This window comes from Amblyomma americanum, chromosome 1, assembly GCF_052857255.1.
Source record: "Amblyomma americanum isolate KBUSLIRL-KWMA chromosome 1, ASM5285725v1, whole genome shotgun sequence".
Taxonomy (NCBI): Eukaryota; Metazoa; Arthropoda; class Arachnida; order Ixodida; family Ixodidae; genus Amblyomma; species Amblyomma americanum.
The window spans coordinates 87,181,618-87,253,706 of NC_135497.1; the positions used below are offsets into that span (position 1 = coordinate 87,181,618).

Consider the following 72,089-nt stretch of genomic DNA (forward strand, 5'->3'; position numbering starts at 1 on the left):
CCCTATACACTACAGATTAATCTAGCAATTAATATCTCCCAGGGATACCCCAAAAGCTCCCAATGTACTGTACTTGTTAGGGACATGCTGTGATTGTCCTAAACTGGGACATGCCACACAGGATATCCCAGGCATATCATTTTGAGCACTGTTTTGGCACAACATATCAGTGTCTGCTTGTGTTACTCTAATGTGAATTAAAATTATTGCTGTGAGCCAGAAATTTTTTTCAGGAGGGGCCCAAGAGACTGTTTTGTACAGTAGGGGGGGGGGGGGGGGGGGGGGGGGTGCACACTTAAAGAAAAGCCAAACAGAGTTCAATAGGGGAGGGTGGGACTGAATTTGATTTTGGGGGGAGGGGGCCTCAGGTCCCGTCTTAACACCAGCCAACACGTATTACGCATGCATACCGAGGGAACATGAGCATGCATCCGATACATGCCGCACCCCGAGCTACTGCATTAAGCTATCAGACACTGTTCACTCTTTTTCCCCAGAGAGGGCTGCTTGCAGTTCACTCGTGTACATATCCTGCCCATTGGGCACATGCAATATGCATTAATAAAGGGTTATTGCTCATTTTCGAATTTGCCTTTCAGGGTGGTGTGTCATGTAATACATGTAACTGAGAAAACACCCACATAAAAAGGGTGAAAACACGCAATGTTTATTATCACAACTTGTTTACAATGAACACGTACAACTCCATGTAAAGACAACCATTCGATTTGCCTTAAAGAATGCTTTAATAAAACTGAACAACGAGGCATTACAGTCTCAGAACTCTGGCTTGCATAACTTATGCAAGCAGCATTATTGTTCTGGGGAAATTAATAAACTGCCCCAAATATTTAACTTATGGGACAAAAAAAAATAAAACTGTCATATAAAAGTATTTGATTCCTTTGGTGCAGTTGCGAAGGAATGCAGAAAGGAGGACAGTGATGGAGTAAGAAATTAAAGATGTATGGCAGCAGAAGCTTGCACTTCAAATGGCTTTTCGCTGGTAGTCTGGAGATGCCACGGCATAGTCATTGAGATTGAACAGCTGAGTGTTCTTAGCCATGTACCTAGAAGAAAAAGAATGTAGTCAGTCTTCCCTTTTCTCTTTACCTTGAAAGTGAAAAGCAGAAAGGCTACAAATTCAATGCAGTCTCCAATAACACTCAGATTGAAGCCTCAAGCAATATGGCTGATCATAACCAGCACAAATAAAAACCAGCGCTTTTACACAAGCGGTTGAGCAGACATTAATAGGGCAGTTGAAGGGCTTCTTATATAATTAGAAAGCAGCCAACAGTCTCTGTGGCCATGGTAAGCACAGGGGTATGTTAACTTTAATTCAAGAAAGAATTTAATGGCTACATTTTCACTTCTCCTTGTCCGCAAATATTTGTCCATCTATCCACACCACAAGAAAACTTGAGAAAATAAGAGGTGGAAAGGTATATGTTTCAGTGCGATTCAAACAGACACCTCCTAGCTGCCACTCAGTGCCTCTAACCACTCTGTTATCACCACAAGGCTGCTGTGACCATTCGAGATTCAGCAGGTGCTGGACATCTAATTTGAAAGTTATATTTCATCATGGTTTATGCATCCTTCAATGCATCGTGTGGTGCAAAAAATACAAGTCCCTTGCATCGCCATATTGAAGTGTTTTTCATAATGGACATTAGATGGTGTTGCAGTGTTCTGTTTCGGTCAGTCCAGTACTAACGACTCCTTACCTAAGCCACTGGCTGTTCAGCGGACATTTACATTTCTTCCAAAACTGTTCCCCCGCTCCACTATGCTTCATGCTCTCTCAATTCATATGTGTATTAAAAAAAGTTCTTCCCGCTGCCAACTGTAAGTGCTTTGCAAATTTGTTATTAGTGGTGCCGCAGTAAGCGCTGTGAAGACTTGCCAGGCGTCCATCCTTTGCAGCTAAGCTTCTCCGCACAACCCTCCCACAACACCCCCGTCCTTCTTTGCTTAGCAATGCTGGCTAGCCTGTGTCTGCATAGCAAGCACCACGTATGGTCCAAGCACCATGCCAGCACGGGAGAAAGCTGATCTGGGGTCCAGGCTTGGGTAACTGGAAGCACGTGGATGCCCACACGCAGCATCACACTTTGTCGGCAGAATGCAGCCTTGTGGGAACGAATCTCGTGAGCGTCCTCCATCTGGCATCGGTGTCACCCAGCCCTCGCCCGTGCGAACATTTGCCCATAATTAAACTGGCGAATCGGACATCCTTGATTCTCAGTGCAACACTTCTGAAGATCATCCCCTCGTTTTATTGATAGCCACTGCTTATTATTTCTCTAGCAATAAATGCCGCTTGTGTCAGCACATTGTCGTAGTCCTTTGTTCTCAAGAGCACTGCCCGCTGTGGTCGGCTTGCACGCTGCGGCACTAGACATCATGGGGTGAGGTGTTAGGTGCAGACGAGCGGAGAATATACATATATATTCCCCCCTGCAAATTTAAAATCCCGCAGCGCCAAATAAAATAACACACAAAAAAAGCAGAAAAATTCAAATGCTGGCTTAGAGCCCAAGTTTTCAGTCCGCATTTGTGTTCTTGTATGCATCCCTACACTGTTTGCATGGCGGAGGAAAACGCACGATGCAAAACACGCTGTGTGCAGAACACAAACCTAGGTGGCAGTGTGACAGAATGAAGAAAGAAGAGGAAAGTGCACAAGCCATTCGAGTGGCACCAAATAAGCCAATGTCACTGGCATGTACAGATAGAAGGGAGTTTAAAAAACAAACGTGAATGAGTTTGACAGCAACACCACGCATACCTGTAGATAACATGACAGCTGCTTCTATGGTGAGAGTGAGGTCATCATGATGCAACACTTTCATGGCAGAAAAGCAATGCGCAGAAACTAGAAATGCAGCCAAGACACAAATGTAGCAAAGCGACAGTGGGATAGCCTTGGCAAGCAACTGGCAAGAAAGGAGAAGTGAGGAACATATTATACAGTGGTGTCTCCAGCACGGAGTGCAGCTAGATGTTCATGATGCCCTTGGACATTTTGCGGTGGAAGAGGAAGTTTTACTGCCGGGAGAGGTTTTGCTTGAAGTGGACCTTGACCACTTGGGCGCCGTCCTGGGCGACGGCACCAAGACAACGCAACGAAATCGGCGCATAAAGTTTTTTTTTACTGACAACGCACGGAGTCTATACATGGCAACAAAACATGACCCATTTTCAGATTTCTGTAAAAAAATTTGTAATAGAAGAAAGTAACATTATTCCATACACTGTCTTTGATAAAGACTGCTGGCTGTTTTCTAAACAAGCCTCTAGAGGACCAGATGATCTATCAAAAACAAACAAGAAAAAAGAAAGGCTTTCTTAGCCAACTCTGCAAAAATAGGCGTGGCTTGAAAGATTGCCATGAGGGGTATGCGAACATTCGAAATTTTCAAACAGCAAATTAAATATTTTACTATTTGATTCACTGAACAAATCAAATAGTGCATGCTCAAAACTATTACAAACGAATTGAATACATTGTCATGTTTTCCAGGAGTTTTCGAATAATTGGCACGAAGTATGTATATGGCACACCGTTGTTTTCTTCACAACTCTTTCAAAAACAGGACCCACACCGACGCCTCACAGCATGCTGCCACGATCAACCTGTGCCACTGATCTCCACAAGGTGGACATCAGTGGTCTGCATGGGAAGGAGGTTTCAGTGTCACGTCACAGTCCATTCATATAATGGCATTCATAATGCTCACAAATATGGCCTTCAAGTTTAGGCGATGTAGCAAGGTTCAGCCAATTTAGCAAGCCCTGCCTTGATGCCCCATCTCGTAGGCTATGGCTTATAACTTCATCCCTCTTATGAATTGATATGTGGAGCTAGTTTGTTTGCTATAATCATCAGTAGCAAAAGGTAATTTTCCTGTGCGTATGGACATGACGGTCGAGCTTTTCTGCTGTGAGCCCCCTTAGTAGAGATCAGTGCTGAGTCTTTCAACAGCTGGAGCTTTAGCGCAACGAGTTTTAATGATGCCACTTACACTTTGATGTTTTGAATTAGTATTTGTTCGTGTACAAATATTCACACAAGTAGCAAATAATGATGCAAATATTCAATTCAGTCATGAAAAAGTACTACCGTATTTACGTGCATAATTTGCGCCCTCGCATAATTTGCACACCCTTAACTTATCACCCGGGATTACAAAAAAAAACTTTTTTTTACTCGCATATTTTACGCACCGCGCTGTGCTAGACCACCATCATGCACGCGCGCTCTACTCTATGGCTCTACCCAGTAGCATTCGGCTATTCCACGTTTGTTCGGAAGGCTTTTTGAATCTTTTGTGCACTGGGCGTTCATGGTGGTGTCAGAGGACACTGTCACAATCGCGGCGGCACCAGCGGCATCGCCACTCGGAACGGCCAGCAGCGCTTCCGGGGAGGATCGGCAGCTGATAGAAGAGCCAACACTGCTGTTTGTTTGGCTGATGCATGTGACTCGACTGCCGGCTGCGCTTTTCTTGGTGGCTGCTTGTGTTTGGTAAGCCTGTTATACGTAGTGGCACAGGCAGAGGCTTAATTGTTTACATTCTTTTAGGCTGCCCCACCATACTTTTTGCTTGTGTTTGGTTGTTCGGTCGTATCTTGCGATGGGATATCACAACTATACAACAAGTTTCAAACTGCTTGTCAGCGCCTTATCATGGTGCGGAGCGGCGAAGCCGGCGAGAATAACCGTGTGTGCACAAGTTTGCCCATAAACGACAATCGTTGTATGGGCAAACTTGTGCGCACGTGGCTATTCTTGCTGGCTTCGCAGCTCCGCGCCGTGATAAGGCGCCAACAAGCAGTTTGGTCGACGCTCGCGGGTACTGTTAAAGAATTGTGTGGTGTGATAATTGATTTATTGATTCGCGTTTGCTATCCCGGACGAAGTTATGAAAGCAAACTTACGGAATCCGGAACTTTCATGCATGCATCTTCTTGCCATCCCACAAGCCGGGGGGGGATGCGCGGCTTTTCATTTAGAGTGAACTTTTTTTCGGGGGGAGGACAGCATGGGTGCGGGTCCAGGTGCTAACGTATACGCAGCAACATACACCATACATATATTATAACAACATACACTATACATACACTATACCTATATTGCGCGTTATGACCTTTATAGAGTTTTTGAAGTCGCGCTTTGAAATCCCCGCGTAATTTGCGCACCCCTTCTTCGAGCCCTAATTTCTGAATAAAAAGTGCGCAAATTATGCGCGTAAATACGGTATTTGCACACTTTTAACTGGCATTTTAAAAATGGCATGAGATAGGTGCCTTTACTATGCACAGAATAGCAGAATTCTGTGACGGTTGGCAAGCATGCCAGCATTAAAGGGGTCATGACACCATTTTTTGGACTGAAGCTCTTTACTGCATGTTGTTTGCTAACCATATGGGAACAACTGGACAAAAAATATGAGCTCATTTAGTGCAGCGAGTAATTTGTAACTGAATTTTTAGAAGTTGCCCTAAACCATGTGGAAGTCAGGCAACACTGGTACGCTTGCGGATCATGATGACATAGACTGGCAGTCACGTGCTTGCTCGTCACTGAACAACTGAACTGTGGGTAATGAGCAAAGGGGAGCGAGGAGTTCTTTGTTCAGGCTTGGGTGTGGTGGGGTGAAGTGGGGAAGTTAAAGGGGAGACAAAGGCAACAAGGACCTGTGTCCTTCCCTTTTCTGTGCAGCTACTGCCCGGTCTCCGAGACTTCACAATGTGCCACGACTGGACTCGAGTAGGCGCGCACACTAAGTTTTGTAGCAGACGATGCTGCCAGTCTATGACATCACTCAGGCTGTTTCAAAATGGCCATCGCTGCCAGGGGGAGGGGCGTAGAGCCGATAACTTCAAATTACAATTTCTAGCTCAAATGCACACTTAGAGCCCTACTTCTTTTTTAAATACGCACAATAAAGTCGTGGCTAGTAGCTTCAATGTAAAAGCATGATTTGTTGAAAGACAATGTCACAATTCCTTTAACGTCCTGTATGACAAACACTAAGCCTGTCATTGTCTTCATTGATTGCACCAAGAAAAAAATATTCAGCAATACACTAAATGTCAACAGTACAGCTCCTGCAGCTGTACCTCAAATTTTCATTTCCAAAAGTGAAGCTGCACTTAAACAATGTACTAGTAAACAAACCTACTAAATTAACTAAGTCTGTTGGCACCATGGCACACACCAGACGATCTGCCTTTTCTTGTGCACTGTAAATAACTCCAGACTTGATTTGGGCCAGCATGAACTTGGGACACAAACGAAGAGAGACACGAGGAACACGGAACACACTGCTGAAGAGAAAAGCAAGTCACTCACTTGAGAAATTCATGAGTCTGAGTCAGCAGCAGCTGAATGCACTTTTCATCAAACGGTGTGTAAGATAGCATGGCCCCAATCTTGACTGAAAAAAAAGAAAAATCTTTATGGCAACCATGAACTACTGGTTAAAGGCAGTAGTGAATTTTTCTCTTAGATGGTAGCACAGCCACGGACACACATGAAATACCAATGAAGATTGCTCTGCAGCAGTTACTAACTAGTCAATGTGGGCATGTCAGCAGAAGGTGCATAAGGCATTATGCACAAAAATGAAAGATGCGTTCTTTTTTTTTCGCCCTGCCCGCTCTGTCTGCACTGCGCCTAAGTACTTTGGAGAAAATGGAACCCCCTCGCATGCACTCGTTTCCCACAAGTGGAACTGTCATATTCCACAAATCAAGAAAGAATAAATGAATACTGCAAGTGCTGCTCCAACGACTTGATTACTTGTGTGTATGCCTTTCACCAAAGACCCCGTTTCACTTCCAACAATGCAAGCACTTTTAGTCTGTGCCAGCAACTTGCATAAGCTTTGCTCACAACATATGATGAAGGCACACAGCAGTTCTGAAAGAAAGAGAGATGCTGCTTTGCACAGGTGGATTCAAGCTAATGATATTCAGTAGCCCTTTGTTTTTGAGATCAGTTCCATTGAAGGGGCTCTGAAACACATTTCTGAAGAAAGCACACCAACTTCCTCAATCACTTCGTTGTGTTGTCATGAACACCTGAGTCAAATAGTACACCCGCATGCAGCGGATTCCAAATCTCTTTTTTTTAACTGCCTTGTATCTTGTCTCCCGTCCCTAATAAACGATTTCCGTTAAGTAGTTTGAAGTTGACTGGCATAGCCGGGAACGTTTCACCGGGCGACAGTACGAAGACACAAGTGCTCTTTATACTGCTAACTGCCTTGTACGATCACCGACCACCATGCCATCATAGTTTTTCATCCACCGTGGCTATCATCTGACCAGCCTTAACAGGCTCCTTCAAAGGTTAACCAGCACTTGAAGCGGCACTTGAAGTTCCTCTGCTGTTCGGTGCTTAACAAAACCACAAAGCACGCGAAGCGCCATAACAAACCGAAACTCTCCTGGCCGCCTGTGGCGCCATCAAGCATCGGTTTTCTTTGCTTCCAACTTTCAAGTTGTCTTTTGTCTGTCTTCCTTGTGTGATAAAAGTGCACTACCGGTTTCAAAACAAAACTTACTTCAATATTGAACCGCGCAACCTTTCTTTGTCTGCCTCAGAGATTTGTGGTATCCATGGAGGAAGGAAAATTCCTCAAAGGTGGCGTCTCTTGACCTATGATGTCATCACGCTTGTACTTGCGAGATTGGCCTGTGGCGGCGATATCTATATTTTGGTCCTTGCTATTTTTTATCTTACAAGCGCTTTGTTTTCAGTAAGAGTGCCATTTTTGCGATCAGGAGCTGGTATTCTATCAATAAAAGGCAACTTCAATTTCTTCTCAATGTCCCTTTAACCTCAACCGCCAACCTCACTTTAGCCTGGCCCCTGCTACGCATGACTTCGCTTGGACTCCACTCCGTTACTCTTAAGGACCAGCAGTTAGCTTGCCTTGGCATTACATGCCCTGCCCAAGCCCACTTCTTCTGGATTTCAACTAGGATGTCATTAACCCGCTTTTGTTCCCTCACCCACTCTGCCCGCTTCTGTCTTTAACATTACACCAATCATCTTTCTTTCCATAGCTCGCAATTTAAGCTGAACCTGTTTTGTTAGCATCCACGTTTCTGCCACATAGGTGAGTACCGGTAAGATACAACTATTGTATACTCTTCTTTTGAGGGATATTGGAAAACTGCCATTCATGATCTGAAAAAAAGCTGCTATTTCGCTCCACCCCACTCTTACTCTTTTTGTTCTTTCCCGCTCATTATCTGGATCAGCGGTCACTACCTGCCCTAAGTAGAGTTATTTCCTTACCACTTCCAGCACTTGGCAACCAATTGTGAACTGCTCTTCCCTTGCTATACTGTTGAACATTACTTCGGTTTTCTGCATGCTAATATTCAGAACCACCATTCTACTCTGCCCATCTAACTCATTGATCATGCTCGGCAGTTGATCTCCCGAGTGACTTAGCAAAGCAACGACATCAGCGAATAAGAAATTACTTCAGTATTCCCATTAACTCTTATCCCAACTGTTCCCAATCCAGGCCTTGGAACACCTCCTGTAAACAAGCGGCGAATAGTACTGGCGAGATCGTGTCTCCCTACCTGACACCCTTCTTTATTGGAAATTTACTGCCGACTTTAAGGAGAACTTTTGTTACTGGCGGGATGTCCCATTGTAGTGCACTATTGCCTCTGTTATTAACGTTCCGATTACATTGGCTACTGTACAGATTTGTGAAAACTCTTAGGCTACTTTAACTATCTTATCCATATATCTTATCCAGATATCTTATCCATATATTGCTAATGACATTGCCCTCCTTGTCCCTCCTTGTTCCTTAATGCATACATCTGGTTATTACCTATGCCTAGTTTCCTCTTCACTTCATTTAGGCTACCTCCGTTCTTCAGAGCATGCTCGATTCTCTCCATATTAAACTACCTTATGTCGGCTACCTTGCGCTTATTTATTAACTTTGTTAGCTCTGCCAGTTCTATTCTGTCTGTAAGGTGAAATGCTTTCATGCTTTGGCATTTCTTAATCAGCTTTTTCGTTTCCTCAAATAGCTTGCCGGTATCCTGTCTAACCATCCTATCACGACTTCTACTGCTCACTCCATAATGGTAGCTGTGAGATTATGATTCATTGTTTGACCATTAAGATCGTCTTCCTCAGTTAAAGCCGAATATCTGTTCTGCAGTGATACCCTGAATTCCTCTACTTTCCCTCTTACCGCTAACTTGTTAATGGACTTCCGCTTCACTAGTTTCTCCCGTTCCCTCTTCAAGTCTAAGCTAATTCAAGACCTTACCATTCTGTGGTTGCTACAACGCACTTTTCAGAGGACGTCCACATCCTGCATGATACAATGGCAAGCAAGTAGTATGAAGTCCATTTCATTATCAGTCTCACCACTGGTGCTCGCTCTTCCACGCCCAATTCCTGTTCTCGCGTTTCCGGAAGAAGGTATTCATGATCCGTAAATTATTTCTCTAGGTGAATTCTGCTGCTTCTTGCCTCAAAATTCAAATTTTGAGCACAGATAACTCAGCTTCGACGAAACGCATCAAAAAAATTCCTGCTGGAGGATATTTCTGAAGTGGCATCCTTTAACATCCCAGGCATACCACAACTATATTAGAGCCCCTTTCAGAGCCCCTTTAAGCCAGAGTGCATTTGGCAACAGCAAGGTCTTGAAGAAACTGGAAGTGAGCCAAGAGCAGCAGCACGTGAAAAAGAGAATGGAGCATGGGAGTCATGCAGAAAGAGTTTCATGAAGACCTGGTTTTTCAGTGTTCCCGAAGGACAAAGCATGGGCAGTGGAACTCTGCAGCAGCCATCGCACAATAAAGATTGCAAAGCACATTCTTGACAAGCCATGGTGTAGTGCGTGTAACCTTCACGGCTCAGTTTCGCCGCCTGCAGAAGTCACTGGTGCACTTAACCCTCATGCCTAAGTTTCACCGTATTGCAGAAGTCACGGAGAGCACCTTGGGCAAATTATGCACATCGTGCACTCATGTTTCACAAGTGTTACGTAGACAAATGAAGGGGAATGAGGGGCCGATCTGAAGGAAGTCAACAGCCACCTAAACCAAGGAGCATAGGAGATTGGTTTTTTTTTTAATTTGCGGTGTTGGTCAACTGAAGATTAATAGTGGAATTATTTTATCGCTTAAGGATAACTGATGACAAAGCAGAAGACAAACAACCAAATGGTGCCAGTGGGATCTGAACCCATGACCTCCAAATTTCGTGTCCAGTGCTCTACCAACTCAGCTATGGCGATGGCTGTCCAATCTTCTGCTTTCGGGCGTATTTATGCTGCTTGTAACCTAACTTTGTGAGTTTTCACCAGTGCCACCTTTGTCCATAGTGGCAGACGTAGTACGTCCTGTATTATTGTGTGTGATGTGGAACGTTACTGAACAATGAGGGCAGAAGCTGTGCCAGAACTCTCCTATTCTACCTACGGCATCAAGACTGCCAGAACCGAGGCCCTTGTTAGGCTACCGAGCAGAAAAGGGAAGGGAATTGAGGGGCTTGTTATACATATGAAGGAAGCCAACAGCCATGGAAACCAGGGAGCATAGGGAAATGTTTCTATTTTTAATCTGTAGTATTGGTCAATGGGAGATTAACAGTGTAATTATTTTATTGCTTAAAAATAACTGATTACAAAGCAGAAGAAAAACAACCATATGTGACCGGTGGGATGTATGGCACTCAGGGCAACACACCGAACGCCTTATTAGCCCTCCATGCTAAAGCATTTATATGACCTTAATAGAGCCAGGATGAGCTTGAGAGAATCAGTTATCAAGCTCACGAAAACACAAGCAAGTCAGGTGATATAGGCAACTGGGCAGGCTGGATCAACTAGGCTGCAAGGGATAGGCTGACTTGATAGTCCCACTTGGAAAGCTAAATTAGGCCTTTTCATGCCTGGGATTCATATTAGCAAAAGGTGCTTGAATTGCAGGTGCTCCGCTTAACACAGCTTTGCTGTAAAGCAACTGTGATGCACAAATCCAATGTAAAGAAAACAAACAGAACGTGTGGCTTGGTGCGCAGCAGACAGCTACCACTGAAATGATCCTTGGGTTGCAGGCCAAAGACAGTAGTCACTTTTATCTTTATTCATGTCCCCACTCTAGTAGCATGGGCAAGCATGGTGTGGTACCTCTAACGTGAGCAGAGGAGTCAGCGAAATTGTGTACAGCACTACAAGCAGAAATGTCTGCTGCACTTTGTCCCGTGGCACTTTGTCCCATATCCTTCCTTGTGTCTGTGCGTGTTCGCGCCTAGTACATAAGACAAATTGTGACCAACTCGCCCAAGATGATGTTCTTTTATTCTACGTTATGTGAAATCCCATAAATGCAATAATAAAGCACCCCCCTCCCTCCAATTTGAGCTGAACATGCTCTAATGAGGTGCTCTCATTTCCAGTTACAGTCAACTCTCAATAATTCAAACTCAAAGGGGATTGAAAATTTCTATGAATTATGAGTGACTTGGATTAGTGGGAGCCTTTTTAATACACTTGATGTTGACGAGACCCAAGCATCAGTTAGATTAAATTGGCTGTTTGTATAAGCCAGCTGAAGCTATGAGAGTTACTGTCATTTCGTACATTAGGTACCAACTGCCACAATGGCTGTAACAACATCTTTTCAAATTTAAAAATACTGAGAGATGAAGGGCACATAATGTTCAAGTTTGCAACTTACCAAAGAGCCGCAGCAGGTGACTGGCACCGTATATTTGAGACATTGGTGTATCTGGTCTGTCATTCAGAATCTGTTTGTAAAAAAAAATATGCTAATTTAGAATGCACGATGTAATAGATTTGGCACAGCATTGCTTTCATTAAAGCTGCCAATACCATATATATCTCGCAAAATGTTTGAACTACAACAAGCTTATATTCTCATTTACAGGCACTCCCAAATGCACACAGACTGGCAAAGGGGGGACTTACTTCAGTATACTGTGTTCGCTCAAACTTGTACAACAATTGGCTTCCCAGCATGACATTGAAGTATTCCTTCAGCCCATTTGTCACCTCAAGAATAGCGCTCACCCTGCAAAAAGGCAAAATGTAACACACACTGACAGACATGCCTTTGTATCCAGCAGTTTAGCCCGAAACAAAACCACATGAGAAAGCCCTTTTTTTTAACAATACTAAACAAAAGATCCACAAGAACAATAAGTAACAATGCACATAGTGCGATGTTACTCACTTGTTAGATGAAATGCCTTTCACTGATGTCTTTTGTTTCACATAATCAGCGAAGATCTGGTCCACCGTGAGATTACAAGGAAGCTGCACAAGCTGCACACAAATGCATCAGTTATTTAGTTTGTTTACTTGGTTCTCTAAAATATAACTTTTTGAAGACACAACCATGGCCTTTTTGCTATAACAATTCTACTTCAGAAGTGAAATGAGGATCAAATTTTCTATTTTTCCCAGGCTGCCTCTTTTTGGCATTTTTATGGCAGACAGCAGAGAGGCGCTTGTTTCATGATAAATTCACCTTTGTTAGCTAGCTGTGTGTAGTAACAAAAAACAGTGAGTGCATCATGCTTTCACTGTCCAGTTTTGTCCCCACTACAAGGGTTTTGTAATAAAATGGATGCGTATAGAGTAGTAGACTTCAAATTCATGTGATCAAAGTATAATAGGATGCCAAGTATGGCTGCCACGGCAGGCAATATCAAATGATGTGGTACAATGAAAAAAAAAAAAAATTCAGGTGTGAAGAATGGCGACTCTACCCCTCCAAAATGCATGTTCCGATTTTCATACATGAACTTTTACAGGAGCAGCATAGGCACAAAAAAGAGCTGTAATTTTAGGAACTGCTATTCATGCATGTTAAGAAGTACTGAGTACATTCACTTGCTAAGAGCACTTTTAGTAACTGTGCCTAGTTGCATTTCTTTCTCATTACAACAAATTTACAGTGAAGTTGTAACAAATGTGTGGGGATACTTCATTTCAACCTTTTTTTCTGCACTGCTGTGGAAGAGAGAAACAAAAAAGTACTGTGAAAATTCATTAATTTTAACTTCATTCATTCGAATTTTTGTACATTTTGAACTGTAAGACTTTGCTCGTTCATGCTTTATTGAAGTCTATGCATAAAGCAGCTCGTTACTTCGATCGTGAATCAGTTCCGCCACCTAAACTCAAACTACATGTCGCCGCACCTGGGAGGCTGAGCCACCTCTTCGGAGAATGTGAAGGTTACCACGATGTAACACAAGTTTCGGCTATAGCTGCTGGCAGTGGTGCCAATTATACTGTTTAATTATTATTTGTCTTCTCTGGTATAGTGCTCGCAATGTCACTGTGTTTCAACCACTAATGCTGACCAATCAGCGTGCCATGGTGCTATGTCAATGCAAATGATGCTGCCAGGGGGGGGGGGGGGGGGGGCGCAAGCAACTTATTGTGCAACCTCCAAGACTAATGACTGTTGTTTTCAATGGTGAACTTAAGGCTTCAATGGTGTGGCGTGTTAGCTTATATTGTTAAGCAATGTAAGGTGTGACAAGTGCCAATATACAGTCGAGTCCATTTATAACGGCCACAGTTATAATGAGCACTCACTGATTACAAACAAGGGCGGAGCTACCGTCCAAAAATGTATTAGGGCTATGGCATCTAATCTCATACACAACGAACAACTATGGTCACATCATTCGGTTTATAACGAACGACTAGGCGTCCTAAACTCGCCTCCGAAGACAAAAAACGCGCGCTTACCCCATGACTCAGTGACCGAACAGCGTGTCTAAGCCCCCGCGATCCTTTCAAAAATAGTGTCGACCCCCCAAAAATAATAAAAAAGGCGGCATTGAAATTGCACTAAACCGCCGGACAAGCGCCTTGAGAGGCTAGAAGTTCAATCGGTGCGGGTGTGTTTGCCGGCTGAGCAAAGCAGAAGCATGGTGAGTGGGATAAAGGGGCTGCTTTGAAAGCGAAACTACTCTACACGACCAGTGATCAACAAATGATAGCAATTTGAAAAGTTCGAATACTAGTCACGAGATGTGCCATCAAGGCAGCGTGCGTCGCCTGCCCTATTGTATTTCCGCCTTCTGCGCAGTGGCCGCGTGCAGGCAGTGCTCAGACAAACAAGTCCAGTATCCGTCACCCTTGTGTAGAGCGGCCTAGCAATGCGCACCAAGCAATTGAAACCGAAACCAGACAGTAACCGATGGTTTTCAGTTAAAGCGCTATTATCATTTGGCTTCTAGGGTTATACGCCTCTAATTCCATGCAAAGGGTGCTTCAAAAAGCGACCAGCCGCTGCAAAATGATTTCAAGCCGAATGTTCTGCTGGAGTAGTTTACATGACGGGGTACAAACTGTATGTCCTGCACGGACATGCGCAGCGATAGCTTCCGTCGCTGCATTCTTACAACTATGTTAAGGATCTAAGGCAAGTATGCCGACCTATCACCAGGTGCCTGAAAGCCTCAATCGCTATCGGTTTTATCGCGCCCCGAAAGCTGCTGGTCTGCAGCAAGGGTCTCAGCCAGGAGCGCATGCCTGCGATGGAGAGCTTAGAACATCTTGATAGTGTCTGGTTTGAAGAAAAAAAAAACGTGCACAACGGACTTTTTAATTCAATGCCACTTTTGCCTGAGTAGGACAAGTCCACTTACTATGAACTTCGGATACAACGGACACAATTCCCTAGACCGTGAGGTTCATTATAAGTCGGCTCAACTGTACAGCAAACAGGTGCACTGCCAGCACTCAAAAAAAAAAAAAAGAATGAATAAAAGCTTTCCTTGATGTTTAGTGCATGTCTGTTTTGGCATTCCAGTGTCTTCTGTGTCATCACAGATGTTTGCAGCGGTCACCCTCAGTTCAGTCTATGTATTGAGCCACAGTGCTGCGATTCATATATGGCTGTCTGCGGCAAATACCACGCCACATGTGAAGTAGATGCCGTACTGTTATTGCACCAAGACATTTGCAAAAAGCACATGCAATACCAAAAAGCATGATATCGATGTTTGAGGTAGCGAAGCTTGATAATTGAGCTGCATATGACCGTTCTGTGGCTATCACTTTTCTGCCAAAACAATAGTCAACCTCTGCAATCTGCATTCACAGAGGTTGAGAAACTGTTTCGGCTCAGAAATGTCACACAACTTCCACATGCTGCTCAACTTTCCAACCTTGTGACAGGCAGGCCATGCCCGAGGGTGGGAATTAATGTTGGCACAGTTGACCTGCTCCTTGGCCGAAAATCACAGCCAGTTGCATACCATTAGAAAACTTCAGTGCAACCCTCTACTGTGCAATGTATGGGCGCAATGAATGCCACCCGCCTCTTTTTCAGTTTTGAAGAAGACAAAAGAGCCCTGCCGCCATTTTCAGTATTTAGAACAGAAGGTTTGTCTGCTGCCTTCCAGGGTAGGGGGGAGGGGATAGAAAAGCAGAAGGGGATCACTGCCATTTTTAGACAACAGAACATGGTAATCCCACTACCCAACTGCTTCCCAGTCACAATATATTCTTTGCTGTTCACTTTCATTAGTCCGAATGCCAGTTACTTCAAACAACGTTGGAATCCCCGTGTGGCTTGAATTAATGAGCTTTCACTGTAGATGTGTGCCATGACTCAGTTTGCATGGATGACAGGCCACCATAACGTACTTTGTAACAATTTGCTTGAAGGACTTCAATGCACAAATGTCTACTCCACATTCGATGCGAATCAACTGCTTTGCATTTTCAGCTTGAGAGTCACGGCAAAAACTGGTTCTTTGATCACAACAAACTGTTTATACACATCCAGCTACAAGAAACGCCCATAGATGGCGCCGGCTACACCAGCAGCAGAGCAAAGCAACTGTGCAGTTAGCAACCTGCCAAGACTACTGGCGGAGTGGCACACTTACCAACGCCCTGCCCCTGAATCCTTTTTTGATTGCCAAGAAATGCCAAGAAAGTAGAGTTCGACCAACTATATTTTTTGTTGGCATGACACACAAGTTAACGAAGATGAATTTGTCATGAGCTAAGTGGCTCTTTTATGGGAGGAGTCATATGCAACTGTAAATAAAACTGTAAATTGTGGGGCTTAACATTCTGAAGCGACATCTGGGGACACCGTAGTGAAGGGCTCCAGACCAATTTAGACAACCTGGACGTTGTTACCGTGCGCTGACATCGTACAGCTCATGCCATTTGCATTTCAACTCCATCAAAATGTGGCCTTCGTGGCTGGGATTGAACCCAGGGCCCCTGGATCAGAAGTGCCCTAATTATTGAGCTACCATGCAGGCTCATTTGCTGGCATAGGCATGAACTTAGAAATCAGGTGGAGAATGTGCACAAAGAAACAGCCTGGGAAAAAACTGACAGACCATAAAGTGAAAGCACACATGCCATGGGAGGCCGTCCCAAACCAGACCTAAGGTGTTCCAACAGGTGCAGAAATAAAAGCAAAAGGAAGGCTAACAGAAACCCAGCTCAGTGCAAACTCTGACCTTTAACTCTGAATGTGCTTTGATAACTTTATGCATGTAACTGCACACCTGTAGACAAAAGCAGCCACTTTGTTTCACAAAGTGTTTCACTTTGCTTTCAAATTTTTTTCCTCAATATGTCGTGCTTAATGGTGTAACTTTGATGCTCATTTTCTTAGCCAGCTGCAGCATCACCCTTGTGATGGGGGATTCAAAGGATTAATATTGCATTCAAGGAATGGCTCAGTGTAATATGAAATGACTTGTACAATTACGACCACTGAAGCTCAAGCGAACAGCCAAAGCATCAAGAGCTGCTAGTGCCCCACTGATCTCTACGCACTACATTTTTGAAGCATTGCATGGGCAAAAATACAGTGACATCTAGCTGCTTCTCTCAGCAGTAATGTGTTTGAATACCCACAGCACCTCGGTATAACTACTACATGTTCCCAATTACAAATGAACCATGTAGTGTTGAAACCATGATCAAATCATTCCGACTCTCCTCTGCTTCCGGATGCGACCTAATTACTGTAAAATTTTTTTTCTCACAGAATTATGTTTATTCATCTCTTCTACTCAATCACTTGAGAAAGGATATCTGCCCCATGACTGGAAAGTTAATAAGGAGATTCCACTCTATAAATCAGGCGACAAGCATTCTCCTCTCAATTACCGACCTATTTCACTAACCAGCATCCTGTGCAAAATATTAATACATATCCCATATTCATATCTTGCAAGATTTCTCAAATCAAGCTTTTTTTTTCAAGCTCACAGCATGGCTTTCGAAAAACGTATTCTGGCAAAACTTAACTTGCTTCCTTCACACATAAGCTAAACCTCATTCTTGATAACCGTTCAATGGCAGTTTGTATCTTTTTTGACTATTCCAAAGCTTTTCATAAAGTGTGTCATAAACTGCAACTTTACAATTTACATCTCATGAACATGGACCTCAAGCTTCTCATTTGGACTGAATGTTTTTTTCTTCTTACCAATCGTTTGCAATACGTGCTAGCTAGTAACCTGAACTCACTCGAACCGTTTATTCTGGCATTCTACAAGGCTCTGTCCTCGGTCCTCTTTTTTTTTTCTAATTAACGTAACGCTTTGCCTTCTTCTGTTTCATCTCATATTCATTTATTTGCCGACGACTGTGTAGTTTCTCAGGAAATCATATGCAGCAGCAACGCAACCACCCTTAAATCAAATCTGAACACTAGTTCTTCATGGTGTAGAACTAACCTAGTGGAACTTAACATCAATAAACGTAAATCCATTTACATATCCAGAACTTGCAACAGCACTCCCGCTTATTTCCTAAATCATGTCCTATTAGAAACTGTGTGTTCGTACAAGTGCCTTCGTGTATACATCAATTCCACTCTTACTTGGTATCTACATATCACATATGTAGTTAACAATGCATTAATTGTATGCTGGGTTACATGCACTGCAATTCCGAAAAAGTGCCTTCATCTCTCAAACCGCTGTTGTAAAAGACGTTAACATGACCAAAACTAGGATACGCTGAATCTATCTGGGACCTTCATCAAAAAAAAACTAAATTCATGCACTGGAAATGGTCCAACATAATTCAGTCTGCTTCATCTTTCTAGCTATAACAGGACCGTAGTGGTGGTCCAGCCATTTCAAGTTCTGGAGCAATTTTTCGAGCAGAAAAATATTCATTCTGGAGCACCTTTGTATTGGAACGATAATTCTGGAGCAACCTGGGAGCAGCATGAATGGAATAAAGGAGTCACCCAGAAAAGTTTGTTACTAATCAGGCCAGGTTCAGCCATGTGTAGCTAGGGAAAAAAAAAACAAGAAAGGTGCTCACAAAAAACAGACAAAACATTTTATTAATGCTGGCACTGTCTTGCACACAAGTTCAGCCAAGCATGCTTGACTAGAAGTCCAAAGGACACTTGAACCATTTTTTTTTTCATGTTGGCACTATCTCAACGCTTGGAATTTTTTACAAATTCATCAAGCTCGCAAAGTGAATCAGCAAGGCTGAAATTCCCTTGTTCCAACAAAGCTTGACCTCGTTGGATCTGCTCCAAGCTTTCATTCTTCAACCCGCTGCAGGGTTGACTAACATGATACAACCAACATGATGCAGGAACATGAAGGAAAACTCTGAAGAGGCCCTCGCTATCCGAGCTGCACGCTAAAAAGTGTGCCGGAAGTCAAGCACTTTTGCAAGGACTACTGGGAGTCTTTGGCCGAAGGCGCACCCAATAGTAACACTAGGCGCAGCGGCGTTGTCTGCTGCAATACCTGATGCGCACGCGCAAACACTCCAAGGCGGCGGCCAAGTAGGGGGGGGAGCCAGCTTCAAAAAATGGGACTTCACCACCTCTCCCGAGTTCTTTCCTTCCTCCACGTGCACGAATGAACTGGCTGCTAAATTCTACCACGAGCCAGCTCACCGGCACCCTGGATTGCCAACTGAAAGCGTGAATGGTTCCAAAAGTAGTTGTTTTCACGTGACCGTGCCTACTTTTTGGCGCAGCTAAAGTGCTATATTGATCAATTTGACACTTTGGAGCAGACTGGCACAGCAAAATGTATCAGAATGGTACAAATGAAGCAGCTGGAGAACCACTGCATACCTTCAATGAAATCAAGCCCTAATCTACCGTGCTTAGATACGAAGATGCTTCGTTACCTGTTTCACAATGTTTTATCCACATTTGCATTGTGAATTCATCCCCTCCCCACATCACCTATCACTGAGATTTGATCATGCCTACAAAGTCTGTCTCATTTTGCAGAACTAACACTCTCTTTCAGTTGCTTTTACCTTGTACAGCAGCAGAGTGGAATCACCTTCAAAGATTAGCAGCTTTTGTAGCTAATACTGTGAGTAGACACATCCAACTCTCTTGATAACAATAGCCCCACTCCATTTCTTGCTTTATTTTTAGTTTATGCCTATAACCACTCCCCTCGCTAATGCCAATGGCCCTGAGGGTACCAATAAATTTACGGCTAACACGCTTGTTGCTGACACAAAATTGTCTCGTGAGTCAGGCAATGCAAAAGTAGATATATTCTTGACTGATATGCAAGTCTACCCAACTTCAACAAGCAGGTGCACCCAGTGCCCGTGTGCTTTTTGTGTACGGTGGAAGCAATACGGGTGAAGTGGAGATTGGCAATGTCACACCTGGAGGAGAGTACCACGCACTGGAGCAGCCAGAAGTATTTTTCAGGAAGTGTTATACGTTGCCAGTAAAAAAAAAAAAAAAAAAAAAGGGTAGAGAGCCTGCGCCCAAGCGATATCTTAGTCATTTTTCTGTTGTAATAAAGGCGAAGGGTTAGTTGTTTCGTTCACTGTAACAGCTACATAATATGAGTGCACACAGGTCCCCAGACGACTTTATTCGAAAAGGACATTTATTTTTTCACAGAAAAAAAAATCTCGTACAAAAAGTTGCGGATATTTACAATATTTTCACATAATATACAACAAAAAAGCTTCTGCCCTACAAGAAAATCAGCAACTGCAAACGAATAGCATTTGTCACAATTTCTTCCACATGCATGTGATCTGCACCCGGATGCAGAGGGGCTTTAAAAAAATGCAGTTTTTATTTTCGCGATAGTTTATGATCATTTGAGAACAATGCAAAGGATGGAAAAGTAGGCTAACAAGAAAAGGTATGTTTTATTGGGTGAACTGTGGCTACAATTAAAAGGAGTGCCATACATCATACGATGGCGAAGAGTGACTATTTTCTACGATAACATCTGCTTCCTATTATATTAGCAACTATTTGTCAACAAGCAGACATTTATTTTAATTATAGACACTGTGTAAATAGCATGGGCAAAAAAAAAAAGGCCGAAAGGAGGGGGAGGGAATGCAGCGCTCAGAAAATTTCGGGAGGTGTTCTGACACCAAACCCCCCCCCCCCCCCCCCCCCCCTCTGGCTACACCTTTGGTACCACGTACCCAAAAGAAAGAACTCTCGTAAGAATGCTTCCTAGTAACCTTTGTGTGCATGTTTGGGAAAGCTTTCTGTGGGAAAGTTTTTCTTTTCTTTCTTGTTTGCTTTGAGAGTGCTGCACCGATGCACCAGAAGTACACTACTCCCATTCACAGTCAATGTGAAAGTTCATCTTAACCTTCGGAAGGACACCCGGGCCTTACAATGAAAATTTTTATTACTAAAGATATCGTAATAAAATTAGGTGTACACATATTTCTTCCTCCTGTTTTCAAAAATATAATTAATTTCAGTATATCTCAATAAGTTCCCATATTATACCTGAAGCCTCATTAAATAATTTCTTACAGGTCAAGACATTTCCCCCAATACCATATTTCTTTTGTTCCGATTGAAATAGAGCTGTAACCAAAGACCTGTCATGCAGAGCTATGCTATTAATATTGATACTTAGATGCACCATCACATAAAAACATTCAATTATGCCGAAGTACGATAATTATGAAATATGATGATAAAATAATTGTTCATAAAATTTGACATGTTCAACTCAACCATAAAAAAATGGCATAGCTCCACAGTTTAGCTCTCTCTGAATTCAATGGTATAATCTAAATTGAAGCCACATCATAAAAACATAACGAAAACTCCTGTAAGGCTAGTCACGTTGGCGAAAAAACACGAAGTTGAGAAAATCACATTCGAAGTGCACACACCAGCCACTCAGAGGTCATTGTAGAGGCCTCAAAAAATGACAGAATATGGACATTCCCAGAGGATTTCACAATAGTAATACAGTAAAACCTCGTTACTACGAACATCAGATTAACGAAATTTTCAGATTTACGAATTTTTTAAAATCCCCGCCAAAATGCCTATATTTTCAATGTAAAAAACTTTCACTACTACGAATTTCAAATTACCGAATATTTCAGAATAACGTATGTAATTTAATCTTGCAATCATCGCAAGACGCTTCGTTATTGCGAAGTTCCGTCAAAGTTTCGTACCAAATCCCTGAAGCTAACGCCTATCATCATCATCCGAAGCAGCAGCTATGCGCTGGGGAAACCGTTGCAACGGATACAGCCCCAGCGGCATCAGCATCAACGCTAGTGTCGCGCTGAATGAATATAGGCTAGGCGGCGCAAGCTGCCGCCCGATACAAAGGGTAAGGCCATTATCATCCATCCAGCGTGTGGTCGCATACTGCGCCGTAGTCTTAAGCCTATTCAGCGCAGTGTCACCACGCCGACAGCGAACGGTAGGACCTGCAAAGTTATCGTCGCTGTGATTGTGTTGTGCATTAGCTCGGCTGACAATGAGTTCTCCTGGCCCCCGCGTTAAAAAGAAGCGATGCCAGTTTTCGCTTAAAGAAAAAGCGGACATTCTGTTGCAGCTGAATGCTGGAAAAAAGCAATTGGACTTGTGCAGGGAGCTTGACATCACACAGTCAACAAATACAACGATGCTCAAAGATCGGGACAAGATCATAAAACTACATCGAGAGTCGCTCCCTCAAGAAAACGTCTGCGGCTGGGCAACTACCGTGGACAGCGACTTTCGAATTATGTGGACAGCGACAGCGTGGCGGCTACATCCGCGGAGCTCACCACCGAAGACATCGTGAATCAAGTGCATGAGCAAGAAGAATGTAGTAGCGACTAATACCCCTGTCACACGGGCATTTCGAGGGCCCTCGAACCGATCGTCTATCGACTCAAAGGCGATCGAGCGCTGCCACACGGGCAGTTTCAATGGCGATCGAGTCAATAGCCTATTGAGTCAACGGAGTAGCGCAGAACTCCATCGAGATTTCGAGGGCCTTCGAGCGCTGCCCAAGGTTGCTAGCGTTACTTCGAGCGGCGCCAAGCGCACTTTCGTACACGACACATTCACGGTGCAAAAGCATGAACAAACATTATTCGCATAAAATATAATGCAAGAAGCCTGTAAAATTATTTTAATATTATATTAGACTGGTTTTAAGTGCATTAAGCGCATTAATTTTCTCTTACAGTCTTTGCGTTGCTTGCGTACTTAACGTTGACAACATGGCGGCACCCTGCCCGCCCGCTTCACAGCGATAACAGCTTCGTCACTAATCCCTCAAAGCAATATCGTGTGCTAAGCTGTTGTATTCGCCTTCGATTTGCCCATTCTTACCTTCGCATAATGTTTCAAGAGGCAAATAGCTTTTGTTTTTCAGATATCATGGCGATTTCCCAGGTCTTAAGCCTGACGAAGCAGCGCTCCGACGCAGTTGGACTGGTTTGGTTTTGGCTCGTCTTGTATTAGAGTGGCTACAGCAGTCTATGCATATGTCCGTCGCGTACGTGCAATTAAAAGGGTGTTGAACGACTTTCGCGTATGCGTGTATTTCAGCATCTAGTATACATTTATCAAATGTTTTTGTTACTTTTGCAAAATCCAAAGTAACGATTGTGGCGCCACACATCCGTGGCGTAAGACACGAGAACCATTTCAATGGCCATTGAGATTTGCCGTGTAGCAGCGGCGAGTTCGATGGCGATTGAGAATCTCGAAGACCCTCGACTCGAGGGTGATTGAAACTGGCCGTGTGACAGGGGTATAAGACGATGCCGACACTGGATCAGCGCACGAAGAGGAAGAGATTGTTTCCGGCTCGGATGTCCTAGTCTTTCTAGAAAAGACCCGATCCTTCCTCGGGCGCTGAAAAGATGTCCCCGATGACGTGCACAGGAAGGTCGAGGATGTGGAGGCGTTCGTCCTGCAGCGCTTGTCGTCTACTCGCCAGAAGAAGATAACAGATTTCTTCAAGGAATAAATTGTAGTTAAACTGTGCCCAGCGTTATCGTCTAATATTTACTTACCAATACATAAATCTGCTGCAAAGGTACGTAATTTTAGTTCTTGTGATGCATTACTGACATGAAAATAAAGGTTTTTCAGTACTACGATATCTCAAAATAACGAATTAAATTCGGCGGTCCCGTGAAGTTCGTTGTAACGAGATTCCACTGTACCAGGAAGTAGGGATACGAGCACCAGCTTTTGAACAAGACTAAGATGGCAGCCGTCAGGGACACGGTGCGACGGGAAGTGACGGGCACAAAGTTCTGTTGCATTTTACTCAGAAATCCCCATTTTGGTGCTTCGGAGGCGTCAAATGTATGTAGTTTTTAGCAGCTGTAGGTCGAATTAGACCTTGAAACTTTGTCGGTAAAAACTTGAGTATGCTGAACCCAAATATGCAATTTTTGAAAAATCGAAAATTTCGAATTTTTTACCATTTCAAGACCCACGTCTCTTAAGCGAAGTTTTTTTACATTGATCCAATGGTAAACCAACAAAATCTCGCAACTTCTTACTTGTTCAAGAATTCATCTCAACCAAGTCCTTCTTAATAGGGATGTAGCACACTTCAAAACACGAAGAATCTGATGGCATTTCTTACAGCACAAGCAAAACTTTCTAGTTTTCAGTGGGAAGGTGTTGCTTTCAACTTTCATCATTAAGATCTCTCTCCAACAGAATCTGGGCCATCTCCAAATGCAGCTTCAAAGTGGACATGAATAACAATAGGCCAAATGTGGGAATCCACATAACAATAAATGCAAGTGGACTCAACAGTGTGAATTTTTTCTACCAACAATTCCAAGAAGAGCCTCATACAAAAGCATCACTTTAAATGTATGGTAAGCACATCATGCACTGCTAATTTAACCACAGTAATGACCATAATAGAAAAGTCACCAGCTCAAACTCCTCATGTATGACCGCATCCGTAATCCTGCTGCACATGAAAACAAAGCTCAATTTTCACTTGGTAGCACATCAGTGCAGTAAGAACAAAACACTACAATTTGTTTAGGTACTTTTGTTTAGAGGTGTACAGATTGCAAAAGAGGAAAGGCCGTGCTCTTCCTGCCTCACAAAAGTCTTCTGGATACCAAGCCCCCATGGTACCTCACAATCAAGGAGAGGAATAAAAAGATGTGAAACTTACACCACAGCTATTGTCAACAGAGCTCCAGAACAGCTCGAGCTAACATTTCCTCCAATTTCTCTAATCTACTGAAGATATGCGGTTCTGTACGACTGCGTTACAGTGCAAATGTTCAATAATATGCTGATGGCAATGATATCTGCCTGTGCGCATACGTGCACTTCCACTGCACACCACCCGCAATGACCAACACAACAGCAAATCAAAACAATATCTGTGCAACAGCAAACATTTCAGCAAAGCATCAAAGGGAGTGCAAGGGCATTATCATTGTATACTGAAGGTGGGCCCCTGCTCAGGGTGTCTAGCAAGCTACTTTTCAAGATCCCTGCGTTTTCCATGTTTCCTGACTATATCAGGCAAAACTCCTTGACCACTAAGAGGCAAAAAAACGTAGCGGCTGATAATAGTGGACAGTATACACGAGCCACTCGCATCAATAAACTGTTTACTGAAACTATATACGCTGCATTGCAAACAAATTTGCTCTACCTGTTTTAAAGAGCTTAATGTTTTTCTGAATGAAGTCCAGCTTAAGCTGAGACTTTTGAAATGACTTCTGCCTCTCGTTTTCTGGCTCTAAAAAGAGACATTGAGGGCAAACTGAAATTGGCCTGAATGAACAGATTACCATGTACTAATGCCAGACACACTGCTTACATTAAAAACAGTTTCTATAAGCTAGTAAATGTCAAAAAATGAAGTACAGGTATCGCCACAATCGGCTGTTTTTACAAGCAAGCTGCTGTGCGTCAAGACAGTTTTTGGTGTGTGGATCCCCGAGGCTAGGCTCAAGGATTGAGTCCTTTTCGGCCTTCACATCACTAGTTTCAATCAAGCGGGGAAAAAATGCACCCTTCTCAAATCAGATTTTCTCTGCAATAATGAGTCTGCTGCTGCCAGAAAAAACTTAGCGGAACCACAACAAAAATTAGAAGCCCTCAGTGTCCCTTTAATAAGGGTGGTTACCTTCTTCTTCTGAGCATCTGATGTTTGCAGAGAGGAAGCAAAACCAAAGGCTAATTCAGCTCGTTTCAGGTTCTGGCTTCTGAAGATCATTTTTGATGTAGCTTCATTTCTTAATTAACAACACCTTCAACTTGGCAAGGAATTGGCTGGTGGGCGAGATGACGCATGACTTCTTGAAACAAATCACAAGAAAAGTGCACAGGATGAAAGTACCGTGCCCTTGGTTTGTTTCTTGCATCCTGTGTACGATTCGTGAGCTTTAACCTTTTGCGGTCTGAAACTTTTACCCCCTTCACAGCCGTTCCAGTATGAAACTATTTCGCCCGCTTTCGGCGCCGCGTAAGAAAACGACAAGTGTGCAAAAACACTTCAGCGAACCTTTATTTTTGAGGTTTCTATACTTGCCCATGTCTCTTAACGGAATTTGGCGGCGTGTGGAACCGCTCGAAGCATTCCCCTGGGTGCAGTCCAGGATTCTGACTACACATTTGGCAGAAAAACACTTTCCTGGATTTTTGGTCCCTGCAAACTGCGTAATCTTTGCTGCTTAGGCTGGGGAGCTTATATATGAAGTGAGGCCTGCCATTCAGTCTTTCCTTGCCATTCAAACGTGTAGATGGACCCTGCTTTTAAGCGCGGGCCCTCACAACATCGACCAGCTGTTCAACGAGGTTCTGGCAGTACTGAAGGAGTCGCTGCTTCTTTAGGCCCTGCCTGATCTGCTGCATTCTCATCAAAATGAAGCTCTTTACGATGGAAGCTCCCAGAAGCAAAAAAAAAAAAAACTTCCTCCACCATTTCATGCACATGTGTCACAATAGCCGCCACCTCCAGTGCACAGTGCAGTCGTTGCTGCCACCACTTGATTCAGTGGAAACGCTGTCTTGATCATCTGATGGAAGCACATAGTTGTCTTCCTTACTGAAATCGTCACTTGCGCTGAAAGCTTGGAAATTTTCGCCATAGAAAGCTCGGCGAGAACGCAGCCAAGCTCTGCTGCCAGCGGTTTGCAAACAGAACTACACAGCACTTCCACGTGCCAAAGCTCCAAAGCACTTATGTGCTGCCCTCTAGTTCAATAAAATACAAACAAAAGAAAACTCTAGTTTGTTAACTGTTTTAAAAGATGTCGCACCATGCTCAGCAAGACAAAACATGCACAATTCAACCATGGAAAAGCTTTTCAGCAGCCAAGGGAATGAACAGAGGTGCTCGTTATGACATGCATGACGATAACTGCTGGCTTTTGTCATGCATGAAAAAGCTTGCCGGGCAGTGCCCAACAGCGGACCGCTATGGCCGAGTCGTGTTGTTGGGTGGGGCCCGACTAAGGACCGCGAAGGGTTAGGAACACAATGAGGAGTGCGGCAGCCAGCACAGAGCAAGCCAGCATTTGCACTGCTTGCTTCATGGACAATGAGAAAAAGACAGATATCACGCCTTAAATGCGTGCAAAGAAAAAATATGTAATGTAAATGTGCACGGACAACGTGCTGGGCACTCGCTGTACTGACGCAGATCACTGCCGACCATCATGTTAATTTCAGTCACTCCTTTTCCCTGACTTGCCAACTTTTATGATGCTATCCGTGACAAATCCCCGATCTCTCCAGGTGCACAAAATTTCCCTGACTTTTCCAGGTTTTCCAGATTCCCCAGGCTGCTAGACAACCTATAAGTTCTGTGCTGCACTCGGCCGTTTTCTTAGTGTGTAGCCACATATCTTGGAGGGGAAACCGCTACTGGCTATCCGAAAAACAGAGAATACACTGCAGGCCACAATGTGAGAGCTCTATTTTTGTATGGAACCAAGTACTGCATGAATTTCAACTATATCAGTGCATTTTTAAGCCTTCTAGTAGACAAATCCTGTCGGGCAGTCCATTTATCATTACTAATGCATGCTGAAAGCCAGTATCTAACCATAGCAGACCACATTAACATGGAATCACATTTATGTTATCCGTGAAAAGCAAAACCAGGCTAAAATGAAGGAAAGGAATACACAGATATGAGGTGCAAAGCAGCGCTGAAATAAATGACTGCACACAGGTCCTGCCTTTCAAACAGCTTGGCAAGGTTGCTAAGCATACCTTCTTTTGTTGATTTACGAACTCCCAGTCATCCACAAGCCAAGGCTTGAGCTCATCTGGTATACGCACTTTGACCTCCGTGCGAATCACAAATGTTTCCTCCTACAAGAAAAGTAAAAGCCATTTACAGACAGTTTTAAATAAACGGGGCACTGCCACTTATCGACAATGTCACAGCCTCATACTGCACAGCAACAGCCTGGCCTCCTAGTCATAATGATAAACCTCCTCCATAGAGGAAAGTTCTCGTTATATTCATGTAGCAAGCAAACAAAATTACCGGCTCAATGTGTGGGTCCTGACGGCTTCGTTTTTTTCGGTGGCTTTCTCCGCTAGACTCTGTGGCTTGACTAGTAGATGGTTGATGAGAAGTGACTGAAGATGCTGCAGCTGTGCCTGTAATTGTACGGATAACACAACCACAATACATCTGCTACAAATGCTCCGCAATATCTGCATTTCACAAGGACATCCTTGTAACCAATACAAAAGGAACAAACATGGCAATGCACAATTAGGTCTACTTTGGATAAATGAAACTAATGGAGCAAAATGGCCACCATAGAGGCGCAGTTTAGACAAAGCATCATCCTATAAGTTTTTTCTTTTTTTTACTGAAATGCACTTCTTTTTTCCCAAATGCAAGTGCACAATACATACAAATTCTGTGCAAGGCCTAGTGCACAACAGACAGGCAATGAAAAGGAAGTACCATCCACTGTGTTTGGCTTCACCTCATTATTTCTTAAGGTGAAAATATGTGGGTGTCACAGGTACAACACGCTAAATAAGAGAACTGCAAGGGCAACATAGATGAGACAGAAGGTGGTGCATCATGAAGGCTAACAGCATGCTGCTTTTTTACTATCGGTCTCGTATGTGCTGCAGTAGCAATTCTTGCCTTGTTCTTTTGTACGCAAAGCACATAAAGAAAACTAAAGCCACTTTTTCCTATCCAATGGCAAAAATATTGTTTACAGTTGAGCCCCGATGGTCACGTTGACTGTGTTCACTGTATCCAAAGTTTGTAGCGAACTACTTCCAATATTTCAGCCAAAAATAAAATGGCAAAAATGGTGTCCATTTCTTAAAAAAAGTGCACTCTGCCTCTTGAAAGAAGGCCCTAAGGCCCTATCGTGGTTCTTACGACCTTTAGCAGTCATGTGCTCCTCGCTTAGCAAACTACTTCCAATATTACAGTCAAAAATAAAAGGGCAAAAGTGGTGTCCATTCTTAAAAAAACGTGCACTGCCTCTTCAAATAAGGCCCTATCACGGTTCTTACGAACTCTAGCGGTCATCTGCTCCTCGCCAAGATCTATACCAATGACCTGCCTTGAAAGACCAACTAGCCCAAAAGCAAGTGTTGCTCAGGGGGAGTACTACAATTAATCGCGTTTGAAGTATTCACAGCTGCCCAACCTACTCCTCATCATCTTCAGATTCCTGGCAGTTGGGGAGTGCGTGCACTTCATGTACAATGGCTTCATCAGCCTGTGGCTCTGCAATGTTGCCGGCATCTTCCGTGCCAACAAAGTCATCCCAGGTCACATCAAGGCCAGCTGCCTGTGCAGTGACGTGCTACCATAAATCCACATGCACCTGTTCATGCGGGCATTTGACAGTATCATCTGTTGCTCCTGGGTCATTCAGTGATGCAGCCAGCACTACGCATGTGCGTACAGAATGTTTCAAGGCACTGGTATCAACTGCACTGTCCGTGAGCTGCCTACACGCGGTAGCAGCACAAAGTGAAGAGCCAATAGGGGAGGCAATGCTTACCATGTGACCAGCTGGGACAGGAAGGCACACCATGATATTGGTATCCAGATGTCTCAAATTGCTACTGCTGGTTGACCACTGACTGTGCACGGCATGCACTTTCATTATGATAGTCTAATGTTTAGTGGAAACTCCAAGGTGAAGTAGGTCTGAAGAGAGTAATTACTAGCATCCACACATACAGCTAAAAAGGAAAGTTATACAGCTTTCCCAGAAGCTTCCCAGTAGAAGAAAAATTCGTCCTAGTATGGGGTTCAAACATGGGGCCACTGCCTGTCTCGGACAGCCACTCTACAAACTGAGCTAACAAAGACTGCTAGCAGATGGTACGGCAAGAGCCAACTGATCAACTTGAAGTGGGTATAGTGTTGGTTCAATGTTTAGGGAAATTCCCAAGGTGCTGTGGATTTGTAATAAGGGAGCAATTACTCATTGGCAACCATCCAAGTGCAGCCATGCGAGTACAGTTACAAAGGAGAGCTTAACAGCTTTCACAGAAACTTTTGCAGTTGAAGACAAATTTGTCCTGGTCAGAGATTTGAACGGCAGCCACTCTACAGACTGAGCTAACCAGAACACCTAGCAAATGGTAGGGCGAGAGCGATTTGATCAACAACTTGAAGCGGGAACGGTGTTGTTCCAATGTTCAGGGGAATCGCCCAAAGTGCAGTAAATTAGTAATAAGAGAGTAATTACTCATTAGCGTCCATCCAAGTGCAGCCATACGGCTACAATAGAAAATACAACTTTCCTTTGTAGCCATATGGCTACACTTAGGTGGATGCTAATGAGTGATTACTCTCTGCTTGGCTTCACTTTCAATGCTGCCCATGTCTCTTGCCCACTACTCTTCAGCTTGCACTTCCGCACTGTTACAACCCTGCTGGCGACACATTAGACCATCCATTGACCCCACAAAACAAAAGAAAGGATGCCTGGCTGTGAACGCACCTGCGGAGATTTTCCCACGCTAAGCTCGAAACGGGGGGGGGGGGCCTTTGACTGGTCCCCCCCAAGAAGTGACCGACGATGGACGACGGGAAGAGGGGAACAGTGCTTTCAAGTTAATTAACCATGTCCGACAGGAGCGGGCCCCGAATCGAAGAGAGCTTGCCACAGTTGTGGTCGCGGTGCCGCACAAATCACCTGTGTGCCGCTTGCACTACTGTTGCACCACAGTGCGAAATAGCTGCGGACTAGTGGTTTCTCTTCGCCCATTCCCAGGGCTGACTCCGCTTGCAACGTGCTGTGCAACCACCCATCTTGGAGAAATGTGCCTCCTGTTGGATTGGCCGCCGCCGGATGAAGGGGCGGAACCTTAAGTGATTTAAGGGGCGCGCTGAGGGAGAAAGGACACTCAGGGCCCTGGCGACAAGGCTCATCCAGTTGCTCAACGCATGAACTCTAAATTTTTTACTCTTTGCTTTTTCTTAATTATGTAAATAAGTTGAAGGACAGACAGCAATGCAAAAGAAAAACTAAGTGAAGAAAGCTGAATGCAAAGTTCAAGCCACATGGTTTATATAATTAAGCATAAGCTTGATAAACGTAAGAGGGTGCTCAGGGAAGAAATTTCATATGTAAACTTTTCTATTGGTGGACACAAAGGAAAGGAAAATAAGGTTAAAAAGCAAATGAACATAAGAAGCATGCACACCTTTTTGCTTCTGTGGCCTTTCCTGGGATGGAGTTGAAGAGCGCTCCTTGTCTACTTCCTTCTTTGGTTTAGTGGCTTTGTTCTTTTTTCCCTTTCTGAAAGTACAAACACAGTGCTTTATCAAAGACAAACTTCCAGCTGCTTAATGCTCTTGTAGAAACAAAGGTGCACACTCTAATCAAGTGTTTTATTAACACAAATCAATTTTTACCAGCGTGCTTAGCTGCACCCAAGTGGAGCTCTCTCCATAAAAACAAACACATGACCCGCAAAAAAAAAAATGCAAGGGGGAAAAAATACACATGGAAAGAAGTACAGATAAATTATGTAAAACTTATGCCATACGTTTCTACTCTGCAGCGAGACATTCCTTTACAACCTGTTTATGAATATGTACTTCGGTGGAACCTTTATCCAAAAACATGAAACAGGTTATAGTTGTATACCGCAGCTGAAAGTACACAGGTAAAATATTTTGTTTTGTACACAGGAACTGTTTGCATTTCATTCCGGCCTGACTGTACATTCACTGCTGGAAAGAAAAATAGTGTTCATAGTATTGAGAGACTTCTAAAGATAAAGCCAGCTGCAGAAAGTGCCCTGTTCTAACGTTTCAAAAGATTTCTTCCACGCAACTGACAGTCATTAATTATGCACTGACAACCAAGATGTGGCTGCCTGTGCAGCAACATTAGATACAGGGATCTGCTTCTGTTTACAATGCCACAAACACCAACAGTATTTGAAGCTAGCAAGCAGTACAAGATAAGACTGAAGATTTCAAGAAAGCAGACACGATTTTTGTTTAAAAACAGGCTTTTAGCAAATGTTACCAATTGCAAAGTAAAACAGTAATACAATGTATAGTGCTAAGAACTGTTCAACAGCAAGTAGTGCAAGATGAGGCAATACCAATAGCAAAAAAAAAAAAAAGAACCCACTGATTAAGTCAGAGCTCCCTTTTGTGAACACATGTACACAGGATTCTGGTGTAAACTGAGTGCCACTTTTTCTCTGAAGTGACCCTAAACATAACTTTATGCACTGTGTATTAGCTCTGAAAAAAAGTTTGGCATCACTGTGCTATATTCAGTGAATTTAGTGTAAGGTAGGGCAAATTTTTCCTCTAGAAAATCAGTTCCCTATATGACTTAGTATTTCCCATGCTCTCAAAGCAAATGGCAACAACATAATGACGGCGGAGTACCCCTGACATCACTGAGGTGGAAACCGAAGCAATATGAAGAAAAGTGCCGCTGAGACTTGTTTTCATAGGTGAGATATGTATGCAAACATAAAAACAGTTTCAAAAATATTCCCTCTTCCATATCAGCATTTTATAACCCAATAAAAACCCTGGACCATGGATGACACTTCAGAGACCCTTTAAAGAATACATGTTTGGTGCTTAAAACAATAACCCCTATGAGACTGGTAATACAGTGTGTTGTGCTGCTGTTATAGCTGGGTGCCAATTGCAACTCTTACATCTCCATTAATGAATTAAAAAGAAAGTAATGGAAAGCATTAACAGTCATTTCCGTTGAACTGACCTCAGCAAACATTACATACTTGAAAATGCGAGAAAGGAATGGAAGGGTAGGAGAGGGCAGCTGTCTACACAACAGTATGCATGACACAAATCTGACATGAAGCAAACAAACAAAAATGAAAACAGAACAGGTCAACTTCCTATATTGACAACACAAAAGTGGCACTTGTTACTCACAGCTGCTATTACATCACAAGCTTTCACAAGAGTGATTCAAGATGCCAGATTTTCTGCTTTTTTCTCGGGAAGCCAGGCTCAAATCCTTTAAGGGAATGCGTAACCCTGAAAACAGCTTTACTACAAAAACCAGAAAAAAGGGCTAAAGCCAAATTTTGCCAAGTAATTCAATTCTCCCAGGCAAGAATAAGATTTTCTGCTAGTCTGGCATGTGTCATACAACTTCAGCCAAAGCCAGAAGCAACGAAAGAAAAAGAAGCATGCAGCCTTCCACCATGCATTCATTAGAAAAATGTTTTTGCCATGGTGACAACATTTAGTATATTGTATGAAACAGTAGCTGTAACAGCAGAGCTATCAATAAAGAAATTGCACAAATGCATGAAGCTCAACAAAGTATAAAACTCATGAAGGGGGTTGGATAAGCTTGATAAATTTCTTAGAGATGGCACAACCGATATGGTGATGTCACGGCTGGAAAGAATCACTATTAAATCTAACTGAGGCCAGGTATAACAGAGCAGCACTAGACTCTTTACATCCTACATACATTTAAGGTTGGCATTCACCAGGCAAATGGAAAAAGACAAGGCTCAGTGGTTATGGTACTCAGCTGCTGATCTAAAAGACGCAGGTTCAATCCCGGCCACGGCGGTCATTATGCGCTGAACGACGGTTTAATCAAAAAGAATATTTCCGGTGACCGATCACAAAAGAAAAAAGCTGGAGAAAGATATCTGAATTTCGATAGAGGTGAAATTCTAGAGGCCCGTGTACTGTGCAATGTCGGTGCACGTTAAAGAACCCCAAGTGGTTGAAATTCCGGAGCCCTTCACTACAGCGTCCCTCATAGCCTAAGTTGCTTTGGGACATTAAATCCCCATACGCCATAAACCGTAAAGAGACAAGTTTTGTTTAGAGACAAAACATTTCTATTCAAAGGATTGGGCAGCTGTTTAACTCAAAGACCGAGTTGGATAAAGTTACTGAGGTCTCTGTAATAGCACTGAAGCTGTTTCTTTTTTTTTTTTTTTGGATGAATCAATCTAAATGAGGCATATAAAACTGCGATGAGATACAACCTGGACACTCATCCGAGGTCCTCACAGAAAAAAATCCACAACAACGTAAGGAGGACTGCCAAGTTAAAAAGCACAAGACTGCTGGTAATGTAGGCACCTTAACTGAAAGAATACACAAAATAGTCATTGGATAATCTTGCAAATCTTGTACGCACAATGGGTGCCATAATATCAAATATAGGCATATATGAAACGACACTTCCATGTAAAGTTTAGTGATGCTTAATCAAAATTCACAGGACCACATATCGAATTGCCATCACAGGCAAAAACAAAAGTCCCCCCCCCCCCCCCCCCCGACTACCGATTTGAAGCCAGCAGTAAAAGCGGCGGACATCTGGTGAATGTGCTAAGAAAGAGACCCTTTCGTCAGATGGGAGTGTGATGGTACTGTTTCTTGGAAAAGCCAAGACATCATCCTTACTGGCCCCATCGACCTCCCTCAATATATTCCAAACACCCTCTCCCATTCAATCTCTGCTTTGACCACATCCCACGAAACATGTCCCCTACTCCAGACGAGGGCTGCAGACAGTCCCATGCCTCGCAACATCCTGCCTCTCCTTTCTCCCATGCCACTGCTTACACTGCTGCCCCCATGCACACACTAGCCTAGAACACTCCCTCTTCCAATGCCCTGCAATCCCCCTACTTCCCCCATCATCTACCTGGCATGCCTGACTGGGGTCCGCAAAGCTGGTCAACCAGCTAGCCCTGGTGCAACAGCCCGAAGACTTGCTGGGCACTTAATTTGTCGTATAAAGTGTTGCTCTCTCTCTCCTTACTGGCTATTTGCACAAGGAAAAAACAAAAACGGAGCACATTACGCACTGCTGGACTGTTTCAAAGAAAGGCTGATACCTTGTTATTTGCAAACTTGATAATCCTGCTTGGTGACAAGAAATTCCTGTCCAAAGAAGATGCCATCACCACCCTGCCCAATGAAGATGCCATCGCCGCCATCAATTCACTCTTCACTTAACCATGCTCCCCTTCTTTTTCCAGTAGGGTGAAAAATCGGAAAATTGGCAGACCGAGCATGTAGCCAGACTATGCTGGTAAGTAAACTCAGTTCTGAAAAAGGTGCTGGAAACCAAGCTCGCATGCACGCTGGCTGTAAGGGATGTGACGCAAGCATTAGAAAAAGCAATTTCTCCAAAGGACATGTGTAGTCCAGACATTTATCCATTGGAAATAAAAACAGTATCGCAAACAGTCTTTTAATGCTGCCAAAAGCCATTTTTTGCTACAACAGGAGACCTTTCGAGCTTCAGGATTTGTGTTCCCTTTTGGTGTTGCTAACATGTTGAAAACAGCGGTGGAATCAAAAGCAAGCAAACAGAATTTTGCTGATGCCTGTTTAATGACTTGCCGTCAAACAGCATCTTAAATGGAGGCCTTGTACGAGCACCTTGCACCATACAGTAGGCGAATTAAATTACAGCAGCACTTAGTTAATTATGACCATTAATTAGTGCCAGCAATTAATATGAATGATGATGTGTAATAACGTAGTATGTGAGAGCGACGAGCGTGTAGATGTCTGTGAAAGGTTGTGCCAGGGGACCTCCAAGTGACCGTAGGGACCCTTTAATGCTATTGCATCATACTCTTAAGGTAAACTTAAAAGTGTTGCCCAAGTTTTTCTGCTTTGGCATTGTGCTTGCAAATGCACTCTCATCTCCAGAAGCAAGTCAGTTAGAAGGAGGCACTTTACTTCCAATGACAAAACAAATGTAATCGAAATGCAACACCAGACAAAAAAGTGGCGACTGACTGAGACAGAGGAAGGGCTAACGAGAGGGGTTGTGAGCCCCTTAAAAATTATCCAGTGCCATTAAGTGAGAAAATCACAAAGAATTCACATATGTGCACAATAAAATTATAAACAAGCAGCAACTGGGACAGCGCAGCCAAAGTGGAAGGCAAAAGCACACACCAAATTTCATTACAGCTACCCCTATGTGCACTTATGGTGGAACACAAAACTGGAAGCTTGCAATAGTGTCCTTGCAGCAACTACTGCAAGGGGAAGTGGACAGCCAGGCACTACGGCACAGCACACAGTGATGGGGAGGAGGCAGGTACTTACAAAGCTGAGTGCGAATGAGAAGCTGCAGACCTGAGCCATCCAAAAAACAAACACACAAACCTTAGGTGAGAGCGCCCAAAAAATGATAGACATGGCACACCACACAGCACACCACAGCTAAATGATGACAACACAATGACGTACTGCTAGCCTGTCACGCACTAAAACTTCAAGGGTTGCAGGAAGGTCTCTCATTCAGCCCACCCTTAATATACAGTTGGCACCCACAGTGAGGCTTGGACAGGAACAGACATTGTAAGCACCATCAAGCCCAGATTGTGTGCCTACCACATGTTAAGTAACAAGACTACTCCAAACTCCAAAAAACGCACTTCACACAAACAGTTCAGCTGCAATTAATGAGCAAGCGGTATGGAAAAATACTGCCCTGACACAAGGCTCGCCACATAAGTTTCCATAGTTCCAACTGTACTAAAACAAGACCGGGTGCTCATGTGTTTGTACAATGATGGCCTTCTTGCAAAGCTGCGATCAAGCATGTGCACAAGTAGCTGCACATCCTGAAGCCCTCTGTTTAAAAGCCAACACCACCCGCCATCACCATTAAGCTGCAGTGCACAGCACCTTAGCACACTTGTGACACGTTACTGGTACAAAGCACTGTTGTGACAGTTAAAAAACATATTGCAAAATCTCACCAGGTAAAAACATGCACACTGGGTGAATAATAGCCTTCCAAAACAGCTATAATCCACGTACTAAAGCAGAAAACATTCTTGGTGCTCTTTTAATGCTGGACGGAACCTGTGCTAATAATATCTAATATCAGTCCCAACATGCATAAATATTGAAAATATGTTACCTTGCCAAGCCAGAATACAACACAAGAATGCTGTGTGCTATTGCTGAGCAATAGACCACAAAAAAAAATCAACCAGTGGACGAGGCTGAGTGCGTATTTTGGCATGGCCCATGCAATCAAGAAAAAAAAAAGTTGAACATGCAACTTTCTTGATCCTAGCTTATGTGAGCACTCATTCAGTAAAAAACAATGGTCTTCCACTGCATTATGGAGGAACACCTGCATGCCCACAGGAAGGCTTCACTTGATGCCATCTGCAAGGGGCGCTATAGTTGGTTACAACTCAATAATGAAGCAGGAAATGCTCCTCAAAGAAGGCCTTCCAGTCAATGGCGTCGACAGATTCTCATGGTGTCATGGTTAATGCCCCTGCATCTGCTAGCATGACATCACAAGGGGTGCCAGATGAAAGAGGATAAACTACAGCTTAGTCTGATTAATCATGACGTCATGAAAATCAGTGAACACCATTACCTGGAGGACCTCCTCTGAGGGCCATTTGCCACTTCATGCTTGAGTTTTATCCGACAGTAGTAGCTGGCGCATCATCTGCCATATTCGTGGTCACTTTCGTGGTGGATGCTACAGCTGGCTGCAACAGTTAACCCCCTATGATAGGTGACCCGCAGCAGTCTTTCCCGTCTGGCCGTAGATAATTCACGCCTATCTTGCAAAAATGTGCGACTCAGTGCATATATGCTCGTGGCCTGCGTGGAGCAGAACAGAGTGAATACCTTGAAAATGTATGACTTGGTGAAAACATCGGCCTGTACACCTATGGAGATGCTGAAGGGGTACGCGAAATGTGATCGCTGCAAAGCTATCTTGAAAACAGCTCGAGTTTTGGACGCACTGCAAAACTGATGTGCACAAACCTATAAAAGTGCACAATTTTTAGACAAGTGGGAGGGTCCAAGAGATGTGTGTGAGTGTGCCAGCGGCCACTGCGCCATCGTCACAGAGGTGAGTAAAATGTGCCGTCTGTTCACATAGCCACACAAAGCCAAAATTCATTGCCATCTCCATCTGCCTGTAAGTGATGTGCTGCAACTGAATGTAGCAGAATTGCAGCAAGTTGCTGCTGCGCCTAACTTGGATTCCAAATCATGTGCATTCGAAGCAGCAAAACATTGTCGTTACGTCTTCCATTAGAGTTGCGAGCATGGGAAAATATTTTCTTAGTAGATCTGCCACACAAATAACACAGCTAAGAACTTTGCTCTTCCCCCGGAACAGTACCGGAAAAGCTTGAGCAGTTCGCCGACTACAACCGCTGAACATATATGTGCGCTGATGGTGCGAGAGTTTTGGAATTCGGGAATTAATTCATTCACTGTTTCGCCACAATGTGTCCAGCATGAGTAGCATATGAAAAGCTGGAAATCCAGTTCTTTACGTAATGCAGCCAGTCAGGATAATCAACAAACAGCAACATCAAACAAACTATGTGGTTATACCCTGGTGCAGAACAGTATTGCTGCAAAGTTCATCTGCAATGAGAGCTCCACAAAGAAAAGGGCACGTGGGTGCATTTAACAACATGCAAAAATGTCACGGATCATTTCCAGTACAGTGTGGTTACCTGCAGTGAACTTGACACAGTGAGCCAGCATGAAGAACGAATGCATCGACGCTCATGCCCACATGAAAGTGTGACTTCAGTGAAACCCTCCTATAGATGTCATTCATTGTAACTTTCGTTACCCAAATAAAGTCACTTGCATTTCTAACAGCAACCTAGTTCTGCAATAATATTTCTATTCCTAAAAATATCGCCACAGGGCATCTTTACGATACCTAAGCCAAATAGTTTTGCCATTCACCTCAGTTCACAACTGCTGCTTGGCTGAAAGCGTGCATCACATCAGCTTTTGTTGATGCAGCTTTCTAATACTGCTGTAATACCATGTTCTTGAATGGTTTACAGCAGCGGCCTCAAAACCATGGTCTGTGGGCCAGAAGTCATTCAGGCTGTCCTGCTATAACCATAAGGCGACCACAAGACTTGGTCCTGTGCATGCGTAGAGTTGGAGCTGTTATGGACGATGCTTTCCAATTCATATGAGGCCATGTAAACTGAGCTGTGTCTGTTTGCAGTTCCCTCATTCGCATGGATCGCACATGCGCCCATAACCTAAGCCCCATCAGTTACAAACGGCTGAAGCCTTGCTGCCTGTGCCTGGGCAAGGACAAAACAGAATGTGGTCTTTGCTAGAGAGATGTGGGATAAAAAGTTGTGTGGAGAAGTCAAATATAGTTAATGAATACGCCGTCAACCTGAAGAACTGGCAGCGCAAGGACAAGATGCAAGAGCTCGTGTTCACACACACTCATCATGATGTGATCAGCAAAAGCTCTGCAATTAAGAACAATAGCCAACAGCTGCATTGACTAAAGTGTAGCCCTTATGGAGCATTTCCAACAAAAAAAAAGGTTTGTGCTATGCCATAATTGTTTATGAAGTCCTACTTTTGAGAAGTGAAAAGCCCTTTTATGGAAAGTAATTACAAATGTAACATGAAATATTTTTCCCTACCATATGCCTATAAACATTATTTCCTTTGTGACCATTTTCAGTCCTTGAAATGCATTGTGGAGAGCAAAATATGTATGTAGAGACATCAAAATGCATAGCAATGGTAATATTGCAGGGTGTGCAACAGCAGGTGCATGTTAGCAGGGCTACACTATCAAGCAGAAGCAAAGGAGCAAATGACAGAACAGTGTTTAACGGTCATCCCTGCACGCCTTCTTTGCTCAATTTAGTGTACGCCAAGTCCACCAAACATGCACAAGCATCTGCTGGCAAGCAAGTAAAAAAATGCTGAAGCCGCATATGAGACAATATGTGCACGCTGCACGCACACAACAAAAGAAATGAAAAACAAACTTACAAATGCGCCTTCTCGAGCTCCTTTTGCTTCTGGAGGTTAACGTCGTTGAACTTGAGTACCCTACTCTCGGGAACCCACTCGTCCCAACTGCGCCGTGAACATACACAAGAATAAGTGCAGCCAAATGATTTCAAACTACCATTCTACGCATATAAAATGGAGCCAAATGTCACTCCATACAAAGGTTACTCGCAATTCCTCCAGAATGCGAAACGGCAAAGCTTGGAAAAGAACAAAAACAGTGGCCACAAAGACTAGTCGACCGACACTTACTTCTTATTCCATCCACTGTAGTGGATGAAGTACTTTGTTTGCTTGTCTTTGACCTGGGCCTTGATACACTAGAATAAAAGCGAAAAGTCGCTACTGCTGTACACTGAAATAAATACAACGCGTTTAGAAATGTCAAAACTGCTCACCTTGGCTTCGTAGAGAAGTGGCCCGTGAAAACAAAGCACCTTTTCACCTGTAAGTTGAGTAAAGCTTCCTTTATGACCAGCAATGCAGATGAATATGATCATAATGATCATGGTTATTCGAGAGAATATGGCGTTTCGGACATATATGACCACGGTATGACATACAGTTCGGTTAGAGCAGTTAGCGTCTGTGAAATTTGACACAAAGGTGCTGCGCATGTAGCTTGCAACTCAGGCCGGTATACAATTCGCTACCAAAGACACCTCAGGAAACTACTGCAACTCTACGTTGATTTGAATAGATCAAAAATGATTCGCGCGAGTAGAAAAATGAATAATTCGCAGTTTTACCATCCTGAAAGCGGGTTTTCGGCGCCATGTTCACCGGTAAAAAATGGACGAAAGCGTTTCGCGCGTTCGCGCGGACCGCGCAGACCACGCACGTGACAAGCGCCCCCTGCCAGCCCCTGCGTTCCTGCTGCAGTCAGGAGCACGACCGGCTTGGTCAGGAGCAGCATCACCTCCATGAGCAGCATGAAGAGTGCGGCTGCAGCGGGCGTTCGTGCAGAGAGTATCTACCGTAGCGGAGTCGTGTACCAGATATGGCAGTGATTAAATTACAGTTATCGAAGTGCAGTAATTTAATGACTTTTCCAGTAATTTGTGATACAATGAATTATACTGTTCTGTTTCGTGCCTGTTTACAGCAGGATGGCTTAATAAACTGAAGACTTCTCTGTGCTACGGGATAACTGAGATTTTATTTCTGTCTCGGCTACATAAGTATGATCAGAAGGAATACAGATATGGGTCTGCTGCGCAACAGCTCGAGAGGCGACGCTTGCAACGTGAGACGTCGTCTGCTCCGTGCTTAGGTGAAAGTAAGGGGGAAGGCGGCGGCCGACGGCTCGATCGCCTGGCGCGCTGCTCGCGGCTCCTACGTTTGGCGTCATCAGTAGCATGACACTTATGGCAGACCTTGAGCTCTAATTCTGTGTAAGGTCAGGAGAACCCCTGTACTCACCTTTCGGGACTTTTCACTCAGTAGGAGTTCCTTAAGGGGGCTGAAAAGCTAGCCCCGTTGCTCCGTTGCTTTTACAAAGGGGGTACAGCTCGTTACCAAACATGCACTGCGCTGTTACGGGAATACGTTCTCCTGTGTTTGGTGTAGTGCTGAACAGCATGGTGACGCGGCTGCAAATGATCGCATTACGTAATATTAAACATCGTTACTTTATAACGCTTCATCAATCGCGAGGTTTTCATAAATTGCTTCTTGGTTTTCATAGGGTAGCAGGATGCAAGCACATGTGGTAAAACTAATTATATAACGTAGCAGGATTTTGGTAAGTGCTGCATAAGTTCATTAACCTCATAACGATGGAGTAACCTAAAGAAATATGCAATCCTGTATTTTCAATGATTACTTTTAATAACTGCACTAAAAGCTAGCAGCAAGCGAATTGGAAATACTCAAAATCAAGCACCAGAGTTCATGCTTTCCAATACCTTATGTAGCACCATGGCATCTTTTGTGACACTCGTTTTTAGGACTGTGATATCCACGCACTAGCCTGCAGTTTGTGCATATTCATAAAAAGGTAGTGAAAAAAAAAGTGCGTGTCAAATTGATAACACCAGGTATCTTGCAGGGCTGGAATCCCTGGCACCACCACCAAAGCGGCGCATGTGGATGAAGAACAGAAGTAGTGATTGGTGGGACAATATTGTTTGCTCCAACTTTGACGATGGTGAATGGAAAGAAAACTTCAGAATGTCACGGGCAAATTTCTGTGAATTGGTTGCTGCCCTTGCTCCATTTATGTCACCAGAATGTAATTACGTTCGAGAGCCAGTGCCAGTTGACAAAAGAATTGCAATTGCACTGTACAAACTGGCTAGCTGTTGTGAGTACCGAGTAGTTGCAAATCAGTTTGGAATTCACAAAAGCACTGTGCAGAAATTTTTGTACCTTTTCTGCATTACCGTAAAAAGGCACCTTTCAAACAAATTTATCTACCTGCCATCAACTGAAGAGGCCACATTGATTGGCAGGAGGTTCTCTGAGAAGTGCCACATCCCACAGATATGTGGTGCCATTGATGGCACTCATATTCCTATCACTGCACCAAGAAAAGGGTACAGAGACTTTATTAATCGCAAAATGTGGGCATCCTACAACATGCAGGCAGTCGTGGACGACCGTGGACTGTGAGTATATTTGTTTATTCGTTATTGGAACTAAGCTTTGCTGTTTGTATGCAACAGCAACAACTGAAACTTACGGAAAACAGTAATGAAGCATGCTGATGAAGTGTTTCACACTAAGTACTCTGAAATTCGAAGCCAGATAATTATTTTGTTGTGCTTGTGTGCAAGGACAGGCATGACGAATTTTCAAACTTGACATTCCTGTGTGCTAGGACCTCTCCCAAGATATGCTTATCATGATTGACTAACATGGCATCCATTTGTTGGTACTGTAGTGCATGTATCTTGTTCTATTTAAACTGTGGGACATCCATAAGTAATCTATTTGCCTTTAAAATCTCACTGCAGACTTTCAGCACACTTCCCACTGAGCAATCTAGTGGTGTTGTACAGTTTGCTTGTGAACTATTTCTTTTAAACCTGTACTAACTTTTTGGCACCTAAATAAAAACGAGCTATATGAATGCAACACATGGATAATTTAAAATTAGGATCATAGCTATAGCAAAAAAATATATAAAGATGGCAGAAACGAGCTCAACACAGCTCCTGTGGATGTGTCCAGTGGCACATTTCGTGGCAGTGATGCCACAAAGTTTTTAGAATGCAATTCAGGGTGGTCTGCAATTTGTTTTTGTTTTTTCAAGATATTTTGTAATTACTTCTATTTCCTTTTTGACATTGTTTTGCTGGCTAGTTTTGCTTCCCTTTAGTGCAATTCAAATACAAACTTATTGCTTTTATTTTGCACCAGTGCTTTAGCACCTAATAGATGGTGTAAATGATAGCCTTCAAAAGCTTCTTTGTCTTGACGTGCATCCCATTTTTTCTGCATTCAGGTTTCGCAGCATTTCATGCCTTGCACCAGGCAGTGCGCATGACTCAACAGCATTTAAGATGTCGAAACTCTACAAGAACAGCGACCAACTGTTGCCAAAGGGCAGCCAGCTCTTTGAGGGGAAGCTTCTTCCCTTCATGCTTCTCGCTGACCCTGCGTATCCCCCACTGCCCTGGATCTTGAAAGGCTACACAGGGAGGCTATCGAAAGAAGCTGAGTCCTTCAACGTGTACCACAGCACTGGGAGGAATGTTGTAGAACAGGCATTTGGCAGGTTGAAGGGGCGTTGGCGCGTTTTACTTAAGCGCACAGAGATAAATTATAAGTTTGTGCCCACTGTTGCCCTGACAGCATGCGTGCTGCACAACTTTTGTGAGCAGCATTCAGAAACCTATGAGGACTCCTGGGGTGCCATTGTTTCAGCTACTGAATCGGAAGACTTTCCGCAGCCCGTCAGCAGGCCTTATGCAGGCACCCAACAGTCGGATGTAAGGGACTGCCTGAGCAATTATTTAGCCCATAACTTCCCGATTCGCACAAGTAGCTTCCGCTAAAGTGAAAATGAAAATTGGTTTTGGGGGAAACGAAATGGCACAGTATCTGTCTCACATATCGGTGGACCACCTGAACTGTGCATAAGGGAAGGGATAAAGGAGGGAGTAAAAGAAGAAAGGAAGCAAGAGAGTAGAGGGCTCCGGAATAATTTCACCATTTGGGGATCTTTAACCTGCACTGACATTGCACAGCACATGCGCGCCTTAACGTTTCGCCTTCATCGAAATGCAGCTGCCGCGGTCGGGTTCGAACACTAAAGTGCATTGAGCAGAAAATTGTTAGCACAGAAGACCGGAACGATGAGCACAGTAGCACAGGATAGGCATGAGGTGTCACTAGAATTTTGTTGTCAAGCAACTTTTTACGGCATTTACCACACACAACTTGCATCTTGTGGAAGTAGGCAGCAAAGAAGATCCCACACATTATATCAAGCACGTCCATTTTGCACAGCCACTTATGTGAAGAGCACCACAACAAGCAATACTCAGGCAAAAGGCATTTGTTTTTAGTAGCCTGAAAAATTATTAATGCTTTCAATATCTCAGCAGTCTTGGGATTATTTTATTTGGCTGTACAATAATGACTGCTTTCCTGGTTTTGGTGACAACTGAACTACAGTGTCTTTGGACTGAATGGGCTTGAAATGTTCTCTGCTTCAGACAGACTATTATGATAGTCCTCATAATATATGCGACTGTGTGTGCCACATGTTGCTTCTGATATATCATGTGGAATCCTGTGTACTGCCTAGTTCCTTATGTTGTGGACTGTATCTGGCAATGTGTGGTTGTCACAGAGAGCTTGGCTCGGCAATACTCTTCACTTCGCAGATCACGCCTGTCCTGAGTTAATGTGTTCTCTGTCATCTTTTGGTTTGGATTGGTTTTTGGAGTTTAACATCCCAAAGCGACTCAGGCTATAAGGGACGCCGTAGTGACGGGCTGCGGAAATTTCGACCACCTGGTGTTCTGTAACGTGCACTGACATCACACAGTGCACGGGCCTCTCGAATTTCACCTCCACCGAAATTCGACCGCCACGGCCGGGATCAAACCCGCGTCTTTCGGGTCACCAGCCGAGCGCCATAACCACTGGGCCACTGCGGCAGCTACTCTGTCATCTTTAGTACTGAAAACAGTTTTGCTTTTGTACCATGCATCACCTACTTGAAACCAAAGTATTATTGCATTTTGCAGTTAGTGTAGACATACTATAACTGCCAGCCTTTTTTTTTTCATTCGTATCTTGAACAGCCCTACTATGCATGCATTAACCGAGTGATGTTCAAAATCACTTGAAGACAGTGATTTGCCCAATAATTGGAAAATGGCGTATGTTGTGCCGATTCATAAATCAGGGCCATGTAATCTGGCTTCAAATTATCTCCCAGTATCCCTCACAAGTGCAGTTTTCAAGGTTTTGGAGCATGTATTTTTTACATTGTACACCATCAAGTTTTCCCTCATAAATAATAACCAACATGGGTTTTGTAGTGTTTTCATGTGTCACACACTTAACTGAACTTGCCCATGATATAGCTAGTTCTTTAGATAAAGCAGTTTCTGTTAAATGCATGTTTCTCGATTTTATGAAAGCGTTTGATGTTGTACCACATACTTCATTACTAGAAAAATTATCATTGTATAACATTAGCAGTAAAGTAGTAGCATGGAGCAAAGTGTACCCTCATTTAAGAAAACTTAGGGCGGTGGTTAGTGGTGAAATATCGGACGATGTTGCTGTAACCTCAGGAGTACAGTCACGAGTAAAAGAGATTAGCACACATGACGGAACACCTGAGCGCCGGAATGACAATGCGTGGCGCTGCGGATGACAAAGAGGCTGATAACGAGAGTGCCGGGCCGTTCCCATTCTGCAGTATTAGGGGGGTTCAGCGGAGTGTCACAGCCCAGCAAAATTTATTTTTCTGTCTCGCCCTCTCTTTTGTTTAGCGCAGCCTTGCTCCCACAGGCAACGGGTGAAGAATAGGATAGTTGTTTTTTTTTTTTGCTTGTTTGGCAGTTATTTTTGCAAGCAGCCTCAGCCGTGCTGCGTTTGGTAACTGCTTGAACAGCTCTGCATCCAGGAGTTGCCATGGCCTCCAAAAGGAGCAGATTTGAATATAATTGAAAATATATGGGGATTAATGAAAAAGCGACTAGCTGTAAGGCAGATGCACAAATCACCAGATATCATTTGGGCGGCGGTTCAAGAGGAATGGAGCAGGCTCCAGGCTCTTCCTGAACTTGCAAGCAGCCTGTTTGACTCCTTCCCTGAGCGCCTTCAAAGCGTTGTGACGGTCGGTGGGGCCTACGCACGCCATTAGTGCAACGACGTGTTTGCTCACGCATCACGACAGCGAACTGGCTGTCCTCCTCCCTCCTTTCCCTGAATTGATGGGATAGTGCTCCTGTTAATAATGTTACTACACTTTCCCAACAAAGTGACCTGTGTGAATTAGTTGCATCGGAAAAATAAACTCTCTGTTTTTCTTGCTTGTGTAATACTGGCTAAAAGTAGCTCTATCATCCCGAGCGAGTTCCTTTTGACAAACCATCACGGACATAAAAAAAACAGTAATAAAAAAGAATCCATCTTTGCCCATGATAACTGAGCCAAAATAAATGCCGCATGCACAGTCACGTAGGGTCGGCACTTCGACGCTCGGGCAATGACACGCTTCATAAAGCTTACTTCCTGCCGTCCCCCCCCCCCCCCCCCCCCCATGCTGAAAATATGGAAACGGCCCGATAGGCAGGTCTGCAAACCACAGCGCCGCATGGTGAGATATACAAATTCTGATCGGCAGTGATTTGTGCTAATATTTTTTACTTGCGACTGTACCACAAGGGTCAGTTCTGGGACCACTTTTATTTGTAATTTTTATAAATGACATTTTCGCTGGTATATCGTCTACATTGGGGCTGTTCGCAGATGACTGTTTTGTACCGAACTGTTTCTGTTCCTGCTGAACGTGATGCTTTGCAATGCGACCTTGACAGAATTTCTAAATGGTATGATAAATGGGGCGTCACTATTAATCTCCGGAAAAGTCTCTATAGGTGTTTTACTAAGAAAAGGTCACCTGAATTTGTTGTCCGTCACCGAATACAAATATCTCAGTGGGTATTTAAGTAGTGATCTGTGTTGGCATAGGCACATCAATTAAATAACTGCAAAAGCAGGTCGAATTTTGACTTTCTTATGCAGGAATTCCAAGCGTTTTCCTTTACAAAGTAAAGAACTGCTATACACAACTAACGTAAGGCCTATACGTGCACAGTATGCGTATGCGTGCACAGTATGGGGCCCTGAAACTAAAAATATTGATAAATTACAGAAGGCCCAAATCCTGGCTGTCCACATTGTTTTAAATACTTACAGCAAAAATTTCAGTGTGTCAGCAACGCAGAAGTCTTTCGGATGGGTTTCACTGCAGGGACGCAGATATGTACTTAGGCAGAAATTCTTCCGAACTATATACCATTCTAAAACAAATACTGACCGTGACCATTATTTCCACCAGACTATATGTCTGCAAAAAGGGACCACACTTTCAAAGTAAAAGAAGTTAAATGCACTACTGATTAACTAAAAATGTCATTTGTTCCAAAAACAATAAATGAATAGAATAAGTTGCCCCAGGAAGTCATTTCAACAAAATCTAATGAATTGTTTGCCGCATTGCTGTAATTTTATGCTTGTGTTTGTATCAAATTATGTTGCAATGTATTTTCCGTGAGAATTTTTTCCCTGCCACTATATTGTATGATTATGTTGTAACTCTCTCCCTCCACTGTACTGCCAAACAGGCACTTTGGGTAATGTGATAAATAAATACATTATACAGCCGTGTTTGGAATGTAGATCTTCTTTTTTATTTGTCTCAGAAACCACATACAAGAAATATAAATGTGTTTTCGAACAACACAAAAGGGTGCAGAAGTCAAAGTGTCAGGAGGACCCCTGATTATTAATGTGATTGCTATTGTTTTCACATCAGATAAACACACCACTGTTTGTACCTCCCCGGTGAAGCAAAATAAATGTCACTCTTTGGCAAGTAATAAAAAGAAAGCATGCATAAATACAGTTTATTAAAAGACAGCAACAAAAATCAGATGTCACTAATATTCGAGATTATCACATATCTGAAACAAGGTTATCAAAAATCTTAAAATCAAATTAGGAACTGAGAAACACAGATTGTACCTTTTTGGTGAAGGAAAACAAATGACCTTTGGCAAGTACTAAAAGAAAGCACGCATTAATATAGTTCATTAAAAGACACCAGCAAAAAGCAGATGTCATTAAAATTCGAGATTAACACACATCTGAAACAAGATTATCAAAAATCTTAATTAAATTAGGAACTGGGAAACATATCACATAGTTTGTACCTCTCCAGTCAAGCAAAATAAATGACTTCGGCAAGTAATACAAGAAAACATGCAGAAATATAGTTCATTAAAAGACTCCAACAAAAAGCTGGCATCATTAAAACTGAAGGTTATCACATTTGAAACAAGATTACCAAAAATACCTTAAAATCAAATTAGGAACTGAGAAACAGATCACACAGTTTGTACCTTTCTGGCGAAGGAAAACAAATGACCTTTGGCAAGTACTAAAAGAAAGCACGCATTAATATAGTTCATTAAACGAAACCAACAAAAAGCAAGCTTCATTAATACTCTTAATATATATATCTGAAAAAAACATTGCCATTATCTTGTAAACAAATTAGGAACTGACAAACACATCACACAAAAACACAAAATGAAACTGAACAAGGACGCAAGATATACCACTGCCTCGGTAGATAATAATAATAATGAAGATAGGAGCATATTATTAAAAACAAAAAAAGTACATTTACTTACTGCACACTTTTGACTTGTCAGGAATCTAATATTGCACTTATACTGTTTGCGATAATATTGCACATCCTTATTTATTGGAAATACCTGCAGCGCCCGAAGGCATTATTGCCGGGGGGATGAGGATACATAACAGAAGAATAGGCCAGAAAAAAAAGAGGAAGAAAAAAAAGCAATACAACAAGGCATGACACAGCAAGTACAAAATGAATGAAATATGAAACAACAAAAAGACATGACGAAAAAAAAGCCAACTGACCAAATGATGCTGGACCAACAAGAACGAAGACCGCGTGATTAAAAAAGCCAACTGCGCACTCATACATCCGACAGCAACGCGCGGAACATAGACTCGGAACGGCACTCAACAATTTCATGGGGCAGGCGATTACAGTTACCTATAAGGTATTAGGGTAGATTAACGGGACACTGAGGACAAATAGAAGCTGGCCTGTATTGTAACTGTACCGTGCTCAAACTACAAAGAGACCATTAACACCAAAATTGGAGCTTCTGTAAGCTGGAAAAGAAAAACAGGCATTGCCGTCAGCGGCCGATTTCGGAAGTGGAATGCATGTATGAACACAGATTTTTGGGGGCGGATCCCAGAAGCTAAGCTACACCACCATTCACTTGTACACGATGGCAGCCCGGTGGCAGAAAGTACAGATGTCACGAATTTGAATTGACTACTGGCAAATTTTTAAAATCCAATTTTCTCTGCTACAAATGCATCTTTTGGTGTTAGAGAAATGCCAATACAGCCAGAAAGAGGCAAGGAATCAGCCGCCGCGATGGCTCCGTGGTTATGGCGCTCAGCCGCTGACCCAAAAGACGCGGGTTCGATGCCGGCCGCGGCGGTCAAATTTCGATAGAGGCAAAATTCTAGAGGCCCGTGTACTGTGCGATGTCAGTACACGTTAAAGAACCCCAGGTGGTCGAAATTTCCTGAGACCTTCACTAGAGCATCCCTCATAGCCTGAGTCGCTTTGGGACGTTAAACCCCCATAAACCATAATTTGTATCAAAAACAATGATTGGATGGATTTGTCCTCAGTGTCCCTTTAATGTTTCCGAGGCTGCTGCACGTTAAGGAGGCATCAGTCGCTATTTTTTACTCTCGAAGTGATTAAATGAAACTTAAAAATGGTGGCAATGTCACGGGTGTAGTTCATCTCAGTGTTTAGGTGTTGGTGGTGTGTTGGTGGCTGGCGGCGGTGGTGGAAATTGGTGTTGTAAGTTCATGTTTGGTGGTCCCATAAATTGTGGGAAGCTGGGCATGTGTTGTAGGGATGCCACCAATGCTGCCTGTTGAGAAAAAAACTGCCCCATTAAAGTTTGTGTGCCCTGCAGAAAGGTGGTGGAAACACCTTGCAGGAGCTCCTGCATGTGCTTGTTCTCATCTGCAAGCAGTTGTTTTTGTTGCTGAAATTGTATCTCTGCTTGCTTCGTCCAAAATTCTTCGTTTTTTACGCTGCACATTTAAGAGCACCTTTTCCAATTTCGCCTCTCCCATGCGGCGTCGTTTCTGTGGCGGTGATCTGCTTGAGGTGCTTGCTAAAAAAAGAAGGAAAACACATGCAAATGGTCACAACTTTCCTTCGTGGACTATTCACACTTTGCTGAAAAATAAAGAATTGCAGAGCAAAAAAAGGCAGGTCTGCTAAAAACAGGTTTGAACTTATAACTTTTTATACGTGCTGTGGCTGAAGCAATCAATTCTTGCATGAAAACTACACGGAGCTTAAATGAAACAGTGCTACAGGTAAGCTTCCACACAGGACACTGTTGCTGGTGTAAAAAAAAAAAGAATGGGTACTAGCAGTTGTCACGGACATTCTATTGAAGAAGCGTAGCTTGTTGGGGCCGGTTGCTGCACGATACGTGGAAAACCAGAGGAAAGGACGCGTTCACAAGCAGAAGTACACAGGGCAACTTTGCCCTGTGTACTTCTGCTTGTGAACGCGTCCTTTCCGCGGGTTTTCCATGCATCACCGACATTCTTTTTGCGTGCAACGCGAATCCTAAAAAGTTTCTGAAAACTGCTCACAGCTTTCCCTCTGTGTTTATGCATATCCTAAAACATAGCCATACTCAAATGTGGCAAGCACCCATTACATTTATAGCATCATGCCAGCTGACCCCTTTATTGAACAGATAAACACTGCCTCATGTTCTTGAACAGCACACATACTACGTATACCAGGGTGCTCACTTCTTTGCACATTGTTTACTTTTTCTTTGCTAGAGGAACCAGTGTTCTGAGTCCATGCAGGTTGGAAACTGAAGACAGTTCTGATTTTATGCGTCATGACTATCATTCTAGTATATAACACTCTTTGGATGCAGCAATAACTTCAGACTCCTGCTGCCAGTGTTTGCCCAGGCAATTTTTTTTTTTTTTTTTGGAAAACACATTCTAGAATGCTATGACTCCGAAAGAGAGGAAAGATGCTGTGGCAAGGTACTAGACCTGGAATTTGAGACTACGTCCTGTGTCGTGATGTCCCCCTTTCACTAGTAACATTTCTGTGTGATACATAGCAATGTCCATGTTTACAAAGTGAGGTAACAGCTTTAGGCATGTTCAATAAACCGAGAGACAATTTTCAATTAGAGGTCAAAAAAAGTGAAACACTGCAGGCACATACTCACCCTTAACCTTGTGCAAGTGAAACTTAGTCCACGAGACCTTGTGGTACAAAGTTTACACACACTTTAGATGAAAACATTAAAATTACCAGAACGGGAAAACGCCATAGTATGCATAAATTCTGACCACCTCAGCAATGCTTATCACATGCACACTGCTCCTTTCACTATAAAAAGAAAGTTTTTTTTTGTCGAAACACTAGTCACATATGTATTTAAGTTTGCACTACCTAAATATTCCTGGCAATACAACACATCAGGATTCTGCAAACAACCACACTTAAAGATAGCAAGTTGCATCACTTTACTTTGACAACACTTCCTAATAGCATAGGTATAAGAGCTTTGTGCTGTGTTTGAATGACTTTTTCTTTAAAAAAATTCGTGTGCTACTCTTGTTCTCTCATTACTGCTGCATACAGATGAGCACCAGCAATGCCACTAGGCATTCAGGGTGCAGTACAGTGGCCACTATAGTGGCCAGTTCAGTGGATGCTGCGCTGGCGCAGAGGTAGAGCATCCGCCTCACGTGCAGGAGACCCATGGTTCAAATCCTTGTACCACCACAATTCTCCACCAGAAAAAGAAAGAATGGGTGTGAGGAAATTGAACAACAAGGTCTGGGGGGTAGAGTAATGTACCAAAATGCTCATTGGAAAGGGTGTAGAGTAAGACGACATAAGCTCTTTGATGCTATACACTGCATGTTTACAAGAGTCAAAGGGTTGGACTGGGATGAGCTTGGGATAAAAATTAACGGAGGAAATCCTAGGAAAATCCGATTTGCTCATGTTGTCCAGCGACGTAACTCAGAAGGAGTCCCAGTGCATGACTCAGGGCCTCAATATTCAAGCAGAATGGTAGAGCTAAAAGTTAATAAGAAGGAAACTGAAGTCACGTCCAGTAATTTGGCAAGGGACAAACAGTTAAAGATAGGCAGCAAAGTATTGTATACTGTAAGAGAATACATCTATCTTAGGCAAGTAATGACCGTAGAGTTGGACCATGACAGTGAAATAGCCAGGAGAATACAAATGGAATGGAGGGCATTTGGCAGGCACTTGCATCATTTAGAGCAGCTTAGCATTGCCCCTTACAGGGAGAGAACATAGTATGTGTGGAATGGTACGGTATTTGGGTTTAACATTCGAAAGCAACAAATGGGCCACGAGATGTGCCATACTGGAGAGCCCTGGATTAATATGAACCACCTCATGTTCTTCCAGGATGCAGGAAAGACTAAAGTGCAAAAAAAAAAAAAATTGATTTTTGGTTTTTTACTAATATCAAATTCCAAAACTTTCATGAATATTATTCAGCGTCTCGCATGCTTGCTTTTCTGCCCTTTAATAGAGCCAGGACAGCCTTTTTTTTTTTTCAAAGCCATTTTCTTTGAAGCTTCCATTTGCTCACATTTCTGCAATGGAAAAAATGCCAAAAAAAAAACACTGGAAATTTCATAAACACAGTTGATCCATTGACAGCCTCCAGGCAATGCAAGCAAGGCACTATGCATGTTTTATTCAGTGCTGACACTTTTATTCTGCGCTATTCTTGCCTCACGTGAAGCGTAAGACCTCGCTTTTGTATGGGTGTATTTAAACATTTCTTTTGCTTTTTAGTGGGCACATAGAAATTATGCGTAAGGCTGTTTTGCGCAGGTATTTCCACATGTTGGCTATCAACAGCAATGTCTGTCAAATGCTGTGTTCAAAAGACTGAGGCACCTGCTGCGCTGACAAGAGCCAGATGATGAACAAGCCTTTCCTGCATAGGTACTCGCTCAAATCAGTTCTTCACACCACAAAGCCTGCTCCCCAGCAAGTAGCGCAATGCACAACCAAAGCTTCTAGAATAGTGTTTCTACAGGAGATGCAAAAATACTTACGAGTTATTTAACCATGCAGTTTGGGAATGTGCACCAAAGAATGCCTTCCTTACCAGCCACACATCCGAACTACCATCTTAGACGCAGCACTAACATTCAGTCATGGGAGCATAGCCCAAATTGATACCCTTTGATATACCCGGTGACACCCCAAGGTATTTCGTGCATCACCGGGACACAACATCATGGCGTAGCTGTGTGAGGTGGACCGTAGTAGAAAGTACTTCACGGAGGAGAGATGCAGAACAGATCAAAAGGGAAGCTCAGCAGAAAAATGACAGGCAGAGTAAAATTTGCTTTCGTATTGGCTACATGGCTAGTAGCTATAGATTCAAGTTTCGGTGCATGTTGGTTCTGTTAAAAAATTGAAGCAAATATGTTTTTGTCTTCATCTCGAAAAACTCAAGATGTCATTTCTTGTTATATTTGAACAATTATTGGATAAACAAGAAAAGAAATGAGGCTGTCTTTTTCTATCTTCAGCTACACATAGAGATGCAAAACTACTGAATCAAAATGGTACGCAGGAAGTATGCAGGAAGCATAAAGCAGGGCAAATATTCTAATTCTGACCTCTCGAGAGACTCGCAAGCATTCTTTGATTGGTTGAAGCAGTTGCAGCACTTGCATCGTCTGCATCTGCGGGTAAAAAGCCTGAACGGTGCCACAGTAAACTGTTTATATAAAAAACAAAATTCAGTAACCTTGGAAACAAAACTCTGCGCCAATGGAATCCACACCATCCCACTCAAACGATGTCTGGAAATATAATCACGTATACCTCACTATTTTCAAGGCTGGTCCGACGACACTTTGCAGTGCAGCTGAGCAGCACATCCGCTTCCGCTGCCTCAGCCAATTGTTGAGCACCTCAAAGGATCAATACCACGAGAAATCGAAGTGTGAACATGGGCCCAGGGAACCAATTTTGTTCTGCAGCCGAGCTATTAAATGCCATCCAGTGCTTAAAAATTGCCCAAGCTTACGTTCACTTTGTTCCTGAAGGATATCAGCGTCGTCCTCCTCGGTCCTGGTGTCAGCATCGCTGATATCTGCAAAACAGAAAAAAAAATCACTGCTCCTATAGCCAAAAGCGCTGAAATTGCACATCTTGCAGTCCAAAGATTGTAAGATGCCATCCCATCCCACTGCACAACATAGGCCCTCTATCTCCAATCACCTCTTCTTTGCAACTAGCATGCCTACCCTGTTACCAGCAAACTTCCTTGCTTCGTTACTGCAACAGACTCTCTACTAACTTTAACTACTTGTGCCTTGCCTTGACAGTCACTCAAAGACACCATGCTATATATTGCATGTTTCACCCATGTCTATTTCCTGCTCTTAATGAACTGAGATAGCATTAATTCATGTTCTCTCATACACAATGTTCTTGTGTCCTTTTTACATTACACTTATTGTTTTTTCCTTAACTCATTGTACAGCCCTTCATTATTTTTTTAGTTTATTTGTTAGCTTCCAAGTTTCAGCCCCGCAAGCAAACACTAGCAAGAAGTGTTGAACTTTCCTTTTGGAGATATCAGCCTTTCAACACTGTCTATACCTCATCAGTATATAACGCCACCGTGGTGGCTCAGTGCTCATGGTGCTGGGCTGCTGAGCCCAAAGACGTGGGTTTGATTCCTGCTGCGGCAAATGCATTTCAATGGAGGCGAAATGCTAGAGGCCCGTGTACTATGTCAGTGCAGTGAAATTTGGATGAGATTAACCATGTCTCATGAAAGCACAATAATAATCTATGCCAAAGAAAATGCGCTCTTAAGAGTTCGCTTTTAAGGGGAACTGTGCTGAGGCACACAAATTTTAAGCCACTGCATTTTCAAAGCTGTTGGTGCGTACTGCAGTCAATGAAAACGTGCACTAGGAGCAAAGAGCATTTCATGTTAGGGCCATGTGCAGGGCACCTTGGTTATTTGTCAAATACATCTGCACAGTTACATGATTGCATGATAAAAAAAATTAAGTCAGCCCCGCTGCATGCCCAGTGGATTTGTCAAGGAACAAATTCAGTTGTCAGCTTATTGAGGCTCTTTACTGGAAACAAGAATTTTTGTGTGTCTCGCTCAAGAGTACCTGTGTGCACTCGTTATCAGCAGTGCCGCATTTGTCCTTACGATTATACGTTTTCTGGAATCGATTTTTTTTTTGTTTACATAGCATTTAATGTAGGACTAATATCTTGTTGCGAGCTAGTTGGTGAATCATCATGGACAGCGACAGCGCGAAGCAACTAGCTCGAAAGAGAGAGACGAGATCAGCGCTTGTCGTGTGTTCTCGTGTCTCTCTTTCGTCCTTGTTCCTTAGCGCTGCCGCTTTCCAGGGGGTTGTAAATGATCACGCTATTAGAAATGCGAAAGCTGATTGAAATTGCGTTAACCGCTCTACGTTGCGGCATTCAAATCAGCGCTCACCAAAACAACGCAGCACCGAGTCGCCGACTTCGGCGCTGCTGACATGCTACATCACATAAAAGTAAACGAGCGTGAAAACACATTTGGGTGTATACTTGCCTAGCTGCGAGTTGTCGCCGTAGTCTGGTGGGACATCTTGCGAGTCCACGCCGTACTCGCGAGCCTGCACCTTCGGCCTGTGGCTGAGAAGCGCGCTCATGTGGTCATACCACTTCCAAGCCGACGGTGCAGCTCCACTTCTCTCTTGCTCCAACCGTTCCTGTCACACAAGACAGAATTGTGCTGCAACGTCGTATCATTCCGTATGGGTGTCGAAATTCGGCTGAGGGAATGTTTATACTCACGGCCGTGAATCGCTTCTTCAAATCGTTCCAGCAGTTCCGCAACTGCTGCCACGTCCAGTGGTATCCGAGATTGGCCATTTCGGCCTGCAGATCTTTGAACACATCTTGATTGCGCTGCCGTCTGCTGTCCAGCGCCTCGCTCACTTTTTTTTCACTGATTAGCGCTAAAAAACATTCTACTTCCCGGTCGGTCCAAGAAGCTCGGGTGGAAACAGCGCGGGGACCGACGGCGGCTGCCATTTTGGTCGACTGGTCACATGACCGAAATCTTTCCCAGAGTTCCCCGTTACCCGACTCCCTGACCCGACTGCGTATGGACCTCCTGCATGTTTGTAAACAAACGAGGTGGCGCTGCAGTCGCTAGCGAGCTCGTGGTAGGCAAAAGGTCGGGGAATGGCGTCGCGGATAGGTGTTGTGCGCGGGTTTTCAAGGCTTGTAGGCGCGTTTCCAGTTTCTGCGAATCATAGCAATGGTCGATGCTTCCAACTTATTAATTTGTCGAAGTACACGAGCTCGCGTTGTCCACGTGCGGCCTATAAAGAGAAATAGTTTGCCACTGTATATTGTATATATGGTTAGTAGTAAACATGTAGAAAGCGTTCCTGCCGTTTATTTATGCGCTAGGCATTGAATAAAACAAGTTTTGACACTTTGCACTAGCCGGAATGATTTTACTTCGGGACAGTAGTGAGGGGAAGTGCTGGCGTTGTTTCGTCGGAGCGAGACATGCGCTCATCGTCTGCTGACATACGTACGTGTCGCGCTGTGCGAAAAGTGGGGACAGCGTCGTGTCCCCGATCTCCTGTCTCGCTTAGCGCTGTTTTTAGCCGCATGACCACGCACCAGCCAGGCCGACTTGTCCTCTTGTTAAGCTGATCGATTTGGTGAAAATTTTTGATTTCTAGAATTTTTTTCTTTCCTAGCCCTGAAGTCTAGTTTCGTGACAAAAAATTATAGCAAAATATTGAGTACAAATTTATAAATTACGCTTTTTAGAAGTGTGGTCGTCAAAAATTGTGAGGTAATTTCTTTGATTTCAGTGCCGCATTTCTTTGACCAAAGCGAAAGCGAAGATGCCATAAACGAGGGAATATACTTTAAGGTTCGTTTTCTTTTTAACCTCCCTGCGTTTCCTTTTCATTCTCTCTCTCTCTCTCTTCTGACCTCTCACATTTTCTGCGACTGGATCACTCACCTTCGTAATTCGCATGAAAATCAAATGATTCCATTTGCCGCAAACTATTCCTGAGACGTTGAGGAGCGTAATAAATCTCTCGATTTTTTTCCCTACACGTGCAGTATTGTGTTAGTTATTTTTTGTAAGAAACGTTTTCATGTAACTATGCATGCATAAGTACTGATCATATAGAAAAAGAACTAATCGCGTCATCATACAGAACAGGGCTTTATGCACATGCTGGCATAAAAAAACTGCGCACTATCTACTCAATTATTTGAGACCTAGCTTGGGGGGACTTGACGACGGTGTTAATTATAATACCCAGAACTGCACAAGGTATAGCTATAAATAAAAGGAATAACTGAAACTAGCGTAGGAATTTCATATTTGCACCAAGTTTACTTACATATCGCATGCATGAATAACGAAAACACTTTTCATGCCGCGTCCCCTCTCAATCTCGCCACGTGTCTGTTAGTTGCACGCTTGCGGCTGCTTCTTTCCAAACAAGCTTCGCGATCATGTATTACCTCATGAAACATGACACATGCATGATGCAATGAAAAAGCATATGGCGTTTAGCACACTTAAGGTACGCTATTCTAAGCACACCAACGCGACCGCGCAAGATTGACACAACTTACCAGACTTCTTTCTACTCGAATGAAATAATTACGTCGTCATATCAAGAAACAGTTTCAAGTAACTATTAAATGTCACAAAACGCGCCATTTAACCATGGTGTGCTATTAACAAAAAAAAAACGCATTCCTTGGGGGCGAGTGAACCTGTCGGCGCCCCGTGCACTCCGGCTCAAGGTGATAAGTACGTGTGCAGCTACATATGTCTTTTTTTTTCCTTGAGAAATTATCAGCCTACTATCCTGAAGTTCAGGTGAATGAACGCAGTAACTTGCATGCTATTAAGTGCATTGAGTGGCAGTGCCTATCGACTCCCAGACTTTGCGCTTTACTACCGTGGCCCAATGCCTGTTAGCCAGTTTCCGAATGCGGCATTTATGCGCGAGAAACCTATCGAGGCTAATTTAATATTTTTTATGCTACTACGCGGATCCAGCAGTGACGCAGCTGGTCAATATATGCTGCTTCTGCAGTGCACAGGCTTGAAGCAGCCGCCGGTAACTGCGGCAGCTGCGGTAGGCACGGGCAAGCGGAACCTGTTTTGCCTACCATGCGAAAGTCGCTGCTAACATCAGCGCCACCGCATCTTCGTGACGTCGCGGGGTGAAGGAGGTCCATACATGGTTTTTGGAAAGGCGGGTCAGGCGAGTTAACCTACCCCCTGCAGGCGAGTTAACTCGACTCGCTCTGCCGCTTATTTTACTCGACCCGACAGCGTCTACATGAACCCGGCAACTGGTTTTTTACCCGACAAGCTAACTCTACTCGACTCTATCGGGTTCATGTAGACAGGGCTATGGAGGTTTGGCGTAAACCCGACTCGTCGCTGGTGTCGCTGGCGCCATCTATGGGAGCCTCTTGTAACAGTTCTGGTTAAGTAATTTGGTAAAATGCATTGTTCTGGTATAAATTTCGCAGCGAAAGTAATTCTTTATTCTAGAAATTACTCGTTTTAAATTCACCAGGCTTCTTGTGTCAGCAGTTTCGGGCTATTTGTTTTTATGGCCGCACCCCTTGGAAAAAGGGAACAATGCGTGGCAAGGCTGGGCCGCCAAGCGAAGCTGCACACTCAGACGAGGGAAAACTTATGTGCCCAGGAGAAAGCAGTCACAGCAGACACTTTGGCGTCGAGTGTATGCGACGAAGGGAAAGCTGCGTAATTTTCGGGACTGAATACAAACGCACACGCACCGACACATCAGCAGCTCCGCGACAAGCTGTGTTCTGTCTGCATTGGGTACACGCACAGCACCGTTAGCCCACAGGAATGTCGATCGCCCTGGCGCCGAGTCTAACGAAAGGAAAGCTGCATAGCTTCCAGCACTGCATACGGTGTGAGAGGTCTTGTGCAACTGATTGGCATCTCATATAGTCGGAATTGTGCAGGACCGGTCGTTTTTCCAGATCATCGGCGGGGAGCACTATCTTGAGCACGGGGCTCTAGCATCCCCTGGCGGCAACTTCTTACACATGTATCTAGGCCGGCTAGGCCCGCTAAAGTTGGGACTGGCTATACTGCCGGACTGCCCCGTCATTCCTACGGGGCCGCGGGCATGTACGTGGCATGCCTCAAACATCCCTAGACGACACGACGCCGAACTCCAACGGCAGCGTGTGTGGTCGACGTTCGAGCCGGCAGATGGCACATTTCGGAAAGAAAAATTCAAGAAATAAACGAGACGGAACACGCGCGCTAAGGCATCGTATGCCTACTGAGGCGACCAAGGAAGGAAAATTCAGTTCAGTTCAGTTCAGTTTATTTCCTTAAAGACCCCAATTCAGGGGTATTACATAAGGGGTGGGGCTACGGATATAACATGAGGTTCTAGTCTAACATCATCTGCGTTATCTCCTGGTGGAATCTTGATGGACAGGTAATGGCGGCGACTTGGTGGGGAAGGCCGTTCCAGTCAGATGCTGCTCGGGCAAAAAACGAGGCCGAGAATGTAGTAGTACGGGAGCGTGGACGGACAACTTGGAGCGGATGACCAGTGCGCTGAGATATGTGCATGCGGCGTACGATGTAGGGTGCTTCGTGCAATGAACCGTTGAAGAATTTGTGAAAAAGGCAGAGGCTAGCAATGCGCCGGCGATGGGAAAGAAGCGACAAGTTAATTTCAGCTTTCAAAGACGATACACTGATGTCGTATGAGTATGCGGAATGAATGAATCTAACAGCGCGATTTTGAACTCTTTCGAGGTTAGCCTTCAGATAGTTTTGATGGGGATCCCAGATGGCTGATGCATATTCAAGTTTAGGCCTTATCAGTGACGTATATGCTAGTGATTTCAAGTCTTTTGGTGCATCACGGATGTGGCGTTTGAGGAAACCTAGTTTTTTGTTGGCCGATGAAATGATGTTGACAATGTGCGCATTCCAGGATAGGTTAGTTGATAGTGTGATGCCTAGGTACTTAAATGTTAGCACAGATTCTATTGGTAGGTTGTCTATTGTGTAAGTAGAACGAAAAGGTCTAGGACTTCGGGTGAATGACATGAGCTTGCATTTGTTAGGGATAAGAGTCATTAACCACTGATCGCACCATTCTTGTACACTGTTAAGGTCAGTCTGAAGAGCGTGTTGGTCTGGGATGTTAGTTACTGTACGATAAATGACACAGTCGTCAGCAAACAAGCGGATTGAGGAAGATACATGCAAGGGTAAATCGTTAATGTATATTAAGAAAAGAAGGGGACCCAGGACGGATCCTTGTGGAACGCCTGAGGTTACGGGTAGGAGGGCGCGTCCGGCCATGCCTTTGAAGCCTAGTCATAAAAAGTAAAAAGGAAAGAGTCGGTCCCCCCCTCCCCCCCCCCCCCCCCCCCCCACACACACACACACCGTGATCACACGTACTACGTACTAGCGTGCAGCGATATCTATCACCGCTGTGCGCGCGCATGCGCCGACCAGCGCGGCAAACTGAGTGTAGATCATGGTGTAGACAGTGCCGGATTAAGAAAAATAGGGCTCTGGACTAATGCGCATGCAGGCTCCTTTCCCTATACTGACCCCTCCCCCCCCCCCCCCCCCCGGCGCCTTCTACGCTGCTGGAAATATGCCATGTTTCATTTTATTCACCAAATAAAAAAAAACGAAGTGCGATCAGCGGGAATTCTTATTTTTATTATTACAAGGAAAACAACAAAACTTGCTTGAAACGCGTGCTGTTGCAAACAGCAACACATATGTTCACTTTGTGATTAATCTGCATTCTATTTTTAGCAAAAGCTAGACGTTAAGGGAAAGTTTAGTGGACTCAAGACGAACAAAACGTAGGAAAGACAACACAGCTCAGATGTCGATCCTTCTGAAGCTATAGGCTTTGTTTGCATCACTAAGTTTAATCCCGTGAAGAGACGCATGGTTGTATACAAAACATTCTTTATTAAAATTCAAGCATCAGACTGCAGTAATCGTTATACACGGTACCCTATAAATATGCAATATATATATATATATATATATATATATATATATATATATATATATATATATATATATATATATATATATATATATATATATATATATATATATACAATACTTAGGACAAAACAAACACCATAAAAATGCACTAGAATACAGATGAAAATTACCAACTGTAATTACAAAACATTATTTGAAAATATTTTCGTTAAAGGAAGACAACCAAGGATGACACCAAATAAGCGTGGCACTATCAAAAACAACAAAAATACAGTTCTTTATAAGCACGCTAAATATCACAAGAACAAATAAGAGCCGAACAACGAATATTTGCATATCTTGAATTACACTGCTCAGCGTTTCATTGGCAACGTGGAGGCTGGGAGGCGACACAACGAACCTATTGGAACTATTCATGTATAGCGCAAACAGTCCTCTTTTAAAATGGCATCTTTCGCGCCTTCGCTTTGGCGAAATCAAATATAGTCTGTTCGAAGGATAGATCGCGGAGGAGGTCACTTTCAATGGACATGATAGCAAGCGAGTTTACCTTGTCGTCCAGGGGGCTCGAACGAAGGCGATTTTTTATCAGCAACAACTTGGAAAACGATCGTTCGGTCTCACAGTTTGCCACGGGTATGCTTAAGTACGTTCGCAAAGCAATAGAAAGGCTCGGAAACACATCAATATAAGCTTTCTTTCGTGCAGAAACTTCATTATTTCCAGAGGACTCGATCGTGTCCTGGCACACAGAGTTGTGCAGAAAGTTCACTAACTGAACGATTTCAGCGGAAAATGCTGGCTCCAAATCATTTTTGTAGGTTTTCAACTTCTCAGCCTGCTGTGCCAGAAAGGCCTCGATCCCTACTTCTGTCAGCAATTTTAAGAATCCGAACCTTTCGCAGAGTTCAGTGTAGGCAGCCTTTCGCACTCGCAAAGCAGATCCTAGACTGTCAAGTACAACATTGTAGGTCTCTATACGATAAACTTTTTTCTGCCTAGTAGCGCACTATCGCTTTTTCCGTCCGGGTGCTTACTCAAAACGATGCGTTTGCCCCCATCCTGATAAGCCTTCTAGAGAGCTCAGCAGGTCTACAGCAGTTGAAATGTCTATGCCTGGTTTCTGAAGTGCTACGCTCCTTTTGTCAAAGCGCTCCAAGATTTCACTCCAGAAAATCGCCATGAATGCAGTCTTTAGTTTTATCATTTTCTTGAAGAGAGAGTGCGCTTCGTTCCCAGTGTCATCATTTTCTTCCTCGTTCTTTGATATAGCTTCAAGGCAACACAAGACTGCACTGAAATTTTTCAGAATGGCCTTACATGATTCAGCGTGTCTTGACCACCTGGTCTCAGTGAGATTTTTCAAACCAAGCTGCTGGCCAGTTTCGCCCATGCTGCCCAAAAGATACCTCCATCGCTTAGGTGAGACAGCAAAGAACACATACAGTCTCTGAATTACAGTGAAAAGGTTGACTGCCTCAAGGCAACTGTGAACGCTACACGCGTCAACTAAGTTCAGTGAATGACCAGCACACGGGACGTAGACTGCCAATTCGTTTAGGTGTTCGATTTGAGCTTGCAGTCCTTTGCATTTTCCTGACATATTACTCGCATTATCATAAGCTTGGCCCCTACAATCATCAGTTGAGATGCCACTGGTCGTCGAGAGGGACATCACGGTATCGAAAAGATACAAGTCGGTATGCGATTCGATGGGAACAAATCCAAGAAAGCATTCGTAGACTTTACCATTTAAATAGTTTCGTAAAACAGCTGACAGCTGATAAACATGAGTAAGGTGTGGAGTCGAATCAACAATTAAAGAAAAGTATTGTGCGCGTTTCACTTCGTCAACGAGACGTTCCTTGACAGCCTTTGCTAATGCTAGATAAATTCATCACAAATGGTTTTTGACAAATACGATGGGTGACTTTTTCCTTTGTTCCCGTAGCGTTTGATGTGCTCCTCTAGAAAGGGATCAAACTTGGCAATGGCCTCAAGCACTCCCATATAATTGCCATTTCTCGGTGAACCAAAAATCTCCTCGCTGCCCCTAAACGCTAGGTTGCGCTCATCTAGAAGCTTAACTACAACGACTCCGCGCTTCAACACCTCTGTCCAGTAAGCAGCCTCAGTGACAAGATGCTTAACTAGCTCCTTGTCAATTGTGCTGCTTGAGTTAGAGCGGGCGAGCCATGCTGCCACGCAGTTCCGGTGCTCGACGCTATTTTCATGTGCCCAAACCTTTTCTTCTGCTCTTTTCCAATCAGGAAAGCCGTATGTGGTGAAAGCACTTGGGTTGCTTGAAATCGAAAATAGTTTGCACATGAAACAGTAAACGGAACCTTTGGACTCCGAGTACATTAACCAGTGTCGCTCGTACGCCTCCTCATTTACAGCCATTCGCACGAAAAGATGAGGTGACATATAGCGTTTCTGAGTTTTGTATTGCCTTTCGGAAGACGGAAAATTTTCTGCCCTATTTTGAAAATACAATGGCCCTCTCTCAAGGCATACATTCCGAAAGCTGTCAGTAATAATGTCCGGCCATGTGCACTTAGCAGGGTCACTTCGGAGAATCTCGCAACATATCGCTTGCTGCGGGGGTGTCTGCACTTCTCTGTTGCCGCAACGAGAAGCCGTCTCATTCATCCTCTCGAGGCACACTTTGTGGGTGGGAAAATGATTATTTGAAGCCAAACTAACAGGAAAAGGTGAGTCGGTTCTTGGAGTGTTGCTTCCTGGTGCTCGTCAGTAGAAGGAGGCTCATCGGGGAGGTTTGGCACCTGTTGATCAGCAGTAGTAGAAATCGGGCGTGGTGGACCGAACATCTGGAGCTTTGTGGCAGGGGCCCGGCCGAGTAGCATAGACGTTGCTGACTCAGGAACAGGACAGGGCTCGGTTGGCGTCGGTTGCTCAGAAATATGGACGACCGAGGTTGGCACCGTTTTCACAGGATCCAGACAACCAAGATGAGTCAAACCTTGTTTCTTGCCGGAAACCGTGGTGATGGAGTTGGCAAGTCCTCCACAGAAGCACAGTCGGTACTATGGGGAGTTTGACACGGACTCTGGGTAGAGCGATCATACTGCTCCGCGGAAGCTGCATTCAGTAGGTACTTTGTCATCTTTGGTAGCTTCTTTTCACGATCTTCTCTTTCTAACTTCGCCTTTCTTTTAGGCGCACCACTTTGATGCTTCTGACCGAGCATTTTCGCATGAATGGATGCTAATTGTTCACTGCACCACGCATTTCGTCAGTCCGACGCGACCGCAGGTGCCCAACGGTGGCCGTCCCTATGACTGGCGCACGCTGCCTGGATCGAGAGTGGTGCGTTCCCCGGGAGCTCCTCAGCGGGTGGGCTTATGCAAGCTTAACCGGCGGCTCGGGGCTGATTCGCAGCCCGCGATCAACTTCCTTTCATAGACGCGCGCCGCGTCTGTCTGTTGCTGGCGCCAAAGCAGGCCGCATAGAGTTCCTTGTACAAATTCCCTCCTCCGTACAAACTCACTCCTTCTCCCGTTCCGGTCTCCTCTTCCTATTAGCTAGGAGCAATCGTCTGTTCTGGGAGGTTCTCGATTTTTCTTTCGCCCCGTCGACGCCGAGCGCGAGAACGAAGGGCAGAGGGCGACTCCTAGCGCGGGCAAAGTTACGCGCCCTCCGTCGCCTCTGCGTCATATTTTTCTACTTCTTTCTGGAAAGTTCGGCGGCCAGTCTGACCTACTTTTTCCGTCGAGCGCGCGCGAGGGTGCGCAGCCACTAGGCAGGAATGGGCCCTGGAGACAGGCCTTTGTGTCCAGCTCTCCTACTTCCCCCTTCACTCTTCCACAACCCTAGCCCAAACAGTGAACATTCCATGCCCCACGGCAAGCGGACAAAAGCACGTGTGACGTCTTCTTTCCTTTCCTGCCTAGACTCTGCCATCAGACTCATCACCATCTGCTATGGGACTCATCCTCCCCCGCCCAGATTACCATCACGGTAAAGAAAAGTCGAATGGGAGGCACTGTTGGGTACTGCAGCACATCCTTTCTATGAGAAGGTCAGCGGCGGAACTATCTGACAGGTGGAGGGTGGCGTGGTGGTGACGAGGGGCAAGGGAGAGTTAGGTTCCCATCCCACATTACATGTTTTAGGTGTTGCCCCCTTGCCCCTCCTCTCCAGGCAGCACTGGACAGACGGACTGACAGGAAACCACGAAAACTCTTCCAAGCAAACGCACCTCGCTTCGTAAGAGAGCCCCGCCGGTGTGGCGGGGGATTTCTGTTTTTACAGCCCGACAAGCTCTCCCCAAATGATCAGGCTAAACGCATGCTGTTACATTAGGCGGGGGGCCCCGTCTGCTCGTTCTGGTTTTCTCGCTTCATACATGTTGCTCGAAGTTCCATTGCCCATCGTTCCATATACCAAGCAGGTTAGAATAAATGGGCCCCCTTCTCCTACTGTCCGAGGTGAGGCCCTGGGCTGCAGCCCCCTTAGCCCCCCCCCCCCCCCCCCCAAATCCAGCGCTGGGTGTAGATCATCACAGTGCGGTAGATCAAACTCCTTGCCCTTGCTGATACCTTGCTGTAGACATGGAGGCGACGTACTATCAGCGAGAAATGAAGCACGAACAAGACAACTGAGTCACGAACAACAAATTAAGAAGCTCTTAGCTAGGAGTAGCTCAGTATAAGCGGAGGGTAATTCCACTTTGAAAGCGCGAGGAATTCGGAAGTGTTAATCAACCTCGCTTGTATTTGCTCTCCAGGAACTAATCTGTTGGTGTTTTTGTGTTGCCACCTCAGTTTTCTTGTTCGCGTTTCATTCGTTGCTAATGGTATACAGCTCCATGTACAGCTCATTCTGGAGATCAGAGGGTATCGGTAGAATTTACTGCGCCGGCATGACCGTTGCGAGAAAAGTTGATGGGCATGGGTGATCGAGTCGGTAGACGGCAGAATTTTGAAGTCCACGAGAACAGAAAAGTGCGTGCCCATAGCTGCTCCTGCAATTACGCCCACCGGTTCCGAGGAGAGCTCAGTAAAAGTGGTGAGAGCTTGTCAGTGGCTCTGCTGGTTTTAGTCGTTTTAGTGACCCGAGTTACAGAAAAGAGTCTCCAGTTCGCGGAAACCAAATCTGGGTCTAAAAGAGCGAAATGTGGATGACCTATTTTGAAAAGAGAACTTGGTGTTTTGTTAGTTGTATTTGCATGCTTTGGCAGAGAGTTTCTGTAACACTAGCTTTCAGTTGTGACCAGTGTATTTCTTTGCATGCACAAAAATTAAAGAGTAATTTAAAACTAATTGTATTATTTTTCAAAGTAACTGTTATATGTAATATTGTCTTTTGGGAGCCGCCGTAATTGTAATGTAATTTAATTAAATTCAGGCGATTTGTGAGGAATAATTGGTGATGTAATTTGGCATGTATGCCCGAGGGGAATGGTAAATGATTTTCGTGCAGGTAATTTTGGTTAGAGGTTGGGAAAAAGGTTAAAGACGAATAAGCAATTGAATTCGAGTGAAGCGTTTAAACAGCGATTTTGTCTCAAAAGCATCTCAAAATGCAACCTAAAATGTAACACACCATCAGAGGTAGATCAAATTTTTTTTTTGCGTGCTGTGAATGCTTTGTTAAAAAAATAAGGAAGAAAAAGTATCAGCAAAAAGCTGTGACAATGCAATGTGTGCGTGCGTCTGGATGACCACAATTTAGGCGGTATACCTTCCCTTTGTGGGACCCCAGGAGCGTGTGAGGAAAAGTCTTTATGGCACCACGGGTCGTCGAATGTCGGGGGCCGATGCTTATATGAGGAAGGGGGGGGGGGGAGGTCCGAATGCCGACAGCTTGGCCCTGTTGTGCGTCACGTCCAGTCGTGGTCTTGTTTTATCCTTGTGACCGCTCAGCGCAGTCAAGCCACACAGCTTCTGAATTCACACGCCGGCAAACATTCAACACGTTGAGGGAGCTGGCAGTCACCTCTGAAACAAACTGGCCCATTTAGAGAGAGTTTACGAGGAAAAGCCGCAGCTTCTTCCGCCGCCCCCATTTTCCCCCTCCTTAATTAAGTGGTCCGCATTCAGCGACGCTGTGGACACGAGAAGCCAGCCCAGTCAGCCTGCCGGAACGGAACGGCAGCTGCGCATCCCGCAAGAGGGACAAAGGTGCCGGCAGGAAGGAAAAGACACCCAAGCTATCGGGAGGTCAGGCGCCCGGGGAAGACTGACACTGAGGTTATTATAGAATAAAATAAATGAGGGAAGGGTGACAAACGTGGGGAGTTACGCGGCTCAATAGCTGTCTCCGACTGTAGGGCGCACCGCAAAAGGGGCCGCGTATGGCGAGGGGGTTAAATAGAAGAGGGGGAGGGGGAGAGTAAGGTGCCGCAAGCGGCGGTGCTGAGAAGAGGGCAAGAGAGTCTATCCTTTCCCGGGGAGAAGGGGAGACACGAGCGAGGCCCGAGGCCGAATGCGGCGTGTGTCCAAAGGTCCGAAGCACTAAGCTGCAGCAGCGGAAGTTCCGGTTACGTCAGTAAACACAAAAACACAAGCAAAACAAAGCGATTACGCGCTTACGTTTGTTTGAGTATACCACTTATTGCACAAACTGAAATGCATTGTTAGTAAAATAATATGCTGAATTAAAACTTCACAGAAATCCACTGCGTTCGTCGCGCCATCTTCGCGTCGGCCGACGGGGCAGCTGGCGGGCTGACTTGTTTCGATCGAAGTTTGAAGTTTCATCGGGAAGAAATGAGCATAGGATTGCGTATCGCGCTACGGCACAGCCCCAAAACCGGCAGGAGCGGTGTACAGGTTGAAAAAAAAAAGGAAAAGAAAACCGAAAGTGAGCTATGCCGAAACTGCGTCTCGATAGGTGTCGCGCGATCCTGTCGTACTCACAGGATGGCATCCACTACGGTGGTGCCTCTGGCAAGAAGGTGGGTAGTAGGATAGGTCGCCAGGCAACAGCTTTTTTTGGGGGACCCAGAGCTCTGAAGGAACCAGTGTAGAGAAGGAAGAATTAAGATCAAAGGGACGATGGAACCATAGGGGAAGAAAGAGACGCAAGCGCCAGGGCCAAGTTAATTCAGATATAGGTTTCATTAACATGCAAGGTGGCAGGAATAGACTGAAATGGGAGGAAATATAGGAACAGTTAATGCAGGAGGAATTAATGGTATATGGTTTAGTGGAAACACATCTTAGAGACATGGAGCAACCACCATATTGCAATAGAACAGAGGGCAGCAACAAGGGAGGTGGAATTGGGGCATTCATTCATAAAAGTATGAGTTTTCAAAGGGTTAGACTGGGATGCAAGGAACATTTATGGCTAAAAGGAACAGTGGCAGGCAAGCAAACACTCCTTGGCTTTGTATACCTGTGGACAGGGGGTAATGCCAAAGAGGAAAACGGGAAAATGTTAGAATGTATTGCAAGCGACATTGATGAGCTAGGAGGACAGGGCGAGATAATTATATTAGGCGACATGAATGCACACATAGAAGACCGGAATGGGTACATGGATTCGACAGGAAGCATGCTGCAGGACATGTGTGACAGGCATGATTTAGTTGTATGCAACAGCACCGAAAAGTGTGAAGGGCTCATAACATAGGAGGCGGGGAGTCTGCACTCGACGAGATTATGCACTAATGTCACAGAGGATGTATAATAGATTATGGGTAATGAACACAGATGAAGATGGTTCCAGAAGTCTAGGTAGTGACCACAAGCGTATTAAGTTGAGCTTCAGAAGAAAAAGCAATGTAGGACCGAAGCGAGATGAACAATCAGAGGGGAATTTTTACTCAGAATAGCAATTGGAAGCAGCAGCCAAATAAATCGTGAAAGTAATTTTTGAGGATAGTGAAACAGAATGGACTTATACCAAATTAACTCGATTACTGGAGCTAGAGCTAGCTAAGGTGCGAGTAAAGCTAAAAGGGAAAAGATGCAAACCCAAGAGTTGGTGGGATGAAGAGGTCAAGAGGGCAATAGAGGAGCGCCAGGAAGCGTCCAGGGAACACAGATATTCCAAGAAGAGGGGGAACCAAAATCCGAAGTAGCCAGAAAATGGGATACTTTCATAAAGTGTAGAAGGGAAGCATCCTATTTGATTAATGAGAAAATTAGAAGAAAGGGTGCCCAATAGATGTCAAAAGTAAATAAAAACGATAGAAAAGCAGCCCAAAAATTCTGGAAACCTCTAAATGCAATGAGTAATAAGACTAGGCTAGAACAAAGATTTATTGTTACAGATGAGGGTATTCGACTAGAAGGGGATGAAGCAATAAAACACATAGGAACAAGGATGACGGAAAAATTTACAGCAAAGCACGTGGTACATAATTTATCGAAGGAGGATAGACCGGTTACAGCAATAGCTTCACTTGAGCAAGGAGAATGGGAAAGGGCAGAGAAGAAGGTTCCTAGTGGCACATCAACAGGACCAGATGGTATCCCGATTATGTTGATAAAGCAGTTAGGACCAAAATCCAAGCAAACATTAATACAGGTAGTGAACAAAATGATAGTGGATGAGAAAGTCCCCGATGAATGGCGATTAAGTAGAATGAACATGATATATAAGGGAAAGGGGGACAAAGCAGACGTAAGTAACTATCGTCCCATAACAGTGACATCTGTGGTTTACAGGGTGGTGATGCAGATTATAAAGGATAGACTGCAGGCTTGGGTGGAGAACGAAGGGGTGTTAGGGGAACTACAGAATGGGTTCCGGAAACAAAGGAGGTTGAAGGACAATCTATTTTCATTGACACAGTGTATAGAAATTGCGGAAAAGCAACACAGGCCCTTATGGCTAGCATTTCTGGATATTAGGGGAGCCTATGACAACGTTACTCAGGAGCATTTGTGGGACATACTGGGCACATTGGATGTGGAAAATGAAGTAATTAATCTTTTAAAAGATATATATAGAGGTAACAGAGTGCTCATAAAATGGGAAAAAATGTATCAGGGCCTGTAGAGATACAGCGGGGGCTTAGGCAAGGATGTCCTCCGTCCCCTTTGTTGTTCATGTTGTACCTGCAAGGGTTGGAGACCAAGCTAGAGGGGAGCGGACTAGGCTTCAACCTCTCTTTTTTCAAGCAAGGGGAATGGATTAAACAGACATTACCGGGACTAATATACGCGGACGATATAGTGATAATGGCTGACAACAAGGAAGACCTGCAGAAGTTGTTAGACATATGCAGTACAGAGGGAGATAGATTAGGCTTCAAGTATAGTAAGGAAAAATCTGCAGTCATGATATTTAATGAAGAGGGCGGCGAGCATAGAATACAGGAGTTCGTGCTAAAGTAGTGAATGAGTACAAGTATCTTGGGGTGTGGATAAATAACAGTGATGAGTATCTGACAGAGCATGAAAAATATGTAATGAATAAAGCTAGTAGGAATGCAGCTGTCATGAAAAATAGGGCATTGTGGAATTACAATAGGTATGAAGTGGTAAGAGGGATCTGGAAAGGGGTGATGGTCCCTAGCCTGACCTTCGGTAATGCGGTCCTGTGTATGAGGCCAGATGTTCAAGCAAGGCTAAAAATTAAACAACGGGCAGTAGGGAGGTTAGCTTTGGAAGCACATGGCAATACACCAAATCAGGGGTACAGGGTGATATGGATGGGCGTCTTTCGAGAGCAGAGAGGCTAGCAGTAAGATAGCATTTGAGGAACGATTGAGAAAAATGGAGGAAAAGCAGTGGGCTAGAAAAGTTTTCAGATACCTGTATATAAAGAATGTTGACACGAAATGGAGAAAGTGAACTAGAAAATTGACAAGCAAATATCTGGACAGCAGTAAGGGGGCAAATCAGCAATTATCGGTTAAGAAAAAGGTTAAAGAAACAGAGAGAGCTCTGTGGAAAACAGGGATGCTGACGAAATCGGCACTGGGAACATACCAGACCTTTAAACAGGAAATTGTCAAAGAAAATATCTATGATAATTGTAGGGGAAGCTCTTTGTTGTTTGAGGCCAGGACTGGAGTTTTGCGGACTAAGACGTATAGAGTCAGGTACCATGAGATAGACACTTTGCGCATTGCGTGCGGAGAGGAGGAGGAAACGGCTGAACACTTGATACTTTTCTGTAAAGGGCTTCACCCTACAGTGGAAAGCAGCGGGGCTGACTTACCCAAGGCATTGGGGTTTAGGGATAGTGAAGGGAAAGTGGATTTTAAGAGGTTAGAAGTAACCAAGCAAAGGTTATACGATTGGTGGCTAAAAGCAAGACACGAGTAAAATTTCACAAGGCATGGCTAGGTGGCTTGAGCCACCGCCCGATTTAATGGGTTCAGCCGTATCCATCCATACATCCTCATTGGTGTGCAGTGCGTTTACTTTATTTTTGGTGATACGGGGGCTGACCCTGCATTCTCTTACGACCATATTTTTTCGCCCCATCCCAAACATATGCCCGCAAATATCCTAAATGGTCTTCAATCTTGCTGGTCACCTAGGGAACTATGTTCTTTCCACCGATTCCTCCGGGAGCTGCGAGAAGGCGGCGATTGGGATACATTCGCAGGAATGGCTTGGAGCTGTTCCGCTTCGTATCCGTGATTACACTCCTATATTCTTTGCAGAGTTTTTGGCTACTGGTTTGGCTGTTCTCAAAATTCTGAGACATGTAGCACGGGCTCTTATGCTTGCAGACTGCCTTTCAGTTTTATCTCTCTCCAAACTTCAGGAAAATCTCTATTGAATCGTTCCTTTAGGTTTTTTGTTCCACTCTCTGTGAGAGAGGTCTATTTTGTCCGGGTACCTGGTCATTCGGGTGTCTATATTAGCGAGGTGGTCGATTTATTGCAAGGTCAGCTCTCAATGCCCTTGTAATCAATTCCATCCCTCGCCTCATTCTGGTGGACATTTCGTTTCCTGCGTTTCCAACGTAGCTCAGCCAGCTTCAGTGATTCCGTTGGTGAACACCACGGGTTTTGAGCATTTAAAGTATACCCTTAATTGGAATGTCTGGCCATATAAATCAAGGCTGTGTGAGGCGCCAATGAC

General features: G+C 44.1%; 2 protein-coding genes across 3 annotated transcripts; both read right to left on the reverse strand.

The window, feature by feature from the left end:
* Positions 1-644: 644 nt before the first annotated feature.
* LOC144113167 (mortality factor 4-like protein 1) lies at positions 645-40,512 on the reverse strand. 2 transcript variants are annotated; one of them, XM_077646094.1, is made up of 13 exons: positions 40,369-40,512; positions 40,018-40,064; positions 39,872-39,939; positions 39,599-39,685; positions 35,882-35,911; positions 30,979-31,073; positions 27,821-27,936; positions 27,541-27,642; positions 12,265-12,356; positions 12,000-12,102; positions 11,749-11,818; positions 6,365-6,449; positions 645-1,070 (listed from the first exon to the last, which is right to left on the reverse strand). In XM_077646094.1, the coding sequence occupies exons 1-13, from the start codon at positions 40,394-40,396 to the stop codon at positions 989-991; spliced, it is 1,005 nt and encodes a 334-aa protein (XP_077502220.1). In that variant the 5' UTR covers positions 40,397-40,512; the 3' UTR covers positions 645-988. The 2 variants fall into 2 exon arrangements, with proteins under 2 accessions (XP_077502220.1, XP_077502221.1); XM_077646095.1 differs by lacking the exon at positions 35,882-35,911 and having other exon boundaries at positions 40,369-40,511.
* A 7,179-nt stretch (positions 40,513-47,691) lies between these two features.
* Positions 47,692-56,128, reverse strand: LOC144113168 (uncharacterized). The gene is made up of 4 exons (XM_077646096.1): positions 55,821-56,128; positions 55,576-55,735; positions 54,031-54,096; positions 47,692-50,061 (listed from the first exon to the last, which is right to left on the reverse strand). The coding sequence occupies exons 1-4, from the start codon at positions 56,058-56,060 to the stop codon at positions 49,904-49,906; spliced, it is 624 nt and encodes a 207-aa protein (XP_077502222.1). The 5' UTR covers positions 56,061-56,128; the 3' UTR covers positions 47,692-49,903.
* Between the last annotated feature and the right edge of the window lie 15,961 nt (positions 56,129-72,089).

Coding starts and splice junctions, on each gene's coding strand:
- LOC144113167 (XM_077646094.1), bottom strand. CDS start 40,396: ATGGCGCCGAAAACCCGCTTTCAGGATG. Junction 35,912..39,598: donor GAGCTCGAGAAGGCGCATTT/GTAAGTTTGTTT, acceptor TGGATGGCTCAG/GTCTGCAGCTTCTCATTCGC. Junction 12,103..12,264: donor AAAGGCATTTCATCTAACAA/GTGAGTAACATC, acceptor GCCTTTTTGCAG/GGTGAGCGCTATTCTTGAGG.
- LOC144113168 (XM_077646096.1), bottom strand. CDS start 56,060: ATGGCAGCCGCCGTCGGTCCCCGCGCTGTTTCCACCCGAGCTTCTTGG. Junction 55,736..55,820: donor TGAAGAAGCGATTCACGGCC/GTGAGTATAAAC, acceptor CTTGTGTGACAG/GAACGGTTGGAGCAAGAGAG. Junction 50,062..54,030: donor CCTTCAGGAACAAAGTGAAC/GTAAGCTTGGGC, acceptor TTCTTTTTTTAG/CAAGCACCTCAAGCAGATCA.